Source organism: Macrotis lagotis, chromosome 6, assembly GCF_037893015.1.
Source record: "Macrotis lagotis isolate mMagLag1 chromosome 6, bilby.v1.9.chrom.fasta, whole genome shotgun sequence".
Lineage (NCBI taxonomy): Eukaryota > Metazoa > Chordata > Mammalia > Peramelemorphia > Peramelidae > Macrotis > Macrotis lagotis.
Window position 1 is genome coordinate 6837931 of NC_133663.1, and position 72089 is coordinate 6910019.

The 72089-nt window shown below is 41.0% G+C and overlaps 1 protein-coding gene and 1 long non-coding RNA gene across 2 annotated transcripts; one reads left to right on the forward strand and one right to left on the reverse strand.

Moving 5' to 3' along the window:
• Window positions 1-7993: 7993 nt before the first annotated feature.
• On the forward strand, window positions 7994-30782 carry CLDN1 (claudin 1). Its single transcript, XM_074190647.1, has 4 exons — window positions 7994-8216; window positions 20628-20792; window positions 23893-23977; window positions 26424-30782. The coding sequence occupies exons 1-4, from the start codon at window positions 7994-7996 to the stop codon at window positions 26584-26586; spliced, it is 636 nt and encodes a 211-aa protein (XP_074046748.1). The 3' UTR covers window positions 26587-30782.
• Window positions 30783-35744: 4962 nt separating this feature from the next.
• On the reverse strand, window positions 35745-51271 carry LOC141491563 (uncharacterized). Its single transcript, XR_012469644.1, has 3 exons — window positions 51131-51271; window positions 40660-40827; window positions 35745-38056 (listed from the first exon to the last, which is right to left on the reverse strand). It is a non-coding gene; the product is annotated as an uncharacterized LOC141491563 (long non-coding RNA).
• Window positions 51272-72089: the final 20818 nt, after the last annotated feature.

The window sequence follows — 72089 nt, forward strand, 5'->3', positions numbered from 1 at the left end:
AAATGAGTCTTCCTAACTTCAGTTCTGGCATCTGTGCACTATGGTACCACCTAGCTGCTTCATATATTTGGAGAGAGAGAGAGAGGAAGATAAGGATGGAGGAAGAAAGGCAAAGACGGAGGCAGAGGCAGAGACACAGTGAACACTGTTCTTGATATATTTACATATGTACAGATGTGTATGCATGCATATAAATATGGAGAGAGAGACAGAGAGAGAGAGAGAGAAAGGGAATCATGGAGTGTTCTCCATACTTTAGATCAAACATTTACTTTTAACCTATAATGCTGGAAACATTGTGCAATTACTGTGTCTAGGATTTGTTGATTTTCTTTTAAACTTTGATTTCTTTTCTTCTTGAGCAATACTGTACTTTGTTTCTAAATGAATCAATCTCTTAATTATTGAGTAGATCCTTGTTTTTTCTGACATTAGATGTGTTTGTGTGGGGGGGGGGGTTAGGTTTTTGCAAGGCAATGGGGTTAAGTGGCTTGCCCAAGGACATGCAGCTAGGTCATTATTAAATGTCTGAGGTTGAATTTGAACTCAGGGACTCCTGACTCCAGGGCCGGTGCTCTATTTACTGTGCCACCTAACTGCCCCCATGGATGTGTGTTTTTTAAAAGGCATGTATGTTCATATGTACTTTCTATAGCCTACTCAGCTTTAAATCCAGTTTTGTTTCTTTTTTAATCTCCTAAGAGTGTTTCTTCTGAAGCAAGCTGTCCTAGAGCAGCTTGGACATCTTTCTTCCCAGTCTTACCAAACAGAGCTTGTCTTCATTTAATAAAAGCATGATGTCTAAGCATAGAGACAGATTGAAGGAATCAGAAATCCATCCCGTCCATCAAATACATCCAAACCATCCAATCCAGTCCTCTCCCAGCTTTCCTAGGAACATTCTCAAAGCACAGATTAGACTTTGTAAATCCGTTGTTCTGTTAGTCGAACCTTATTACTACCAGGACAAAATACAAATTCCTTTGTTTGCATTTAAGGTCTTTCACAATACAGTGTCCTCCTACCCATTCAACCTTGCTAGTTTTCACACTCAAGTCCTTCCTGCCAAACTAGCTGTTTCCTTTATGCGGTGCTCACACCTAAAAGGTCTAACCCTCCTTCCTCTTCTTTTTCTCCTGAAATCCTGAGTTTCTTTTTTTATTTTTATTTTGGGGGGGATATGAATTTATTAAATACTTTTTAAAAGCTATACAGAGTGCATCTATAGTTTCATATAAAATCCTTCTTTTATATGGCAATATTTGTAAAGTTTGAATTAGTAAACTTTTTTAAAAAAGACTTATTTTGGCAGTTGTGCAGAGGAAAGACTGGAATGAAAAGAGACTTGGGATGGGCCAATTAAAGGGTGGTAGTAATGAGGCTCTGAACTATGGTGGTGGCTGTGTGAATAAAGAGAATGGGTTATATGCTGGGGGAAAAGAAATTACAAGATTTGAAGTAGTTGAATATGTAGGGTGAGTGAATATAAGGAGTCAGGGCTGACACTGAGATTACAAAACTGGATGCCTGGGAGGGAATAATGAAGTCTGAAAAGGGGGAAGGTTTTGGGAAAATGAGTTCTATTTTGAAGGTGGTATGTTTGAGATGTCTGGGATGCATCCAGTTTAAAATGTCCAGTAGTCAGTTGGTAATGCAGAAATGGAATAGAGGCTAAGGTTGGATACAGAGATTTGAGAATCATCTGCATAGATAAGTGAGTTCATGAGAGCTGGAAAGATCATTTAGAGATTACAAGGAAGAGAACAAATTTGGGGGGGAATCCATTAAAGAAAATTGAGGAGAGGTCAGACAACCAGGAGAAAGTAGAACCTCAAAAATTCAGAGAGTAAGAGTTTTCCAGAAGAAAAGGTAGTCAACTGTAATATGTTGCACAAGGATTGAGGCCTGAGAAAAGGCCATTAAATTTGGAACTTAAGAGCTCATTAGTTTTGGAGAACAATTTCAGCTTTAACATGAGGTATTAACTCAGATAGCAAACGGTTTAGAAATAGGGTGGGAGAGGAATGGAAACACTGAGCATAAGCCACTTTTTTCAAGAACTTTATCTGAGAAAGGGACACATATAGTTATAGTTGAATTTAGTGGTAGAATCTAGTGAATGTTTTTCAATGAGAGACAAAGGGGTAGTTAGGTGGCACAGTGGATAGAGCATCAGTCCTGGAATCAGGAGAAGTCGAGTTCAAATCCAGACTCAGAAGCTTACTTACCTGTGTGACCTTGGGCAAGTCACTTAACCCTACTGTCATGCAAAAGCCAAAAAAAAAATGAGGGAAATTTGGCCATATATACAAATGCCATCAGGAAAGGAAGCAGTAGAAAAGGAGAGGCTGAACATTAGAGACAATAAGTAAAAGAATTGAGATTTACAGTACACATAGAGGGGTCAAGCTTGACAAGATGGGACATCTTTTCCTTAGAGCCTGAAGTGAAGGAGGTAATGGGAAAATGAAGACAGATAAAGAAGGGAGATCTAAATTAGAAGGCAACTAAGCCAGGCTAAAACATAATTGGAAAACATCTAACAAATAAATAAAATAACAATATAACACATTGGCCACTGCTATTTTGAGAATGACTTTATTACTTTGGGTAAGTGGCTTCAATTTTTTCACTGATTGTGGGGTGGTGTAGTTCACTTGAAGAGATATACATAGACTCTTGCACCAAGAGAATCAGTCAGCTTTGTGGAGTATAGTCTTGGAGGCCAGCTCTCTGACATTGCGTTCCTAATGGGAGAATACTGAAGCTTGCCTTAAAAAGAACCAGGTCCACTAGATTTGTTCCAATCCTGAGTTTCTTAAAAAGTTCAATGTCCACATCTCCATTTCCTCCTCTAAGAGGCCCAGTGGTTTGGGTCCTCCCTTTATTGAAATCATTTGTATTCATTTGTCATTTGAGTATCAATGTGCATGTTGTTTCTCCCATTCCCTAGTAGATGTGGTTTGTAGACTCTAATTTCTTATTTGCTTATTGTGTAGTTGTGAGAAAGATTCTCTTAGTTTTTCTTCTCTCTTCATTTCTGCATCTATAACAGGCGATGCGGAAGCTAGGTGACTTAGTGGCTAGAGTGCTGGGCTTAAAAGCAGGAAAACTCGAATTCAAATCCTGTCTCAGATACTCGCCAGTTGTGTATGACTTTGGACAGTCATTGAACTTTGCTTCAGTTTCCTCAACTATAAAATGAGTCTGAAAAGGAACTCTTAAAACACTCCAAATATCTTTGCCAAGAGAACCCTGAAACGGGTCAAAGAGAATCAGATGTGACTGAAACACCAGGAGACTGTAGTAGACTTGTCATTTTCATCCAACTCTGACATTCCAATATTCTCTGATCTCAAAGGATTTTGCAGATTCAATATCACTCTAAGCTGTAACAGAAGCAATGATGCTGGAGACAAATTTCTTTAAACTCTAGGTTAGTGAGCAAGAATCTCATTTATGATAAAAATGTTAAATTATTTTTTATCATTCTTTTGGAAAAAAACCTTGGGTAGAAATAGAAGCAGTAATCCCAATGAATGAGCATAGCTTCAAGATGAACATTTCATCAATTTTTCATCCAGCAACCATTTATTATATTCCTATTATGTGCCCAATTATGAATGAAACTGAGGGTGCCAAGACAGAGAAAACACATTCCTTGCCTTCCTGGAATTAAATTTTCCTAGAGAACATACCGTGTATTGTATCCACAGAATAAATACAAGGTAATTTTTAGGGATGACAAATTGACTTCATTTCCTTCTGACCAAGGTTGCTAATCAGGAAGATGGAGGGAGGCAGAAGAGTCGTAGACATTTTCTGTACTTTGACTAGACAGGCTGGCTATATCTAGAACTTTCTCTGGGAACTTACAAAACTGAAGCAGACCTATTACTCACTGTGATCACAATTGATTTAGGACTTCCTTCTTAGGTATAATTGAGCAACTTTGGCTTGAGGATTATAGATGGTGGCTTTTCTGTTAAATCACTGGAAACACCTCTCCAATCCCACTTCCCAGAGAGAGAGAATGAGAGTTCAACTCTGATTATAATCTACCTTTTCTCATGTTCCCCAAATTCTTTGCATTATCAGTATTATCCATTTAACAATTTAAAAGTGAGACCACTATTCTCTTGGATGAGCCAGAAGCAGATTAATGACATTTTTTCATAAATGTAAACCAAAAAACTACCTTTCAAGAACTCAGGAATTGAAAACATCGCATCAATTTCCACAAATTCTCTTAATCTGTAAAGGTTTCTAGGGAATTAGATGACTGGTTGGATGGGTTGTGAAATATTCCCAATGGCTAATGAGACAAAAGCAAAACAAAACAACTGTGAGGTCTGACACAAGGCTGAGAAAATTGGTAAAATGATATAAATTGGAAATAAAATATTATGTCTTTTTCCCCGTGGACATTCGTTTTTTCCTTGCCCGTCTCTCCTCCTTTGTTGGCAATGGCTACGCAATTCTCCATGATGATCCTCATCATCTAGTTTCAGACCCTCTAAACATGTGAGAGCTTAGTGGCTGGGGAAGCTAAACTGAAGCAAATGCAGGTTAAAGTCAACATGAGCCACTTTGTATGGGTCACTGTACTAGTCCTAGATATCATGAAGGAAATAAGAAGATGGATCTATGATTCTGAAAAAGCATCAGAGTGATGAGCTTCCCAGCCCAGACACTGGGTCCTGATTCATAGATCAATAATTGTCTCCGTCAATAGAATGTAGGCTCTCTGAGGACTAGACTCAATTCATTTGGGGCTGAGGATTCCCCAGGATCTGAAATGTTTGGGTGATTAATCAATGCATGTTAATAAGTTGCCTGGTGGATGAACCTGCATTTTCTTCCCAACTGCTCTAGGATTCAGGAAATCTTTTACAAAGTAAGAAATTACAAAATGTCACACTTGACCATTGTAGCTTCGTCCCAAAATACCTCAATTATTTTTTTTGGGGGGGGGGGCTTCAGTTTTAATTTTTATTTGATTTGCAATATGGAGCTGCCTTTTCCTTGGAGGGAAGGAGGGAGAAAATTGATTTACCAAATCAGCATAGAACTTTATTCCACTAATATAAATCATTATTCTTCTGGAGCATCCTTTGGAATTTAGATACTGCCTCTACCTTTCTTCTGGTCCCCAGTAGGACTGCCTGTGAAAGAATGTGTTCCCTTTTCTGTCTGCCATGAAAGGGATATAAACTTTGATAAATCTGAAAGTCATTGTGCTTACTAACCTGAAGAAGAAAGGATATTGAGCTTCCTAATCCACCACTCCCTATTCCCTTTTGGGGTTTCTAATGAGGCTTCAGCCTCTTGCCCCTGATCCTAATACTGTTTGTCCTTCATTCCAGAAGAAGACCATGACATCAGGGAGGTGATGCCATGACAAGCAAATGATACTTTGAGGTATTCATCGTATCCAGACCTCTACTGTACATCATGGAATCAGGTGGGAGTTCAACAGAATGAAGTGAGGCAAAAAGACCTGTTGAAGAGTAAAAATGGGTCTCTGGGACCTTTGTTGTTGATCATTAAAAGTGGAACTTTCTCCTGGAACAAGAAAATATCATTTATGATAGCTACAACCAGCATTTGAAAGAGCTGTCATTGGTAATCCTCATACTTTTTCTGATATTTTTGCTAATCATTCCTGTTACTCTCATTTGATGAGGGTTTAAATCACTAGTTTTCAGAGCTGACATCTCCCCCATTAATTACCTTTACATAAAACTAAGCCATTTGCTCTTCCTTTGTGGCATTAAGAAAAATCTCTTTAAAACTTCAACTTTATTATAATTACTAAAGAATATACTCAAGGGGTTTCTGACAGAAATTAGATTTTAATTTAAAATGACAAATTTATTTCATAGAAGCCTTGAAGAGACTGCTTGGGGAAGATTCAAGGGAGGACACCGCCATGAGGCATGAAGGATGCAGGTATGGATTCTGAACTGCACCGCCATTGAGCTCGCATCTCCATTGACTTATTACAGTACTGAAGCCTCATGAGCTGGCTACTGTGTCAAAAGTTCGACCACTCACTATGTGAACCCTTTTCTGAATGGCCATCATTTCTCTCTCTGGTTTCCGAGATATTACTACAGACAATTCTCCTTGTCTCCCCTGTCTGTTTCCTCAAGTTTAAAATGGATGGATTGTCGCCAGCCAAGACCCAAGTTCCCTTCAGCTCTCTTACCCTTCTTCTGCCCTTGGGGACTATTGTCTTTTGATTGCTCCTATTGTCGGCCCCACCTAGTTCCACCTTCTGGCCAGCCCCTCCCTCAGGGTTGTTTCCTGGACCCTCGGGGATAAGGCCTTAGGAGGCTGATCTCTAAGCAGGAAGGGCCAGGGTAAGAGTAATCCGGACTCCTGAGGGAGTCACTTTAAAGTCTCTCCAAAGCCAGTTATTTTTATGCTTCTCGGCCTTCACTCTCTTGGTCAGGACGGTCTCTACTCCCTTGTGGTCTCCAGGCTGTGCCTCGGCTCCTGATGCACATCCTCCCCCACTCTAGAAAGTCCCTTTCGGCAGGTCCTGAAAGGGTGGGGGCATTGCCGGCTGCTTGCTGGAGGCAGGGGCTGTCTGGTACACAGTGGGCAGCTAATAAACCGATCTAGGGCGAGATTGGGAGGAAAGCTGGAGGGGCCGAGTCCTGGGCCCCGGCCCTCCAGACCTGTGCCAGGGCACAGCAGGCAAGTTCAACTGCTTCCTGGGAAATGAAAGCCGAAGGCGGGCTCAGCCACTGGAGTCCTGCCGCTCAGATCAGGCTCATTTGAGGGACCCTAAGAAGTGGAGTCATCAGGTCACAGTGCCCTCGGGAGCCAAGAAGGCCCATTTCCTCATTTCCCAAACGTGGAAACTGAGGTCCAGAGCATGGGAGGCCCTTACGCTAGAACAGAACAAGAAACCTGGAGCAAGGCAGCTAGGTGGCGCCGTGGGCCGGGAGTCTGGAGTTCAAATGCGACCTCAGTCACTTAATAATGACCTAGCTGGGTGACCTTGGCCAAGAGACTTAACCCCACTGCCTGGTAAAAAGATCCAAAAAACCTAAAGAGAGTCCCGGAACCAAAGCTAGGTCTCCCTCCTTGCCCCCCCCCCCCCACTGGCAAAGCAGAGTGCAGGGCCGGTTCTGGTTGGGCTCCGGAGACGGGTCCCTCTCCTTCGCCCACCTGGGCAGCCGGCCCCGGCCCGGGAGTCCTTGCGGTCGGGTGTCGGCCGTAGGCGGGACCTTGGACAGTGGACAGGGTGCTTCCCCAGACCTTGCCGCCAGGGCCATCCCCAGCCATCCCGAGCCCTACCCGGCCCCTGGACCCGCCGGCTCTGGGGCACACAGTGAGGCCCCCTCACTCCGGTCCAGTCCGAGGGTTTGCCCGGCAGCACTTTCCCTGGCGCCAAGGTCTTCTGGCGGAATGGGGGACAAACCTCCTCCTCCCCTCCTCCTCCTCCTCCTCCCCCTCCCCTCCCCCCCGGCCCTTGGCTTCTCAGGTGGGGGCGCCAGATGCCAGCCCCCCCTCCCGTGCCGGGGGTTCTCCCCACCCCAGGTTCCCTGAATAGCAGGGGGCGGGGGGGGCGGCTTCCAGCCCCAGCCCCGGGGCCTGGAGCAGCGCAAAGAGCGGGGCGTCGGGGGTCCCCGGGGGGGAGCCGAGCCCAGTGGCGGGGCCGGCCGGGAAGGCAGGCGGCCCTCGCCCCTCTCTCCCCGGGGAGAGGTCGGAGCTGGGCGTATCCCCGAAACCAGTGGGTGGGGAGGGGGCGGGCCGGGGCGGGCCCGATTTAAATGTCGGGGCGCGCTGGGAGGCGTCTCAGAGCAGGTGGCCCGGGCCGGGGTGCGAGCGGCGGCTGCAGGGGCAGCGGGGGCAGCGGCAGGGGCAGCGGGGGGCAGCGGCAGGGGCAGCGGGAGCAGCGGCTCGGCGCAGTCCCCCACCCCCGACGGCAGGAGGTCGCGCGGCCGGGGCGGCCCGGCCGGGGGGCGCGGGGGGCGGCATGGCCAACGCGGGGCTGCAGCTGCTGGGCTTCCTCCTGGCCGCCCTGGGCTGGCTCGGGAGCCTGGCCAGCACCGCCATGCCCAAGTGGAAGATCTCGTCCTACGCGGGGGACAACATCGTGACGGCGCAGGCCATCTACGAGGGGCTCTGGATGTCCTGCGTGTACCAGAGCACCGGCCAGATGCAGTGCAAGGCCTTCGACTCGCTGCTGGGCCTCAGCAGTAAGTGGGGGCCCCCCGGGGCCGGGGCTCCGTGACGGTGGCCAGGTCGCGCCTCAGTTTCCCCTCTGCAGGGCAGCGCCGTCCGGGGGCCCCGCGGCCTCTGCAGGGCTGGCGATGGGGGCCAGGGGCTCCCCCCAAGGGGCTCTGCAGCCGGTCGCCCCTCCTGGGGCCGCCCCGGGCGACGGGAGCGCCCCGGCCGCCCCCCCCTCCCCGGCAGGGCCAGGACCCGGGTCCTCGGTGGCAGAGCTGATGGAGGCTACCTTGGAGAGGGGCAGCAGGGGAGCGGGTGATGCGGAGGGAGCCCCCGGGCCGACAGGGTTTGCATTCTTTCCTAGAAACGAGAGGAGGGGATGGAGGGGGGGCCCTCCTGTCACCCCTGGGATCTCCACGGCCTTCGGGAGCTCTGAGTCACTGCTTGAGTGCGCCCACTGAGCCACCAGTCCCATTTTGTGGGAGCTGTGTGCCATGGCCTCTGTCCACACCTGAAGAAAGGTGCCCTAGATGCTGCGCTCCGCAGGCCGCGGTGGGGCTGGCCTGGCCACCCACTCTGGCCCGAGGGCTGCCTCCCGCAGGCTTCCGGAGCTGCCCGGGCTCCAACCTTCCCATCCATTGGGAGACTCCCCAGAGTGAAACCTCCCTCTTTTTAATAGGATCGACTAGGGCCCTGCCCTTTGCCTTAGACCAGGAATGAGTCCCATGGCTGTGCTGAGGCCGGAGGAGAGTTGGCATCCGCAAAGTCTGACTTCACCTGGTTCCTCAGTTGTTTGGCCGGGGGATCCTTGGGGAATGCCGTCATTTCACTGAGCTGCAGTTCTCTCCTTGCTAAAGGGGGCTAATCCGAGTGCAGTCCCCTGGGCGCCCTTGGGGCTGGCCCCTCCCCTCAGACTTAGCCGAAGGGAAAAGAGGCTGCAGGGCCCCCAGGGGCCCTTTACAAAAAGAGAAAAACAGAGCCAGGAAGGCTAAGGGACCCGACCAACCTGCTCCCATGGCTCATGTGAGGAGTGAGATTTGAATCAGTCAGCACCTTTTTCCAGCTTTAAATGGTGATATGGATGTCTATGAGTGTATAAATAGCTATAGACAGGGAGAGAGAGAGAGAGAGAGAGAGAGAGAGAGAGAGAGAGAGAGAGAGAGAGAGAGAGAGAGATTTTTTAGGTTTTTGCAAGGCAAATGGGGTTAAGTGGCTTGCCCAAGGCCACACAGCTAGGGAATTATGAAGTGTCTGAGACCGGATCTGAACCCAGGTCCTCCCGACTCCAGTGCCCGTGCTTTGTCCACTGTGCCACCTAGGCGCCCTAACTCACAAAAACAAGAGATTCACCTCCCAATGACATGAACCCTCTCATAGAACATAAACCAAACAACATAACAAACGATATGTATGTTTGTTGAAATGAATGGAAGTATGGAAGATATATGTGTGTAGATAGACAGCTAGATAGATAGATTCCTTTGCAAACCTTAACAAACATGTCACAGCCAACTATGCTAGCGCTTCTTAGAATAGACATACAGCCATTAAGGTGAGGAGCACATCTTCAGAAGTGCTGTGGGCATCCCTCCAATGGGGGCTTTTGTCCTTTTCTGGTTCCTCCTCCCGGCCTGTGTCTCCCACCTGTGGAGGCTGTTTGCTCTCCTTGGGTCTCTGCTTTGATTCTGCCAAGTGCTCGTCAGCAGTCTAGAGCTTCAGTAATTATACTCTGGCCCCCGCCTGCCAGTGCAGACCCTGATATTTAGATTCCCACAGATGGGTGAGAACTGGCTCTTTTGGTCTCTGACTCTAAAGAGCTGGGCCAACAGTGTCTGCCTTTTCAAACACCACCAGACAGGTGTGTGATTCATCCTAGCAGGTCCTTTTGGAGGCACCTGTTGCTGATTCTATTTAAAAAGTAAATTTTCATAAAGCACGGGTAATTAGGGTGTGTGTGTGTGTGGTGTGTGTGTGTGTGTGTGGTGTGTGTGTATGTGTTTGATCAATTCTCAGAATATCTTTAAATACATAAAATGCAAAGATTTAAAAGGAAATCCATTTTAGAAGAGCTCTCAACATCATTTTAAAAACAATTTCAGACTCTAGCCTAAGGATCCCTGATATAAAGTGGATTTCATTGAAGTTTGAAATGAACTGTGTTATAGTTGTTGGCTTCATCTCCTCAAATGAGGACACCCCAGGGCGTTTTAGGCAGCAGGGTACAGCTGTGGCAGCCTCAGGACCAGAACTGGGTGTGTTGGTGGGGTAGCCCTGCTTCTCTAAGTAACTTTGGCCCAATTCTCTCCCCAGTCCTACTTTTGCCATTTGTAGAATGTGAAATTTAGCTATTTTCTCTGGGGCTTCCTGACTACTGAATTTTGTAATAGGTTGTCTTTGTGAATTAACTTGAGTTTCTGGTTATACTTCTTAACAGATGTCATAAGAATGGGTGGAAAACTGTTGACTTCTACTTGGGTTCATCTTTTCCTCCCTTTTTAGTTATCTATTTTTTGGTTGACTATTTTCTTTATCCCTGGGATAAGATTTTGACGATTTGATATGGCACACAAGAGACTCTGCAAGTTAGAAATTATTTCTAAGGGAAGAGAGCCTCCTTTAACTCCCAAGGCCTTTGTCCCTTCTTCTCCATGAGATATCTGATATCATTACATAAAGACAGAATCTGTTTCTAAGTTCCTTTGCCTGGACATGGAACCATCACCTATTTGTCACAGATAAAACTGGACCTTGTTCATGATTCAATGGTGAATGTGGAGACAGATTCCTAAGATATAGGAAGGAAAAGGACCATCTCTCTGTGAATAATTGGCTAAGTTCCTGATGAAATGGGTCATTTCATGTGAGACCTCTAGGCTGTAATTCTAGAATTTCAGAAGAATCATTTCCCATCACCCAGGATGGAGGAAGTCCTCACTGATTACAAGGCTGGGAGTCAACCTAGAGAGGAGTATAGCTTGAATGCTCTCCACCAGCATTTCAAGCTGGTACATGACTGTCAATATTTCTTATTTTATCTTCACTTAGAGGAAGAAAGAAAATAAGTCAGGGGATAAAGTCATCAGTGTTAGTTTAGTAAACACTTGGAACTCATGATACTTTAAGCAGAAAATCTTTCTGGATGAACTGAGACTCCAACACTGCACTGGCCCTCCCAAAATGGACCAGAGTTACTGGAGCCTCTCTAAAGATAGCTTTGCCTTATTCTTTGCTCAGTGGTTTTCCACCTCTTATTCTTACTCACCTACCCTGCCTCACCATTTCTGCAGAATCTAGTCGTAGCAATCAAAGCCCAGATAAACTCTCCATTTCAGCACTCTGTCTGTTGATCAGTAGACACACACCCCCTTTAGAAAAGGCAACTCTATGGAGTAGGGGGAAAAGAATTTGACAGAGCTTGGCAAATAGTAGGCACTTAATGAATGGATTGATTCTTCTAAGCTATGGATCATCTTCACTCTTGGGGGAGAGTGAGCAGAGTTCTTTCCATGAGATCCATGTTCCCTTGATAGCAAAGATGCAAACCAATATTTCCCTGGTAAAGAAGGTCCATCCACTGTTCCTCATTTTCTTTTCTTCCTGTCTTGATGTGGGCAATGAGTCTCCAGCTTGGCCTATTTCATAGAAAGCTTCCTCTTGGGCTATAACTTGTTCCTTGTGAATGCACATGAGCAGGTGTGCTTAGAGCACATTGGTGTGGCTAGTTTGATTTCCCAGAAACACCATCTTAGCATGACATCAGACCCCAACCATGGTCTGACCAGTAGTTTTCCTACTTCATCTTTCAAAGCAGCTCTGTTAAGGGGGGAAAATTGCTTCTTGTCGACTATATTCTGAATTGTTTCTTGGAAGTCGAATGGAGGCTTCCTATCTAAATGCTAAGTTGACATAGGATCAAAGATTCAGATCTGAAAGGAATTCTAATTATTATCTAGATCCACACCCCAGTGAAGCTGAGACCCAGAGAATTTAAATTACCTGCACAAGATCATACAGGCAAGGAGATGGCAAGGACAGGATTAGAATGCTCCAAAGTGCCATACCGGTCTTCCAGTCTCTTCCAAGTTTTGGTTTCAGGTCAGAATCCGTCCTCTCTGGTTTCCCAAAGTTTGTTTGTGGAGCCTCTGAGGTGGAGGAAGAGTTGAAGGAGAAGCAGCAGATCTAATTGAGAAGCAACTGATTTATCTGTGCCTAGATGGGGGGGGGCGGAGAAAAAGGAAGAAGAGAGTGACATAGCAAAATGGATGGAGTTCTAACTTTGCTGACAGAAAGACTTAGATTGGAATTGAGCTCGTACAAAAGTCACTTAATCTCTGAGTGTCTCAAGCAAGACCCTAAAATTTATCTCATGAATCCTAGATCTCCCAAGTCCTATATAAATTTTCCCTTGTGTACAGGGGGAAGGATTTTCCACACCAGGAACTGATTCTATTGTGGGTCTTTTGAGGTGGTAGTAGACATGATTGTCTAATATGTAAAGGAAGTAATTTCATTAAGCTCTACCCCATTGAAGGAAGTAACCTGAATCAGTGAAATCATAACTCTTTTGGCAGATTGGTTTCTGAACTTCCTGGAAAATGGTTTGCCATCTCACTTCCTCCTTCCCCCATTTAAGACACCCTCTGTTTGGAAGAATTCCCCCCTCATTTAGATGTGGCCACTTCTGCCAGTGAGACCAAAATGTTCTTGACCATTCTTGAGTCTTTCCATGCATGGACTTCAGTAAAAGTAAATCTCAGGAAACCAGTATCACCCCATGCAAGGTTCTGAGGTGTATAAAATCCCATTAGTGCTGGGAGAATTGTACTATAAAAGAAGGAAGGACAGCCTCTAATTTTGCTTTGAATTTGGATATTGTACAAAATCTGGTGCAATTCCACTGAGTTTTCACATGCAACTCTTTCTTCTTAGGTCCTCAGAGTTAAAACTCCTGAACTTTGATCTCAGCCACCTCTTTGTTTATCTTTGGTACTTGGTTTATTTTTCTTCTATAGGAACACTTAACACTTGCCTACTTTTTTCTCCTTGTTCTTAGGTTTTTTTAAAGCTCTTTCCTTCTTTCTTTAAAACTAACCATGTGGGGGGTGGGGGGAGGTAAGCAAGAATAGGGGGAAGAATTGTAAAATTCAAAAATAAATAAAATCTTTCTTTAAAACTAACCATGACCACAACAAATCTGTTTTTTAGGTTAAGGGTTCAAAGAACAGATTCTGTTTGTCTTTAACCTTGAGGTCATTAGTCCAAATGCAGACCAGATCAATAGTGTTCTGGCACTGACTTCTCTCATATCTGCAGAGTGCCCTGTGAGAAACACAGCTTAGGTTGGGGAGATGCCAGTCAGCTTCTCTAGGACTGATATCCCCCAAAATTAGAAAGATTGAGTTTATTCCAAAAACTTTTATTAAGAAGCTATGAGCCCCCTTCTCATTTATAGTAAAACTGACCTTCAGTTAGGCTCTCAAAACATGAGGTCAAAAATAAGACAGCCTCTGCCCTTAAGGAGCATCTATTGAATAAATAGAGGATGATCAATAAATACAATACAATATAAAATATATTTCTTAAATTTAAGGGAAATAAATAGCCATGTGAGTTTACAGAGTCATAGGTCTCAATGGTGGATCTAAGCTCTTGTGTGAACTAAACCAAGACATTTAACTCCTGCCACTCAGTTTTTTAATCTGAAAAATGGTGACGGGGAGACTAGATACTCCAAGGTCTTTTCTGGTTCTAAACTCTATGATCTTGGGATCTCAAAATAGAAGGAGACTTTGATACCATCTTATTCAACCCAGACTGTAAAAGAATTAAATGATTTCCATGATGGAGAACTCACTTTCTTGCAAATGGGTCATTTTTGAAACTGTTTTAATTTTTGGAAAGGTCCTCCCCCCCAAAAAAAATCCCAACTTAATTTGCCTCTTTGAAACCAACCCCCAGCTCCCCATTGGAGGCCTTTAATTGCCTTTTCCTAAATAACTTTTCATAATAATGTTTGCCCTTCCTTCTCAAAGGAAAACATGACATCAGGGAGGTGATGTCATGACAAGTACATGAATTGCATTGAGTGAGGGGGAGGGGGGCTGTGCTCAGTCACCAGCCTTACTTTCTCCTCCAGTCATTTGGGTCCAGTGACCAGATAGAGATCAGTACTACTGGAGATGTCCCTGGATGGGAGACATCAGGGTTAAGTGACTTGCCCAAGGTCACATATGTGTTTGAGCACATTCGAACTCTGATCCTCCTGACTCCAAGAAATAACCTTTCCAAGTCTTTTCTCAATCTATCTCCCAATCCTTCCTCAACATTCCCTGTATCCAAACTAAACATTTCCAGTACCTCTATCCTATCTCTGTGGACTGACCTGAAGGCTCTTAGCAATTCCCTTTGTATTCTTTTGATGACGCTCTCTCTCTTATCCATGAAGTCTTGGAAACTGAGGCTCCTTACTAAATGGCTGATCCCACGGCAGACTCAAGAACACTGCCCTAGAATTAGGACAAAAAATAATGAATTCTATAGAAGGTTCATTTCTGCTGTTGCCCAGTCCCTACCTTCGGTTCTAAATATCTTTCTCTTGGGATGAATTCCATAGCAAGTATCCATCCAATTTCCCCACTGTCCATTCTTCATCTCTGGCATTCAATGTATAATTTAAGTCTGTCATGAAGGCAGGTCACAAAGCATTACATTTTCATATCTAGTATGAAATCCCAACTTAAAATTTCTGATGGAATTCTAAATCCCGGATCTACTGTTGTCTCTGTTTAAATCTTACCATTATGGTGCCTAAAAATAGGGTGGGTAGGGTATATTCTCTATTCAGGACACCGTATAGCTGGGGTCAAAGATATTATTTCTGAGCCATGAGTCTTGAACTTCAGATTTTAAAAGATTACAAGTTTGTTTCTTGTTTTCTTAAAGAAAAACAATATATAGACCCTGAAGCCATAGACATAAAATTCTAGGCAGGTGATGGAAGAATCCAAAAAAGTCCAGGTTTACAGAGAATTATGTAACTTTAGCCCCACCCCCAGCCCTTAACTTGTAGCCCAGGCCTTTATACTCACCTTTTCTTCAGCTTATGGTTTTATTCTTGAAGTTTTCTCTTCTGACAAAGGACAGAGCCTCTGAATTTAAAATTGTACCAGGTATTAGGCCTGAAGCCTACATTCTGGGTCTTTCTACCACTGGCAAATAGCCTTGAGAAGGGCTCACTCAGAGCAGGCAGACTATATATTATAGAGCAGGAGGACATTTCCCTGCTCAGAAAATGGGAGGTCATTTGTGAAAGTGTATTTCCTTTCAAAGCTCCACAAGCCGAGGACAGCCTGTGGTGGAAGGCTTTGCAAATTTTGTTTTCTCGTTCAGAAAACATTGAAAATCGCTGAGAGGCCTCTGCCCTCCAAAACGTCTTAGGAATCTGGGGACACCCACACCTTGCTAAGCATCTCGGAGTTGAAAGGGACTTCACCACGAATCCCCTCACCCACATTCCTGATGAGTGGTCATTGTCCAGCCTCTGCTCCCAACCTTGGTTGGGAAGTTTTATATTGAGCGCACATGAGTCTCTTTTTAGCTTCCACCCATCACTCCCAGCTCTGTCCTGTAGGGTTAACCAAACACAATTCTGTGTTGAGGCAGTTCTTCAAATATTTGACCCTCACTAGCATGTCATCCCCTTGCCTACCCTTCCTTTCCTTTCCTTTCTTTTCTTTTTTTTTTTTTAAGGTTTTTGCAAGGCAAATGGGGTCAAGTGGCTTGCCCAAGGCCACACAGCTTGGTAATTAAGTGTCTCAGGCTGCATTTGAACCCTGGTACTCCTGACTCCAGGGTGGGTGCTTTATCCACTGTGCCACCTAGCTGCCCCTTCCTTTCCCTTTCCAATACTTCGCTTACATATAACCAAGATGGTGGGGGCAGTTTGAACTAACTTAAATAAGTATACCTTGGAAACCAAAGGGCCTAGGATCAGAGTCTGGCCCTTGAAGAACTAATATATGCAATATGTTCTGCCCACCTTAGAGCGGAGTATAAATGTTGGGTTTTGTTATTGCCTACTCACTCTGTGACTGAGGCAAACATATCTTAACTTCTCCGGGCCTCAGTTTGGCCACTTTCTGATTAAATGAGAGGAGGATCTGTCTGGGTGCCTATCATCCCCTCCTCAAAGTTTCCAGGGCACTTGGCTTGGATTTCTCCCTTTCTCCCCTGACATTATATTTGTCAGTATACATGCCACTCTGCAACCGGGCTCTCATATAAATTCCCGAAAGTCAGGAATGTTTCAATTTTGTATTTGTTTCCCAAACAGGAATAGAATCCCCTGCATTTGGTTGATTCTTGTAAGTGTCAATTGAATTGCATTGGGCCTAATGCCTCAACTTTATTTCTAAAGATTATAAGAGACTGATGAGTGGGGAAAGGATTAAATCAAGTCAATAAATACTTAGTACTAAGCATTGGCCTTACAAAGAAAGGCCAAGACAAGCCCTGCCCTCAAGGTCTTCTACTCACTTCAATTTACATCTATAATTTTTTTTTAGATTTTTTTCAAGGCAATGGGGTTATAAGTGGCTTGCCCAAGGCCACACAGCTAGGTAATTATACATATATATAATTTATACTGCATTTATATAACCAATTTTATTTAATGGATGGGTATCAGCTAAAATTCATTGTCTTCATTTGTTTTCCAGTTAAGATCCACAGTAGGCCAACCATTATCTACACAACTCATGTGGGTTTGTTGACTATGCTTGTGTGGCCCTACCTCTAAGAGCCTGCCTCATGGGGTAGGAGCAGGGGGGATTCCAAGGACAGCTTTCAATGTTGAATGCCTTGGATAGGACTCTGAGTGCTCCAACCTGCTGTCTGACCAGTCTGACTGTTTCCCTTGGGGGATGATCAGGCTAGTGTTCCTTAATCAATGTGCTGTGTCCATTTCAAGGGTCTGCAGCTAGTCAGGGGTGGAAGACTTTAGAGCAGGAAAGGGCTGATAATAATAATTATTTTAATATTAATAGCTATTAATAATATTGATTATTAATATAATAATTAATAAAGAACTGATGTTACAAATATCTCCTTAATTATATCCTCACAATAATCCTGAAAGGAAGATGCTATTATTATCTCCATTTTACATAGGAGGAGACTGAGGCAAATACAGATGAACAAAATTAAAGAGAACAAAAAAAATTTTTTAATGTGAAAATTCAATTTTAGAGAAACAAGAAAAAAAAAATCTCAGGTCAAATCTGTTTCCATGATCAAATCAAGGAACCAAAAGGAGTCTTAACTTTAACAACATTAAGCAGATTTCTGGAGGGTCCTCAGGATCCACTGAAGTTTTCCATGTGGAGTTGCACTAATGGGGTAGACTGGAAAGCCATTTCCTGCAGAACAAAGTAGGAAAAAAAAGGAGAGTGGGGCATCATCCTGAGGAATACCAATTTTTCCCAAAGGGTCAACTTAAAAGATTTTTAAATTTCCAATAGAAAAAAAGCCTATAGTTTTCATTATAAATGAATTTTTAACCATCTCCTGTTTTCTTAAGTCCAAATTTTGCTTCCTCTGGTGGATTTTTAAAGAACTGTCTATGAACAAAGTTCTCACCCCTTTTTTCTTAATTCCCCGGCTCTAAAGATAATGTGAGGTCCCCGATGCCCCTTATTATCTGTGTTTTTCTTTATGCACTCTGACTTAAGTGGCAGTTTTCAGAAATGCCTCCTGTAGGTACTTTTCTGCCAGGCTAGTACTTTTGGAGTCTTATCTTCAGGGATTTGGAGAGAGCCGGGTATGGGTCATAACACCATGGGGAGGCAGGGAGGTGTGGCCCCATGAAAATTAGTAGGTCTTCCCTGACTCAAGTCTAGAATTATAGTCCTTGTCTGAAGGGATCACAACAGTGAGACAATCCTTTCAACTGCCTATTTTGTATCTTATCTTGATGTTGAATTGAAAAAATAAATCAGGATCCAATTATGGCCACCTGGGTCTGCAACTTGAAATTGGACTTTCCCTCAGTCCAGGATTTTCTTTTTTGCTTCAGTGTAAAAGTGACCCAGGCCAATGACCTTGGATTAAGAGACAGATCAGGTCATCTCTCCTTCCCTAAGGTGGCATTCCAGCCACATTGAGGGAAGGCTGCTGGTTTCCAAATGGACTTCCTGGTACTTCCCTGGCCTTGCCTCAGTCTGGAGGTGCTGCTATGGTTGGCACTCTCTGAAGATGAAAATGGGGATATCGACACCTGCCAAGCCCATGTTCCATGACCCTAGCTCATACCAAGAAAATGTGACAGGAACTTGTATGTGCAGTTTGTTATTGGGTCAACAGAGATACTGCGTTGGGTTGCAAAAGTATTTCACAAGGCTAGGTAGGAAAGCACCCTTGGCCTTGCGGAAAAGGAGTTACTGGTGCTGCAGAGAGCATGAACACAGCACCTGGCATAAATGCGGAAACAATAATGGAGTGTGAGACACATGCACGCACACAAAGACAGAGACGGAGAGAATTCATGAGTGGGTGGGTGTAGACATGTGGAAAATGAGAAGTTACATTACTTTTAAGATCTTTTTTACAGTAGAGAAGAGAATAGGGAAGATAAACTATATTCTTATTAATAAGGGGGAAAAGACTTTTTATTTTAAAGGAGAAAAATGTGAACCATTACCAAAGTTATGATGAGGAGTTCTTGGCTCAGCAGATTCAGTTGAGTTGGGTAGAGAGAGTGGTGAGGGAGGGAGGGAGGGAGGGAAGCAATATTGAATTTGGGATGGAGAGGACAGGCCAGTGTCAGAGGCGGCCATCCACGAGGGCAACACTTGTCCCGCGCACCAGAGGCCTGTGGAGGACCAGGAGTGGAGACTTGCAGATAGCGGCTGGCACAGGGGAAAAGCACCCTCCCTCCCTCAGGGTAGAAGCCTGGGTCAGTCTCAACTGCCCCATCCTAGTTCATCCTGTTCCTCCCAATCTGAATTAGAAATTCCCAAGGCAGGAGGAGGAGGAGGGAAAGGGGAGGAACAGGGAGGGGGAAATAGGAGGAGGGGGTGGGGGGCGGAGGAGCAGGGGCGAAGGCTGTTCCAAATACTCCAATGGTTTTGTGATCTCATCAATATGGGTCTCGGCCATCTCAATCACCAACAAAAGTAATTAGGACTTGGAGTTGCAAGGGGCCATGTGGGAATGTTTAGACCCTCCCTTCTGTTTCTAGCTAGGTGTGGTAATGATATAGATGAATAGATGAGGAAAGGACTGGAATTGTGTGTGGTTCAACTGAGTCCAACTCATTCTCCCTCTATACTTGCAGTTAAAGGAATAGCCTCGAACTTTTCCTGGTGGATGAGGGTTTTCAATAGTCACTTCTTTTAGGAAAGCTCCTTCTTGGACTTTGGGCAAGCCTGAAGTTGACATCTATTCTTCCAGCTGCAGGGACTTTTGCCAATAGGTGACTGAGCCCCTGGCCCAGCCTCCCTGACTGTGAGGTTACTTCAGCTCTAAATGATGAAAAGGAGCCAGGGCCTCCAAAAGGTTGGCATCTCTTGACATGCAAAATTGTATATAGTGCATGGTTGGTCCATGACTTCTCTTAAAATAATTTTTTTTAGGTTTTTTTTTTTTTTTTGCAAGGCAAATGGGGTTAAGTGGCTTGCCCAAGGCCACACAGCTAGGTAATTAAGTGTCTGAGACTGGATTTGAACCCAGGTACTCCTGATTCCAGGTTCGGTGCTTTATCCACTGCTCCACCTAGCCACCCCTACAATAACTTTTAAGGTGAAGGTTTCTACGCCTACATTTTAAAAATATACTCCATTTCAGAGTAAAAAATACCAAGAGGCTTTCTATATTATCTCATTAGGTCTTCACAACAACCTCTAAAGGTTGATGCCATTGTTACTCCCATCTTACCAATGAAGAAATGAAGGCTTGGGGATGCTGAGTGACTTGCCTAACACCACACAGCTGGTATCGGAGGCAGGGTTGGAATCTGAGTGTTTGCAGTTCCAAAGCTGGCCCTCCTACCACTCAACCATGCTGTACTAATCAAGCTCGGAGAGCTCACCTACACCCCCTCCTCCCCTAGGGAATAAATGTTCTTTCCTCTGAGTCTCAAGTCTTAAAGCAAATTTGGGACTATCATCTCTTCTTAGTCCTGTTCATCTGGGAGCTCTGGATTTCTCATGAGCCTCTTGCCAAGGATGATTAATGGGCATCAAACAGTTGCCCAATAGAAAGCTAAATTACATCTTCTAATGATGACAATGGTTTCTTGTTCATCCCAACATATCTTGTTCTAAAACCTGGGCTCTGAGGGTAGAGGTTTCACTCCATGGACACTGGTAGGCTTTTTTTTCTTTTTCAGTTGCTCCCCTTCTCCCTGGCCCTCAATGCTAAAGACTATGCCCTTCTCTTTTCAGGTACCCTTCAGGCTACCCGGGCCTTGATGGTCATTGGAATTGTCCTGGGTCTGATTGCCATCTTTGTGGCAACCATAGGTATGAAATGTATGAAGTGCATGGAAGATGACGAGGTGCAGAAGATGAGAATGGCCATCTTTGGGGGAGTCATCTTCCTTGTCTCAGGTAAGAAGGTCCCCTCAACAGCCGATCTTCAGCCTTCCTTTCTATGCTTCTATATATTCTTTCCCCTTTGTGTCTGCATATCAGGTAAGCTCTCCTGTTTGCAGATCCTTGTACTTCGCATTTCATCTCCCGCCTCCATGGCTTTGCCCAGACTATTTATCAAACCTTGAATACTTTCCCTCTTAAACTATACTTTTTTAAATCCCTGACTTTCTTCAAAGCTTTGTTAGTCTTTTAGATTCAGCTAAGTGTCAGAGTGGATGTAGTGATGGACTTGAATCAAGAAGACCTCCTTCCTTAGATATTTAATAACTAGTGACCTTCAGTTCACCTTCAGTTAACATTTCTGTGCCTCGTTTTCCTCATGTGTAAAATAGGGAGAGCTAGGTGGCAGAATAGACAGAGTGCTAGACCTGGAATCAGAAAAACTCATCTTCATGAATTGAAATCTGGATTCACATATTACTAGCTGCATGATGCTGGGTAAGTCACTTAACTGTTTGCCTCAGTTTCTTCATCTGTAAAATGAACTGGGGCAAGGAATGGCAAACCACTTCAGTTCTTTTCCAAGAAAATCCCCAATGGGTTCATAGAGAGTCAGAGATGACTGAAATGACTGAACACCAAAAAAAACTGGTACAATGATATACCTACTTTTCAGAGTTGTTCTGAGGATAAAATGATTTAATCTTTGTAAAGTAATTTGCAAACTCTAAAGCACTGAGGAAATGCTAATTATTATCTTCTTGGACACCTTCCAATGTATTCCCCTAGCCATCTCAGGTACACAGCAGGTGCCCCAAGTCATGTTGCATCTCATTAGAAAACTGACATTTACCCTTGCAGGATAATAGTAAATATTTTAAGGCTAAAATTTTGAGGGATAGAGTATAAACACTGGCTTTTACTGAGTGTTGAATCCATAATATCTCATTTGACCCTCAAAGCAACTCCATGAGAGAATTGCTGGGTCTTTTCACACATCAGGAAACTGAGAGTTTGAATGAGTGACTCATGGTCAAATGGCTAATGAAGGACAGTGATAGTCAGGTCAAGTGAAAGTGTTTTAAGGATGAGAGAGATGTGGGTATATTCATAGGCAGCATAGAAGGAATCCATAGTTAAGGGGAAATGGAAGGTTAGAGAAAGTGAGGTTTATAAAGGGGAAAATCTGTTAAAAAAAACAAAGATGGGATGGAATGGGATCACTTAGAGAAGGGTTTCTTGGGACAAGGAGAAAGGCCACCCAGTCATATAAAGCAGGGTAGAGGACAAGATCAGGGGGAACATCTGAGCTTTGGGAGACAATGAGGAGGGCAGGAAGGGAAAATCTCAAAGGTGACCTCTGATTCTCTTTCCATTTATAAGCTTTCCCTTACAGCCAAACTTACTGTCTACCATTTTGCTACTTCCCACTTTTTTTTTCCATATCTTTTCCTCCCATCTGGTTTCTACTTAACGGAAACTTTGCTCTTTCTTCCATGATCAACATTGGTATCTTCATCAAAGTCAGTGAGTGGTACCCTTCCCTCTTTTCCCTTGCTATTGTGAATAGCTGTTTCCTCTTTTAATCTCTGGGCTTCGGAATTCAACTCCCTAATGTCATGGTCTTCTTCAAGAATGAATGACAAGGGGGCAGCTAGGTGGTGAAGTGGATAAAGCACCGACCCTGGAGTCAGGAGTACCTGGGTTCAAATCCGGCCTCAGACACTTAATAATGACCTAGCTGTGTGGCCTTGGGCAAGCCACTTAACCCATTTGCCTTGCAAAAACTAAAAACAAAAAAAGAATGAATGACAAACCACTACAGTCTCCTCCTACTCCCATCCAATAAACTGGATTGTTTTCTATCCTCCACATTCACTCATACCTTTTATTGCCATGGCATCCATACCTAGGTTTGTACTGTTCCATGTGTTTGAAATGCCCTCATTGAATACCATCTCATCCTTTAAAGATTCCCAATCCTTCATGAAACTTTCCCTAATCCTCTTTATCTACCACCTGTAATGGCCTCACTTCTTCCTTAAATGTCTATAGACAAAGGAAGCATTTATTATGGGTGACCTATCTAAGGTGCTATATTGAGAATTAAAGATATAAATGTAATCAACAATGGAGTTCCTTTGTTAAAGGAACTTACCTTCTGATGGAGATAAGGGTCCCCGGGTCAGTGAAGCTAGTGGGTAGAAATCAGGTTAAGTCTAATTGTTATTGAGATAAGATAAACATTCCCCTTGTTTTTAGAATGTTCTAGAGGCAGAGTTTAGTTTTCAGGTGGCAATGAGATGGAGGTGATGGCAGGAGTGGAGACATTGTACTTTCAACCTGATGGTAGGAAATGAGATCAATGCTTGGTTCTAAGGGAGGTAAGGTAAAAATGAACCATCTGGAACTCAGAGCATTTCCAGGGGTAGAGCTTAACATTTGTACCTCACAAATATATTTGGCAGATTATAATGTTATAAAGATAGATATTTCTGCCTTTCCCCCATACTATAGAGTTAATATTATCCAATCAGGGCAATGTCCCATTTCTTCTAGAGGTTAGCAGCATATATGGCATGCAACTGGAATTAAATAAATGTGGATTTGTAAGAAAAATGTGTTCACTCTTTCAATGGAAACTAAAGAGAAAAAAATACTAATTTGCTTGAATTTTTAAAATGGGCAACAATGGCCAACTTAAATAAGGAATTAATTTTTTAAATCTAATTTGGCTTTATATGTTGGAATATATATATATATATATATAAATATAAATATATATATGTACATATATGTACATATATGTGTATATATATATATATATGCATACCTCGCTTTTCAATCTATCCCAGGTCATGAAGTCCCCCTGCAATGTCTTAGACAGCATCACTCATGTGAATTTGCAGCTAGGTGGAAAGGTTTGCTCTCTTCAGCTGATTTGATCCTGAACTCCTCAAGTGTCTTTGAACAAATAACCTCATCTCCATACCTCTGTTTCACTAGTGTCCAACTAAATGAAGGCTATGGCCCTTTGGGAAGTAGAGTGGGGCTTCTGTTTATCCTCAGAGTTCTGTCCTTCTTAACCATTTGTTTTCCTTGTGAATTCCCACAGGCCTGGCTGAACTGGTTGCCACAGCATGGTATGGAAATAAAATTGCTCGAGAGTTCTATGACCCCATGACCCCAGTCAATGCTAGGTAACGTCATCAATATTTTTTTCATGATTTTTCTGAGCTTCACCTTTTTATGCTCTGCGGACACCAACTAATGCTGAGCCTCCTCACATTTTCAACCAAGAGTCTGTAGGTGAATGCTTCAAGCTTGCTAGCTGACTCTTTGTAGTTTGACCTATGATTAAATGTTAAAAGGAACACAGGAAAAGCTTTCTTAAGGGAGAAAATAGGTTTTATAAAACTCAGTTGTATGGTTGTATAAATAAAAATGGTTGTATAAAACCATTCACCAGTCCAGGTTCCAAGGATGATGATTTCTGTTTGTCTTACTCTAGTGTTGGAGGTCATTAATAAAGACAGTCACAAAGCCATCCTGGCACCCCCAGCTTTGATGTGTATTGTTTGATGTGTTTTTACAACATCTTGCCTGTTAATTATTAGTAGCATGCCATGGGAGATAAACATGAAATAGTAATTATTTCTGAGGTCACTGAGAGAACTTTATTCACAGGCTGACAGTGAGAGGAAATGCTTAACTCCCAACAGTTCCACTTGAATCTAGACTGAGATAACCCAGGCCTAGACTGAGATAACTTGCATCTATATTGCAATAACTTGAGTCTAGACTGGATTTTATGGGGTCTAGAGGTCTAGACTGGAAAACTTGGATCTAGTTTGGAAAAACGAGTCTAGATGGCCAAAACCCCCTTGGGTCTAAACTGGAAAAACTTGGTTCTAGACTGAAATAACTTGGAGACTAGATTAACTTAGGTCCAGAATGGAGTGTGGGATAGAGGCAGAACTCAACACAAAATCAACAGGTCACAGCGTTGGACGGATTTCATCAAGATGAACTATTCTAGAGATTAATGTAAAGATTTTTGCTTGAGTTCAAAAAGTAAACTTCACATGAGAGAGATATGTTTAGTTAATAATTGGTCTGAAAATATAAAAGGATGGTGGTTTTAGAAGTTTGCAAACTCAGCGTGAGCTAATGATTTATATCACAGACTTAAAAGCTCCTGGGATTTGGGGCTTCTTTTGAGCAATACTTAGAGAATGAAAAAGTGATTATTCCCCACTGCATTCTACCCTCCTCCTACCTCAATCTCAGGGATGGTATTCATAAAGGATGCAAGTGAAGGAGGGATATGCCTGGTTCTACTTGTCTCAAGAGACCAGAACCATAAACCATGAAGAGAAGTTACCAAAAGACATACCTAGGCTTGGTGTCAGAACACATTTCCTATTAAGGCCTCCCTCGTTTGTTGGAGAGCTCCCAATAGGCTAGCCAACCATTTCTTGTAAGGCTGAGAGGTTGGGGTCTCTTTTTCAGGCATAGATGAGATTAGTTGAAGATACCCATCAACTTGGAATCCTGTGGTTCTGTTGATGAGTCTCTCAGCTGAGTGACTAATTTTAGATTCTTGAAATTTAAAATTTTGGCTTCAGTATATGTTTGACTCTTAAAGATTAAAATACCCAAGGAGACTGAATTATGAGAGACAAAAACTCACACAGGGCCCATAATCACCTTTGCTCTGACTCTTTGTCCAAAGGTTGGGATCACTCCTTCTAAGTTCTCACCTAAATAACAATTAACACTACAGAGAGCATGATGAACAACATGTTATGGTCTTAATATTTTTACATACTATGAGATGAGTGGATGAAATTTAGAAGATGATGTAAATCATGGAGAAAATTACATTCATATAATAGCTGATTACAAGGGATACTGACACATGCAATTATAGATGATCAGCTGGAAGGGACCAGAATGGTCACTAGTTTAAACTTCCCATTTTATAGATGAGCACACTAAGCTCTAGAAGGGGAAAAAGCCTGGTCCAATGTCCCAGAGGAAGCAAATGGCACACCTGGGATGCCAACCCAGGTCCTCTGACTTTAAAATACTATATTAACCTTTTAGAACATGCAGGGGCAGCAGCACCAAAAAAAGTATGTCTTGAAGTGTACAGGGCAGGAGTTGGCCTGGAGAGTCACTGAGGTCCCTTCTGAATCTGAGATTTTATTCTATTATGAATTTGAAATAGTTCACAGAATGCTCTTAAAAGCTCAACTTGACCGGGAATGACTTATCCACTTATCACTTGCCCGATCTCCCCCCACTTTGCCCTCCCCAAAAGCTTTGTCCTAGCCAGAAGAAAAGTTGCTTAGGAAGCATTTAAAACGTTGGGCTCCTGCCCTGGAAAGGTTTACTGGAATAAGTTACACTGCTGACTTCTTTAAACATGTTAGGTTTGCTGGCCCCCAGCAATAATTACTTCCCTCCCCTCCCCTCCACCTCAGGGATTGCTGAAAAGGGACGGGTTTAAGAATATAATTTAATTTAGGGGTCAGAAGGGCAGAAGATAGGAATATTTTATATGAACAGCTAGTTGCTATTGTCTCTCTGGCTAATGACTTGTTTTTCTTTTTCCTCTTCCACTCCACTGCTTCCTCTTAGGTATGAGTTTGGGCAGGCTCTCTTCATAGGCTGGGCTGGGGCTTCTCTGTGTCTGCTGGGAGGTGCCCTCCTTTGCTGCTCCTGTCCCAAGAAAACAACCTCTTACCCAACTCCTCGCCCATATCCGAAGACCGCACCCTCCAGTGGAAAGGACTATGTGTAACAGAAAGAGGACAAGATCTCTTGGGAAAAAGGAAAAAAAACCAACCCAAAAAGGACTTAGATATTGCTTTGTGTTGTTTTTTCATTTTTTTAAATCATGAGGTCAGACTTTCTGACTATGCTATTCTACATGTTTGTATTAAAAATGTGGTTTTTTTTGTAATTTCTATACCATCCTTCATATCGTACCCCTATTAAGAAATCTTGAATTCTAATCCTCTAATTCATGTAATCCTTGAGTTTTGGTGTTTCTCTATTGGCTACTCATCCAGGGAAGGCAAACTCAAAGGGAAAAATACTTTATTGTTAAAAAAAAACCAGTCCATTAAAAGTATAAAAACTAAAAACGTGTAGGTAACAGGCCCTAATATCATTCTCATGTTTCCTTTCTATACAAAATAGGAAGAGACTGCAGATTTACTTCGGAATTCAGCCTGCCTAAAGTGCCAAAGCTTTCCTAGACTCCAATCTAGGATTCAATTGCATTAAAGCACTCATTGAAGTGTTGATCATGGGCCCGTCCCCACCCTAGACTTCTGTGGGAGATACAAAACTGAAATAATCCCTGCCTTCATAGAACTTTCATTCTAATATGGACTTTTCCAGATGTTGCCAAGAACATTTTATTGACTTAATTCCGATGATCTCTTGCTCAGTCATAAATTCTGTCCTCCTCCTCCTCCTCCTCCTTCCCTTTCCCCACCCCATTTCTGGTTTCTTAACTGTTTACTTGGTCATTATCTTCTGGTCTGATTCTCCCAGAAAGGTGTGGTCTGTTTACCTGATTGAAGATTAGCTATTTGTAGAGATAATCTAATGTGGAATATCCCCCACCCTCCTCCTGAGCCTCTTGGCAGCCTCTCTACCTCTGATTTTCTGGTCTGTAAAACTAGGGATAATGATACTTCACCTACTGGTACAGGAGGTAAAAGAATTAAGGAGGTTCTATCTTTCTTCTTTGAACTTGAAAATTGCTAAGTAGAATGTCCTAATGCACTGAGAAAAGCCAGGAAGAAAAGCCACCCAGATCCTTCAACACCCCAGGTGTCACCTTTTGCCCATTTCCTTTCAGTTGTATCTAACATATTAGTGATCATGGTCCATTTTTCATCAGTTCATGCCTGCCTATATGTATATGTGATCCCATATGTATGTTTGTATGTATGTTTGCATGTGTGTCTGTGCCCTTTAATGTATATTCCATATATGTACCTGGTTTTCCAGGCAGGAGGAAGTCTTCTTCATGTAAACATCCCCTGATGGGAAATTGATGAAGTACACCTGGTCACTAGTGGAAACCTCTCATTTTTTAGATGAGCACACTGAGGTCCAGAAGGGGGAAAAGCCTTGTCCAATGTCCCAGAGGAAGCAAATGGAGCACCTGGGATGCCAACCCAGGTCCTCTGACTTTAAAATACTATATTAACCTTCTAGAACACACAGGGGCAGCAGCACCAAAACAAATATGTTCCCAAATACAGGGTAGGAGTTGGCCTGGGTGACCATTTCAGAGAATGGAAAATGGCATGGCACCAAGTTCACTTCAGAAGGTGAAAGCTCTTGGAAAGCCACAATTGCCTGGTTAATTCAGGTAGACCTGTCTTACTTTGCAGTGAGATTTTGCCTTCTGATGCAGGCTATACATCCTCTTAATTCCCAAGAAATATTTGGGAGTAGAACCAATGGTAACTTGGAGGATGGTTACCTAAAATAGAGCATTTTGGTTTTCATGAGTATGTGTAGCTCTGGGGAAACTGGCGCTCTTCCTAGAAAGCTGTTCCCTCCATGTTTTGTTCATTTGTTTTCTTTTTGTTAGTTTTCTTTTTTTTTACTGCAATAACACTTTTTCACGAATCATCTTCAGAGCTACTGTCAGTGTTGGTCTAGACCAGACCTGAAAGTCCCTACAGTTGCCATCCAAAGAACTTAATTTCCCAAAACCTTTTCCATGAATCCTACCCCCCACCCCCACTTCTGTCCTAGAGCCCAGTGATATGTATTAATGTACCATCAATGCTGGTACCCAATTGGAAAGGTCTCTGGTCAAAACAAACGCCAATGTGTCAATGCATAGTTTGTATTCTCTTCTGCAACTGATAAACATTGAATAGACATTTTTATAAAAAATGAAAACTTGTAAGAAAGGGTTTTTTTTCAATAAATATTTGGGGTTTGTTGTTTTTCTAAAGAGGAAAAGTTTCTTGATTTGGATCATCTGATGGTGTTCCAGCCCATGGTGACGCTGAAAAGTATTCTGGATCTGCAGTCATTGGATGTTTGGTTCAAACCCTCTCTCCACCATTTTTGCCTTCAACTTACTCTTCTGTGAAATGAGGATACTTGACTCCCTCAATGGTCTCTTCAAGTCCTTCCAGGTCAGAGGCATTCCCAAGAAGGGAACGTCAACATCCTTCATCTTAACTGAGTCAGTCAAAATTGGAGTAACTGGAGTGTGCTAATGTTGATCATTCAAACTCACCCCTGTTGCAGCAAGCAGTTAGTCAGCTAGGAGCTACTCACTAAGCTAAGAGCTGAGGCTGCAAAAGGAGACCGACCTCAGTCTCAATTTTGAAGGGACTCCTATTGCTGACAAAAAAAGAAAGGACTGGCTCTGTACAAAACAATGGAGAGGTTCAAGCTTAGAGCCTGGCCTATTTTTTGGACTTTTGCTCTTCCTTCCCATTTTCTTCTTCTCTCCGCTCAGTTCAAGGAAATGATCCCATATTTGTCTTTTAGAGAAATGAGTTGAAGGCATTATGTCTTACTTCTCAGATGCCCATTCCCATCAGAAACTAGGTTTAGTTTGTTTTCAGTCAAAACAATGAAGTTCTAAATAAAGTTCCCATTTTGTCTAGATGGGAAGGGGCAGTGGCTGATGCCAGATCTCCATCTGCCCTGGCCACCCCAAGCCCACTCAGGTAAGGTCATCCCGGAGGAGCAGGTCTGGGACTCCATCACACAGGACCTTGTGCACAAGATCTGTGGAGTCCATCCTTTCGCAAGAACCTGAGTGGGTGAAGTAGAACCAGTTATTCCTGCTTACTCTTGTGTCATCCTCCTCAAGAGGGATGAAAGAACCAGGTCTGAGCCAAGGTAAACTTTGGTTCTCTCTTTATCTTTTCGCAAACTCTTGGTTTCTGAATCTCAACAAGACTCAGGTTAATTTGGCAAACATTTTTCCAACTTGTTTCATCTCTGATTCACATAATCTCTATGACTCCTTCCTTTCTATGTCTTCATCTCTGTCATTATTCATACTTACTTTCTTTTTCTCCCCTTTTCTAATTCTCATTATTTATTGGTTTCTCTTTCCTTTCCTCTTTCTCTATCATTGGTTTTCTCTGGTTCTATCTTTTCCCAGTCCTCCTCCCTCTCTGTCTCTCTTCTCCTTCCACTTTTCTTTGTCTTTGTTCCATTTCCCAACTCCATAAGCAGGCAATCTCCTGATTACTATTCAGCCAATCCCAAGCCATGTTGAAGATTAGCATCTTCGTCCCTTAATTGAAGTCTCTTCAGTGGGACCACACGGATGCTTCTGCTGATGCAGAATGGCAATCTGTCTTTATTATTCTGTTGTCCAGTCATTGCTGAGATATCCAATTCTTTATGACCCCTTTTTGCCCCAAGCCCTTATCTGGTACCCCTGGAGGCTCTGAAGCAATTAGAGATGTCTGCAATGATCTCAGACAAGGAATGGAAAACTCCATGGGGTTGTATACATCTTGGAGCTCACCTGGGGTTTTCTCACCCTGCCTAGTCAAAGAAAACTCCCACCTAAAGCTGAGCCCCTGGGTCCCAACCCCCATAGACTTGTCTCAGGAGCTACACAGCTCTGGACTCCTTCCTCCCCTGATGTTTCTTTTTATCCCCCCCTTTACCTCAAGCTACCTTTCCCATCTTCCCCCTCCTGTTGGTTCTTTGCCAAGCCCTCTTTGTGAACCAATTTGGCCAAGGGACTAGAGTCATTCTTGGAGCAATCATCAGAAGACATGCAGCTACAGACTTTGATCTCTGAGTTCCCAATTCCAAGCAAGAGTCAAGAGCCAGAGGAATATTCTAAAGGCCTCCCCTGGCCTTTAGAGCTGGTTTCTCAGTAGCACTGCCTTGATCTGTAGCACAATGAAGCCCCCCTCCAATTAGAAGTGAAAGTCTGAAGTGGAAACCCAGGGTCTACTCAGGGAACTGGCTGAGACTACCCAGGGAATAGAATATTTCATTCCTCTGAAAAACAGAGGCAGCTGCCCCCCCCCCCCCCCCACCCCGTGTTCATGCCGCTTGGCTCCTCGGGGCCCAGTTGAGGTTCTCACCTGAGGTTTTCCAACAGGAAACTCAAGCTGGACAAGTTGGCTCTTGCGTGAAGGGGCAGCCGTGCCTGCAGGCTGAGTTACTAGACTAGGGAATAGGTATATCTCAGGTACAATCTATGTGGAGATTTTCTTCTGTCAAGCTCAGGAACAGAGATTTGGAGCTAGAAGGAGCTTTAGAAAAGAGGGAAGAAACTGAGGCTCAGATACTAAGTGACGGCTTGGATTTGAATTCAGTCCTCTACTGGCATAGGAGACAAATTCATACTTTCTGCCAGATTATGTTAATACAGATTTCCTTAATATAGCATAGGGAGGTGGCTCTGTAGATAATCTGGCACTTGGAGTCAGGGAGTCTCCTCTTGCAGAGCTCAAATCCAGCCTCAAACACTTGTTAATTAGGTGATCCTGGTCAAATCACTTAACCCTATTTGTTTCAGATATCCCATCTATGAAATGAACTGGGGAAGGAAATGGGTAACCATTCTAGTATCTCTGCCATGAAAGCTCCTAAGGGTTCCAGTAGATATACGAAGAAATTGAAGCTATGTAGAGGCATGGGAAAATGCTCTAAATCCCTAGTGAGTAGAGAAATGCAAATTAAGACAACTCTGAGGTATCATTTCATACTTATCAGATTGGCTAATATGACAGAAAAGGAAAATGCTAAATGTTAGAAAAGATGTGGAAAAATTGGAACACTAATGCACTATTGGCGAAGTTGTGAACTGATCCAACCATTTTGGAGTGTAATTTGGAACTATGCCCAAAAGGCTTTAAAATTGTGAATACCCTTTGATCCAGCCATGCAACTAGGTCTTTATTCCAAAGAAAGCACAGAAAATGAAAAGAGACCCCATATACAAAAATGGTTTTAGCAACTTTTTGTGGTGGCAAAGAATTGGGAATTGTAGGAATGTCCATCAGTTGAGGAATGACTGAACAAATTGTAGTATGTGAATGTAATGGCATATTATTGTTCTATAAGAAATAATGAGTAGATGGATTTCAAAAAACTGGGAAATACTTCATGAATTGATGCTGAGTGAAGTGAGCAGAACCAGGAGAACATTGTACACAGTGATTGTTCGGTGGACAGTTATGACCGACTTAACTCTTCTCAGCAATGCAAAGATCCAAAACAGTTTCAGAAGTCTCATGAAGGAAAATGCTATCCACATCCAGAGAAAGAATTATGGAACCACAATGTAGATAACATATTATTTTCACTTTTTAAAATTTATTTATTGTGATTTTTCCCTTCTGTTTTCTTCTCTTTTCACATCATGACTAATGTGGAAATATGTTTAACATGATTGTTTATGTATAACCTATCAGATTGCTTGCGGTCTTGGAGTGAGGAAGGAACGGAGGTGGAAAAAATTTTAACTCAAAATATTTTTAAATCTTAGTATTTTTTTATTTCCAATTGAATATCAAGATAATTTTCTACATTCATTTTTGGAGGATATTGAGTTGATCTAGTGTTGCTGTTATTGGGTACTATGTTCCCCTGGTTTTTCTCTTTTCCCTCAGTGTCAGTTCATGTAAATCTTTCTAGGTTTTTCTGAAATCTGCATGCTCATCATCTCTTATAACACAACAGTATTCCATTGCATTCATATACCACAGTTGGTTGAACTAAAAATCTTTCAAAAATAAATGTTGAAGGGGCGGTTAGGTGGCACAGTGGATAAAGCACTGGCCCTGACGTCAGGAGTACCTGGGTTCAAATCGGTCTCAGACACTTAATAATTACCTAGCTGTGTGGCCTTGGGCAAGCCACTTAACCCCATTGCCTTGCAAAAAACCTAAAAAGTAAATAAATAAATGTTGAAAAATATCTTTACATGTAATTGGGAAAAAAACTATTAAGTCCAAAAAACAAACAAAAAAAGGCAAACCCCATAGTTTTCATGGACATGACTGAAAAACAGCTAACATAATAATCTGGAATTCTGGAATTGTTCTGAAACAAAGCTAAACATTGTCAAATTTGACTTGGGGAAGGAGATGGGACTTTAAAGATAAGTCATATATTTTAAATAAATGATCTATTCTTTTTCCTTTCTGACTTTTGAGACCTGTTACTCTAGTTTTGCCTATCCAGCATCTTTGCCTCTAAAAGATCATGGGAGGAAGGGTGTTGAGAGGGACCCATTAAAGAACTGAGCTTGTTTGTCCTGAAGTGGAAAATTCACTGTGGGAAGGGAGGAGGATTAGGAGAGGAAATGACATCTAGCTTCAACAATGCCGTATTAGAAAGGGGTTCAACCTGTTCTGTGTAACCTCTGAAGGAAGAACTAGCAGTCAGCTCTAGGACTAATGAAGAAGGTAAAATGATGCAAATGTGGAACTGATGGCAAGGACCAAAAACTACAATGATTTCCTAACAAAGAAAGTTACCTCAAGTGCAGTGGGCTAGCTAGAGAGAGAGAGGTCACTCTATTTTTCCTCAGTGGGTATCTTCAAGTCAATATTTCTATACTATAGAGTTGATCTTGTTCATAACTAGTTGGATTCTTTATGAAGTCAGGTGTCCCTTCCAACTGAGTCAGTGGGTCTGTGATCTGTTATAATCAGAATGAATGAGGTTCTAGCTACCATCAATCATGGGATGTGCTATGTCAGCGCTGTGGGGGACCTAGTCAGAGAATGCCTCATTCATATCCTTCAATGATATAGAAAAAAGGTGAAATCTGCCAAGCTTTCATGGGATTTTTGGACTGGGAGAGATCTTAGAATTCACAAACCCCCTGAGTTTGCAAAAGTACAAAAAGCTCTAAAGCGGGAATGTTACTTGGCTAACACACCCCATCTTATTACTATCAGAACGAAATGTCCACAAAAATAATTTTGAAACGCTGATTTGCAGTTACTGTGCTAAGCACTGGGGAGGCAACAAGAGGAAAAGACAGTTCCGGCATTCAAGCAACTCAGAATCTAACCAAGGAGATAGCTTGTAGATAGCTGTATTCAACCAAGACATTCTCTATTTCTCTTGTGTATGAATATAGATTTAGAAATATATACACATAAATATATATTTATATATATAAATAATACACATAGACATTAATCTTGTATATCAAATCTATTTATCTTCTCTCTATATATATATACAGATATATAAATAAACACATAAATATATATATACATAGAGAAATACATACACATAATATATATATATACATTAATAATACGCATAGACATTTATCTCATATTGTATTTGGGGTCTATTTATCTTCTTTATGTATACAGATATATAAATACATAGACATAAATATATATACAAATACATAGAAATAAATATATATATATAAATAATTCACACCTAGACATATACATATGTGCATATGTATTTATTCACACCAAATATACACATACCTATTCTTTCTGATGTTAGAGATAATCTTAAAGGGAAGGCATCAACTCTAAGGAAGAGTAGAAAAAAACCAGGGATCATAAAATACATTTTTGTTTATTAGGTGATATTTTAATTGTGTTTGGGTGTTAGAAATGTTAGCTTCAGCAACAGGAATAGAAAAAGAAATGGAAGGAATTAGAATTGGGAAGGAAGAAACAAACCTCTCACTCTTTGCAGATGACATGATGGTATACCTAGAGAATCCTAAAATGTCATATAAAAAACTACTAGAAATAATTAACAACTTCAGCAAAGTCAAAGGATATAAAATAAACCCTCATAAATCCTCAACATTTTTGTATGTGACTAGCAAGATACAGTAGAAAGAGCTAGAAAGAGAAATCCCACTCAAAGTAACCTCAGACAAAATAAAATATAAAGTACTTGGGAGTTTACCTCCCAAGGCAGACTCTGAAACTCTATGAAAACAACTATAAAACACTTCTCACACAAATAAAATCAGCTTTAAATAACTGGGCAAATATCAGCTGCTCATGGATAGGACAAGCTAATATAATAAAAATGACAATTCTACCTAAATTAAACTACTTATTTAGTGGCTTACCAAGCGAACTTCCAAAAAATTATTTTAATGAGTTAGAAAAAATTGTAAGTAAATTCATATGAGAAACAAAAAAGTCAAGAATAGGATTTTAATTTTAAAAAAGTGCAAAAGCAGGTGCATCAGTCATCAAAACTGTCTGGTATTGGCTAAGGAATAAAGTAGTGGATCAGCGGAATAGACTAGGTGCAAAAGAGATATCAGGAAATGATTATAGTAATCTGCTGTTTGATAAACCCAAAGAGTTCAGTTTCTGAAAAACTCTCTCTTTGATAAAACTGTTGGGAAAATTGGAAGTTAGTTTGGAAGAAACTTGGATTAGACCAACATCTCACACCCTATACCAAAATAAGATCAAAATGGGTACAGGATTTAGATATAAAAGACAATATTATAAGCAGACTAGGAGATCAATGAATAGTTTACCTGCCAGATCTAAGGAAAGGGAAGCAGTTTATGACCAAGGAAGAGATGGAGAACATCACTAAAAATAAGCTAGATGACTTTGATTACACTTAATTAAAAAGTTTTTACACAAACAAAACCACTGTAACCAAGATCAAAAGAAATGTAGTAAATTGGGAAACAATTTTTACTAGTATTTCTGACAAAGGATCCATTTCTAAAATATATAGAGAACTGAAAAACCAAAGCCATTCCCTAATTGGCAAATGTTCAAAGGATATGCAGAGGCCATTTACAGATGAGGAAATCAAAGTGATCCATGGTCATATGAGGAATTACTCTAAATCATTACTTATTAGAGAAATGTAGATTAAAGCATCTCTGAGGTACCACTCATACCTCTCAGACTGGCCAATATGACCAGAAAGGACAATGACCAAAGTTGTAAGGGATGTGGGAAATCTGAGACACTAATACATTGTTGGTGGAGCCATGAACTCATCCAACTTTTCTTTAGAGCAATTTGAAATTATGCCTAAAGGACAATAAACATGTGCATACCCTCTGATCCAGCAATACCACTACTGGGTCTATACTCTGAAGAGATATGAAAAAGGGTAAAAAATATCACTTGTACAAAAATAGTCATAGCAGCTCTGTTCATGGTGGCAAAGAATTGGAAATTGAGTGAATGTCCATCAGTTGGGGAATGGCTGAACAAACTGTGGTATAGGTACCTTATAGAACATTATTATTCCATTAGAAGCCAAGAGGGATGGGAATTCAGAGAAGCCTGGAAGGATTTGCATGAGCTGATGATGAGCAAGATGAGCAGAATCAGAAGAATATTGTACACCAGTACCAACAACATGGGGGCGATGTTCAACCTTGATGGACTTGCTCATTTCATCAGTGCAATAATCAAGGACTATTTTAGGGTATCTGTGATGGAGAATACCATCTGTATCCAAAGAAAGAATTGTGGAGTTTAAACAAAGACCAAAGACTATCAATCATCTTTAATTTAAAAAAAAAACTTATCATAGTATTGTGTAAGTCTGTTATCTCTTATATTTTATTTTTTACCTTAAGGATATGATTTCTCTCTCAACACATTCAATTTTGATCAACATATAACATGGAAACAATGTAAAGACTACCAGACTGCCTTGTGTGGGTTGGGGAGAGGGAAGTGAGATTGAGGAAAAATTGTAAAATTCAAAAATAAAATAAAATAAAGTAATTGTGATTGGAAGGCTTTGCCTCACATATGTAAGGATCATATAGATTACCTAGCCAGTTGGAAAAGATATCCCTTATGGTAGAAGTCCTTAAAAATCCCTCTTCTCTGGTGCTTACCATTCTTTATATAAAGTCATTTGGAAGAATCTCTCCTATCCAAAGTCTGACATCCATAATGATTATCCCCAGGACTCTCTGCATCTGCATTTACTGAAAGATATGGTTAAAAAACCTGAACTAATATGTTTACATCTGCATTAGTTAGCCAGTAGACATATTTTTCCCCTTCAAAGAAAAATACTAAATGAAATAACAAGAAGAAAAAATACAATAGAACATTTCCTTTTAGACAGTGGATTATATGGTCTGACAAATATGCACAGTATTATTGAAGAAAATGGGCATGCTTAGGGATCATATATGAATAGTGCACTCGTATTGAACATTTGTGATCACTATACCATTCCTGTTGTTTTGATTGCTACAAACAAGTTCACTTGCCTTGGCAGTGTCCCTTCCAGGGAGGTACATATTGACAAGGAGGTTGATCCACACACTGTAAGAGCTAGTTCAATATTTGGGAGGTCCCAAAAGAAAGTATGGGAGAGAAGAGGTCATTACCGAACTGTGAAGGGCTTCAGAGCCATTGTGTTGACTTCCTTGCTATATGGCTGTGGAATCTGGACCGTCTACCAGTGCCATGTCAGGAAACTGAGTGGCTTCCATTTAAATTGTCTTAGGAAGATTCTCAAGATCACCTGGTGGGAGAAGATAGCAAATACGGAGGTCCTTTCTCGAGACAAACTGTCGACCATTCTAACATTATGGCAGAGAGTGAAACTGCAGGGGACTTGGAAACATTGTTAGAATGCCAGACATACACTAGCCAAAAAGATCACAGGACAAGTATGCACAAGAGGGTCAGAAGAAGTGAATGTCTCACTAAGAAACTTTGGGTTAGTTTAATGGTATGGGAGACACTGGCACAGGACCACCCAATATGGTGTTCTCCTATCAGAGAGGATGCTGCATTCTATTAGTAAGGCAAAATGAAAGCAGCTCAAAGGAAATGTAAGATACATAGGTTGAGAATAAGTACTTCAGGTGTTCCCAGACTACTTGTGCCCAACCTGGAGCAAAGTATTCTGAGCTCATTTTGATCTGATCAACTGCTGCAGACACACTGCAGTATGGCCCAGCCACAGGGACATGATTTTGGTCTTCTTCAATAACAAAGGACAGGAATCAACCATGTGATCATATGGAAAGAAAACTGAGGATGCCACTGGTTCAGCACTGGTGGTATCTTCTGGTGACGCCACCACTCTGAGTTCTCTGCTCTTCTGGTGATTGGATCTCTCAGATATTCTCCTAGTCTCAGAGGGCTTGTGAGAAACCACTGAGGATGTCACCTTTGCAGGGTCTTGATTCTTCCGCGTGCATCTTTTCAGGGTCACCTCTAGACCATATGGAGATAGAATCTCTCCATCATGATGATCATTTGTCAGTTCTTTGTTCAAAAACACCACACCTAGTTCACAAAAGCCAAATAGAAGAGTCCTAAGGCTAAAATTGTTTTTTCTTTTGCGCATCTTGACTTAGTAGTGGTCCTAGTCCTCTGTCCCAGATAATTGTTTCACTGATAATTTGAGATTTCTGATATCAAAGACTGAGTTAGTCAAATGAAAATATATATATATATATATATATATATATATATATATATATATATGTATATATGATAAAAGGAAAGCAGGTAAGCAGGTAGCTAGGTGGTCCAGTAGATAGAGCACTGGCCTTGGAGTCAGGAGGACCTGAGTTCAAATCCTATGTCAGACACTTAATAATTACCTAGCTGTGTGCCCTTGGGCAAGCCACTTAACCCCATTGCCTTGCCAAAAAACCTTAAAAAAAAAAAAGAAAGCTAAGGAGGTAAGTCCACCTTCCTCTATCCAAACAGATGGTATTTCCACCTGAATTCTATTCTTGTTCAGCAAGACTCATTTGCGTTGGTGCTATAGTTTGCTAGGTGAAAAACTTCATTGTATTTGTATATTGATTTACCAGAAGCAGGAATCAGTTATCATAGAACTGACCAAGGTTCCAGGGACATATTAGAGCTTTGGAGCTAGAAAGGGACTTTGAAGCCACTTTCTTTTTTTTTTTCTTTTTTCTTTTTAGGGTTTTTTGAAAGGCAATGGGGTTAAGTGACTTGCCCAAGGTCACACAGCTAGGTAATTGTTAAGTGTCTGAGGCCAGATTTGTACTCAGGTATTCCTGACTCCGGGGCCAGTGCTCGATCCACTGTACCACCTAGCCACCCCTTGAAGCCACTTTCTTACAGGTGAAAAAACTTCAACCAGAAATGTTGACTGCCTTGCCCAAGTGCAGAGTTTTGAATCCAGGTCCTCTGAATCCATAATCAGAAAGAATGCTTTCTCTTGTTTTACATGCTGCTTCCTCCCCTCATCTAAATGTCATAAAATTCACACACCATCTCACATTACATTTTCAGATCACAATGTGAAGTCAGCATACATTTCAGAAGAGTAAGTAATAGGAAGGAAAAGGAAATCAAAGGTAACAAGTTCAGGACAATGATTGTCTACAGGCAGAGACAATGGTTTTTGGGTGAATGCTAAAAAAAACACAATTTGCCTAAATATCATGTTATTGGATTTTCCAATTGTTCAAGTCTGTCAAAATTTTTTTTTTGCATTTCAATTCATTTCCAAATGTAGTATGTGTTTCATCTAGCTGCATCTTATCTGTAAATTTGTTGAATATTCTATTTATTCTCGCACCCATACCACTGATGAAACTGCTAAACAGCAAAGGGCCAAGGACAAGGGCTTTTTACTAGATATGTCTCTTAAGGTAAATATTAATTCCTTAGCAAATACACTTTCCATCTGAATAGCTAGCTCCCAATTGACTAACCCTCCTATCATCTAACCCACTGCTTCTCATTTTATCTGTGCTGCTAAGCTTAATAGCTGTCACACAGCACCTTAAAGTTGGCAAAGCACAATATTTGTGTAAAGTCATCTGATCCTTATATATTATTTGCTATTATTATCATCCTCATTTTGCAACTGAGATAACTGAGACTGAGAGGGGGAAGTGATTTGCTTTATGTTACATAGCTTGTAGGTGTCTGAGACAAGATTTGAACTCAGGTCTTCCCGACTCTCAGCTTGCTATTTAGACCCAAATATCTTACTTCATATTTTGAGATTCAAGAATAACATTGAGGTTACAAAACAAGGTGATGGGGAGTTCATTCCTGAAGAGCAAATGAAAAGACACCTTTGTCTATGTTACAAAGAAGATGGTTATATTAGAAAAATAAGTAATTAAACAAACAAATGATAAATGAATAAATAAATAAATGAAAGGCAATTAACCTGATCAACTTTCTCTGAACCTAATAAACTGACAGGAACCTATTTAGAAAGGCCAAGTAAATGCTGGACTGGGACAAAGTTCATGTCTGACTAGCCCCACAAAATGTCTATACAAAAGTCCCTGAGTTCTGGTAAGAACCAATTATGTTATTTCCAATGTCTTTCCAAGTATCCACATTCACCTTGAATTGTGTATTTACTTCCTGAGCTTCAAAGTCTTTTTACATTTTTTTTTTTTTACTATTACTGGCTATTGAGAATTATTTTTTCCTGTGTGGTCAGGGAGGCTTTCCAACTGCTTCCAATGACTCCAGTTGGGATTAGTAGACTGATCAACTCAGGCCGAACCCTGGGGCTTTCATTCACTCATCACATTATGATGAAACAGTTTGCAAGTTAACTGGGAAAGTAATAAATCATTAAATCCATTGACATGAAAGTAAATCCAACAAATTTTTTAGTATCTTAAAAAAAGCTTCGATATCAAACATTTCTGGGTTCTTCTTGCTACCCTCACACATTTGTCATGATTTAGTATTGAGCTCAGAGGCCTAAGTCTTTTATTCTTTAATTATTAATCATGAAATCACACTTTTATCATATTGACTATGAAGCATAACTTGGATGAATAGTTAGTCGATTTCTCCAAATTTAGCCTAATTTTAGATGAAGATTTGTAATGAAATTATAAATCATATGAGTTTTCAGGCTACTGAAGCGGGCTTACTTCACTTTCTTGGAAACACATCCTAGGGTCAGACTGGGCAAAATTGTGGTTTCCTATATTTCATCTTCATTTAGATTTTTGTGCAATTCCAGGATAATTCTTCTCAGGACAACAACATTTTCATCCACTCTCATGATTCCCTCAGTGAAGACAAGACCTCCAAGATTCCTAGAAATAAAACAACAAAAAAAGGTGTTCTAGCATAGTGTTTATGTGTTTATGTCAGTGAGTCAGTGTGTGTGTGTGTGTGTGTGTGTGTGTGTGTGTGATGTTTTAGAGTCTGATGAACAGTTACAACAAAGTGAAGTGTTAATTTATGATAAGACATTAGTCATTTTTGGTCAATCTTTCCCTTGGTAAATCTGCTTTTTTTCACAGCTGCTTGCTGTTGTATTTCCATTATCAACAAATTCTCTCAGCATTGCTGCTATGATCTCTTCTTATCACTTGCACAGGAGCCCACATATTTGGACTGCAATAGTCCAGGACATATTGTACTGCATGAGCAGGGAGAATTACCTATCAGAGATAAAGATGAGCAAACCAGATGTCCCCTGGGCAGCTACACATGGAAGAAATCTACAGGAGAAGAAATAGGGTTGGCAAAGTGCTCTTGGATTGATCCTCAGGACCCCTCAAAGAGGATATATATATTTCCAGAATGGTGGGAATGAGCCTAGATGATTCCCTCCTCCTTCATAAAGGGTGACTAAGAAGGGGCTGGCAACCACCTAAACATACAGCAACTTTATTCTCTTAACAGTCACTCCCACTAGAATATAACCTCCTTGAGGGTAGAGATTGTCTTTCCTTTACATTTACATCTTCAGAAATTTCAATAGTCCTGGACACTTAATAAGCATTCCATAAACATTTCCCATTCTTTCAATAAAATGTATATATACATATCTCTAGCTCAGGGAATCTGTTATACCTTTTAATGTTGTGAGCCCCTTGGTCTAAGGAAGCCTCTGAGTCCCTTCTCAGATCATGTTTCTAAATGGACTAAAAATTCCTTAGAGATTGAATGTATGGCAAAATATTAAAAATTTCAGAAAGTAAGGTTTAGAAGTTTTGGATTTTCAAGGAAGCTTGATTAGGCCGTGACCACAGAACAGGCGGCTCTGCAGTTGTTTTGCTGGACGGGAAGCCACATCTGAGGCCCAGCGTGAAGAAAGCATCCACCCTATTTGCCATTTCAAACTTGCTTTTTGCATAGCAGTAATCAATTTAGGGAGAAGCATCATGACACAATGATCAGAAGGTAGGAGTTGCTTATAACTAGACCTCAGTTTGACACACGGTGACCATGCCAGCCTAGGGAGGACACTGCAGTAGCCCCATCCTGCTCAAGGAACCAACGCAGATGAGTTGTCCAGCTACATCAGGGGAAATAATATCTATAGGACAACTCCCACTCCCCATTAACTAAATAGAATAAAAATGGACCAAAGCTGTCAAGGCATCTTCATTGGATAAGATGATCAAAGATTCTTTCCACAAATAGTGACATACCATAGGGTGCCAGATTTCACATAGGTCAGCCTCCTTATTTTTCTGAAGAGGAAACTGAGGTCTTGAGGTTAAGTGGCTCGACTCAAGTTACACAGATGGTAAGTATTGGGCTCGAATTTGAAGCCAGATGTTTTGACTCTAAGTTCATATTCTTTCCATCAGATCATTCTTCACTTTAATTGAAGCAAAATGATCAATTATTTTTCTCTTTATAAAATCCCATAATTGTGACTATTAGTGAACAAAATCTAAGAGTAAGATTGGTTTTGCCCACTCTCTTGGCAATGGCATAAACAATGGAAAGTGGAGAGATGTGGAGGACAATGAATTATTCATTCACTCCGTGTTGAGCAGCCAGTCAAGGTTTATTAGATGCCTCCTATGTGTAAGCATTGTCTCTGAATACAACCAAGGTAAAGGACAGTCCCTTGCTCTCAAGAGGATAAAAGTCCAAGTGGGATAAGAACATGCAAACAATTCTGTGCTAACAAGATGTGGTCAGGAAAATAGTCAAGATGATTAGCAGAGGGAGGGCCCTGACTTTAAATGAGATCAGGAAAATCCTCTCAAAAGATGGAGACTTAGGCTAGGACGAGAAGGTCACCATGGAAGACAGGAGGCACAGCATCCTGGGCTTGTGGGATAACCAGTGAAAGGTTCAGAATTAGGAGACTGAGTGGGAAGCATCTATGATATACATAGCATCTAGTTGTGGGCATAGATGAAGAAGAGACCAAAATAGACTGAGGAATGTAGGTCGGACTGATTGGCAGGTATAGGAGGCTAATTAAAAATGTCTTCATCACCAAGCATTATTAACCAATTATTAAGGATCTGACACTGTGCTAGGTGGTACAAATCTAAAAACAGACAAACAGATGGGGTCTGCCCTCAAAGAGTTCACATTCTAATTGGGAAGATACCAGGTAAACAAATGGATTCTTTTTTTTAAGGCTTTTGCAAAACAAATGGGGTTAAGTGGCTTGCCCAAGGCCACACAGCTAGGTCATTATTAAGTGTCTGAGACCGGATTTGAACCCAGGTCCTCCTGACTCCAGGGGCGGTGCTTTATCCACTGCGCCACCTAGCTGCCCCAAGGTAAACAAATGGACACATGCAATCTAGACAGGGTGAATGCAAAAGGAATCTCAGTGGAAAGGCCTCATTGAGGGAAGGGGGTGACTGAAGAGCTTCCTACAGAGGGGAGGGGATGAAGGGAGTTTTGAAAGAAGTCAAGAAATCTATTTGAAGAAGGGAAGGAGTAGGGGTTTCTAGATGGGGTGGGGTGGGGAGGACAGGCAGAAACAGAGATCCAGAGTCTCCAGGTGGAATGGCCAAGGCTAGCAGCTGCAACCAACGCCATTAATCATAGACTCTACAGAGAGGAATAAAGTATAAAGAAAATAGGAAAGTGAGGAATGGATGAGGTTGTGAAGGGCTTTAAAAGTCAAACAGAGAATTTTATACTGGATCCTGGACATAATAGGGAGCCCCTAGAACTTACTGAATAGGGGACAGATCTGTGCTTTCTGCAAACAAGAAAGTGAAGGACATACTTCAGTGTGGAAACACTTGAGGCAAGGAGAACAATCAGAAGACCATGTTGTTATTCTAGGCAGGAGTCTCTGAAGGTCTGTAGAGGTGGCAGTGTCAGAGGAGATCAGAGAGCATAGATGAGCCATGCCTGGTAGGTAGAAACAACACATCATGGCAACAGATTGGGTATGTGGAATGAGTGGATGCAAGTAAGGAGTCAAGGATGACACCAGGTTGGGAGACTGGATTACAGGGAAGATAGAAGTTCCTTCAACATACAAGGCTGTTTAGAGGAAGGGAAGGCTGGAGAGAAAATTTGTGAGTTCAGCTGAGGACATGATGAGTTTGAGATACTTATGGAACATACAATTGAAGACATTCAGATGGCAGTAATATGAATGGAATTCAGGAGAGAGGTTAGAGTTGAATAAATAGATCTAAGATTATTTTGCAAAGATATAATAATTGAAACCATGTGAGATGATATAATCACTACTGAGAAGAAGAAAAGAAAGTCACATATCCATATGGGGATGACTTATAAGACAGGTGAAACATAGAGGAAGAGAATCAGAAAACCTGGTGAGAAACAGGTATTTGGAGAGAATGATTGACAGGGTGAGAGGCTGCAGAGGGGTCAAGCATGATTGAGATCAAGGAAAAACCATTGGATTTGGCAATTCAGGAAGGATTGGTAACTTTGGAAAGAATGATTCCATTTGAATAAGGAGATTATAAACCAAATTACCTAAGGCTAAGAAGCATGGGTAACCAGAGGAAAAGGAGGCAACACATGCAGATGACTTTCTCAAGGAGAAAAAGAAGAATTAAAGGAAGATGGGTTCAATCATGGTAGGACTGAATGAGGCTTTTTTGGACATCACAGATAATGATAGATATAAGTGTGTTTGTACATAGAAGGAAAGTAGATACAGAAAAATGATGATAATGAGAGAAGACAATTCCCTCAGAAATGTCCCTGGAATGACATCACTTTTGCATGAAGAAGGGTTTACCTTGGCAAGGAGAGAAATCACCTCTACATGTGAAACAGGTGGAAAATGAAATTGATGATTAAATCATCTGTGGTGTGAGATGAGGAGCAGAAGAGGAGGAGAAAATGGGTTTTTTTTTAAATTTGAGAAATATGAAGAGTTTTTTTGGAGGGAGGAAAAACTCTTTGATGCAATAGCAGCGTGATGTAAGACAAAAATGGAACCCAAACCCCAATTCCTCAATTGAATGCGCACAAGTTCAAAGCAGAATGGGCTGTCCCAAGAACTAGTGAGATCTTACTGAAGCTTCTTAAGAAAAGCCTGGGGGGTGGGGGCAGCTAGGTGCCTAGGTGGTGTAGTGGATAAAGCACTGGCCCTGGAGTCAGGAGTACCTGGGTTCAAATCTGGTCTCAGACACTTAATAATGACCTGGCTGTGTGGCCTTGGGCAAGCCACTTAACCCCATTTGCCTTGCAAAAACCTAAAAAAAAAAAAAAAAGACTGGGGGAAAATATTTGGGTGGCTTGTGGAAGTGATTCATGTTTAAGAACAATGGGGACTACGGGAGATTGCCCTGAGGTCCTTTCTCGTTCACAGAATGGATAGTTCTGTTTGAGTCTCCTTCTCATCCAACATAATACTGGGCAATGGATGCCGAACGAGCCCCAACTGGATTTGACCAAGAAGGAATTCTTGATCATTTTCCAGTTGTATACTTCAAGATGTGGTTGGGTTAGAATAGTGTGGGGTGAGAGACATCACACAGAATTCTATCACATTCCTAACATAAATGTACTCACTCTTACCAATCATTTATAATAAGCAAAACATCAAATAAAAACCCTCTAGTCTACAACAGTCCAAATTTGAACATCCAACTGTAGCTCCAAGTCAGTAGAGAAATTAAGTCCTCTGGACACTCCATCTGACAAATGTCTCCCTGTCTGGATGCAATGGTTAGTGGTTAGCACCTTCAGAAACAAAAAGCCAGGGACTTGGTTCAGGTTTTTCCCCTACCAGGGGAAACCCCAAAAGGAAGTTCTTCTGTGCTAGTGTGTTTGTTATTTATCTTGTGGCATTCCTCCTTCCTGATTCTGTCCTGAATTATACTCTCCTGGTCCTTTCTTCCTGATTGTCAATTGCTTTCTTTGGCATTAACTTTTTGAGTTTGTGTTTTGAGCCTAAAATCAAGGTTCTATTTCCACTTTCAGTCTTTCTGGGCGATGTAAACCCCTTTCCAGTTTCATTTTCAGAAGGAAAGGGAATAAGAAATATTGGGGGGGGGGATGAAGAGTGAAGGCATTCTAAGGGAGGCAGTGGCCAAAACAACAACAATCAAAATAACTGAGAGAAATATAAATAGAGGAAAGTGGGACAAAATGAATGAAAGAATAGATTGGAAACCAGAATTGAGCAATAGATCATTTACATGAGACAGACTCAGGACAGAAAGAAACACACAGTATCGAAATGAAAGGTTGGAGCAGACTTTACAGTACGGCAGCTTAAGACAACAGGGATGGCAATCATGATCTCACACAAGAGAAAAGCAGAAAGAAAAACAGTTGAAAGAGATAATCAGAAAAACTGCATTTTTCTAAAAAGTTTTCTAGACATAAAATAATATAAAAAACAAACCAGCAAATTTCACTGATCATGGCCTCATTTCTCAAGTATATTGGAAACTGGTTCAAATTTATAAAAATAAAAGTCATTGACCAATTGAAAAATGGTCAAAGGATATGGACAGGTAGTTTGAAAAAGCTATCTGTAGAAGTATCCATATCCATATCTATATATCTATATATCTATATATCTATATATCTATATATCTATATATCTATATATCTATATATCTATATATCTATATATCTATATATCTATATATCTATATATCTATATATATACATATAAAAAGGTTCTAAATCATTATTGATTAGAGCAAGAAAAAATAACTCTGAGATGCTACCTCCTATCTATCAAAAATGATAAAACCTGGAGGGGATGAGGGAAAATACTTACATGGAATGCTGGTGGGAAAATGGTCCAATCATTCTGGAGAGCAATCTGGAACTACATACTCAAAAAGCTATAAAGCTTTGTGTATCCTTTGACCTAGAAATATTACTATTAGAATGTACAAAAGCATTTCTAGCACATCTTTTTATAATGGCAAAAAAACTGAGAAGCAAGTGAAAAGTTGAGCAATGGCTGATCATGTTGTTTGTGTGATTTTGATGGAGCCTTATTGAACTATAAGAAAGTATAGGGAGGGTAGTTTCAAAAAACAAACAAACAAACCTATATAAACTGAAATAAAATGCAATGAGAAGAACCAGGAGATCATTGTCCACAATTCCAACAATGTTAGAATGATGATCAGTTTTGAAAGACTCGAGTACTTTGATTAGTACAATGACCCATGGCCAGCCCAAACTAGCCACGATGACAAAATGCTGTCTACCTCCAGAGAGCAAACTGATGAACTCAGTGCAGATTGAAGTATACTTTTCTTGCCATTTTCTTTTCCCCTCCTTTTCTGTGATGTGGCAAATATGGAAATATGTTTTATATGCTTTTAAATGTATATTTGATATATTGTTTCCCTTCTCAGTGACTGAGTGAGGGGCAGGAGGGAAGGAGAGAATGAAGAGCTCAAAATTTAAATTAAAAGGGTGTTTAAAATAAATAATTATAAAAAGATATAATATTTGGCATCTGGATAGGAGAGTGAGTGAATAAGTAAGCATTATTAAACACTTTCTGAATGCCAAGTCACCAAAGTCCTTTCCATTTCCAAAATTCTGTGATTTTCTACCTGGACTGGAGGTAGTGCTGAATGATGCAGGTGTCTCTTAGAGAGCCTCTCTGTCCTCTCCTTCTTCAAGATAATTCAGGATCATCTCTGATTGAACATGCTCAAGACAGCATTGGTGATCTAGTAAAGATTAGACTAGATAGACTTGGAGATCTTGTCTAACAATGAGATGTGATTATTTTGCAATGCTCTGAAATGTTAGAATTGGGTTTTCAAATGTTGTTCTAAAGAAAACTATCAGTCAGACTTCAGGACCCCTTCCCTCATGTCTCAGACCTCAGTTATTTGTTGAAGTGACTCAGGGTATGTGATCCCCAGTCCCTGTCACACAGGTCAGAGAATGGAACCTTGAAGAGATGTCTGGATCATCTACATGGGGGCAGGACATATTTTGATAGCCAGGGAGATATGCCCTACTATCCTGGACCATTTGTGACTTTTCTTACAATTTCTAGAAATAAAAACTATCCCCCTGATTTGGACTCGCATGACCTTTGTATCCTTGATCACTTTTAGAAGGCATTGTCATCACTTTGAGACTCAGCTCAGATGTCAGCTCCCCTTGAATGTGCTTTCTGAACTCCCCAGTTATGAGAGCGCTCATCTATTTTAGATTATGTGTTATTCAGGGGCAGTTAGGTGGTGCAGTGGATAGAGCACTGGTTTGAAGTCAGGAGGTTGGGAGTTAGAATCTGGACTCCAAAACTTGACACTTATTTGCTGTGTTACCTTGGACAAGTCACTTATCCCTGATTGCTTTACATCCAGGACCATCTCCAGTCATCCACTGGACCAAGACAACTCTGGAGGAGAAAGTGAGACTGGTGACTTAACACAGCACACTTTCCCTCAAATCCAATTCATGTGCTTGTCATGGCACCACCTCCCCTGATGTCATGGTCTTCTTCAAGAATGAAGGACAACATCATCACATACTATTTATGTATCTAGTATATGTTGTTTCAGTAAATGTACACAGGGAACCCAAGCTTTTTGAAGCAGGTTGATTAAACCTTTGCCTTTCTCTGCCCCATGTCTAACTCAATGCCTTAGAGTTAAACCCATCAGGGACCTGAATAGCAATCTCACCCAATCTGATCCTTTTATAGAAGAAAATGGAAGCCAGCAAAATTATGGCAATTTCCCAGGGACCCCCACATACCAAGGATTAGGAGCAGAATTCATAAAACCCTTAAATCCATATAGATACAGGGTCCCTTTGTCAAGACCACGCTGACACAGACCAAGTATCCTGGGGTTGGGGTTAATGTGATGACCTTGTTGAGTTCTTCCAGACAGAATTCCCATGATGCCAAGAATGTGGATAGGTTCTAAGCCTTCTGAAGGCAAGGAATATTTGAGTCCCAACTCTAATCTTTCCTTTCTACTCTTGGAGTCTCATTTAATTTATCTGTAAACCAACTGCTATAAAGAATCCACTGACACAGGATTGCTATTGAGGGGAACAGTACTTAATAAACTTTAAAGACTGTAGAAATGGGACCTAGTATTATTATTCACTTTCAAACTAGGAAGTTGTCTTTCTCTGGCGTAATAATAACTCAGGTTTATACAGTGCTCTAAACTGTGCTACAGATACGCAAAAAACCTAGGAGGGGTGACCAGTATATTACATGGTATTGGATGAGAGCCTCAGCATCCAAGAATGTGTTAGGTTAGAAGAGGTGGCTAAGGTGTGAAGAAGAAATGGGCTAAAAAGAAAACCAACTTTGCAAGCACAGGAGAGTAGAATTATGATTATTTTGTAGGCCCTGTGAAAAAGGTTGGGGGGGGTCTCATCTGCTAGAGTAGGGAAAATGCCATCCCCTCCCCCCAAAAAAGAAAAGTTCAACGAATCTTAAGCTGGAGCAATGAGCCATAAGCCCGAATTTAAGCATCATAAGAACCTGTGCTTCCAACATCCCTGGAAATATCACATTTATACTAGGTTGCAAGTGTTGGGGTGGAGGGGGGAAGGGAGTAAAGAGTAAGGAAGCATAATGATTCCCTCTCTTTCTAAGTCATCTCTAGCCAGAGCAATACTTCATGTGACTGAACTGAGGGGGTGACTTTCTGTTGTATGTAGGGCAGGACTACCTGGTGGTCAAAATGGCCTTGACTTTCAGAAAATGGGAAAAGCACTAATTTTCGCCCAGGTAGAAAAAAAAGTTTAGCATGTAGAAGGTCTAGTGTTGCCTTCAATCATCAAAATAATCAGGAATCCAGAATAGATTTAACAGAAAGGGATTCACCTAGATGGAACTTCTTACTTGATGGAGAGTTGATGGGAGAAAGGCCGTAACTAAAATATGCTCGTTTTTCATGAATGTATTCTGTGTAAAAGAAAAAGGTTAAATAAAAGGGAAAAGGGTAGGAGAAAGAGTATTATGCTATATAGTTAAGAAGAAAGGAATTCATGGGAAGATTAAATGAGAATCAAAGGGAGGGGAAATTTGGAGTTGGGCATTTGGGTCAGTAGAGAAAGAAAAAAAAAAGATTTTTGTTCTTAGATTATATTATAGGCCACCTGGACAAGAAGAGAAATTATATGGTCAATTCAGGAAACAAATTATGAGCCTATCATAGAGAGATATAATAGGGATACTGCAATTGTGTAGAAATTATCACAATTTACTTTTTCTTCAAAGTTAAGTAACAAATGATTTCTTTTTATTTGTTTATATATTTTTTGGAATTAGGATTTTTATTTTTTTATTTTTAGCATATTGTAGTCTACTTAGTCTATTTATTTTTCCCCAGATGTTTGTAAAAACAATTTTTAACACTTGATTTTAAAACATCAAGTCCCACATTTTCTTCCTTCCCTCTTCCCATTCCCTACCCCCTCATGGAGAAGGTGAACAATTTGATATCGTTTATAACTGAGTAGTCAAGCAAGAGATTTCCCTAATAGTCATCTTGTAAAAGAAAATTTAGATTTAAAAAAATCTTAAAAAAAATAAAGTAAGACGACATCGGTTCTTTTTTCTGGGGTTATGCTTTTTTTTTCAGACTAAGTTCTGAGTTGTCTTCGATAACTGGATAATGACTAAGTCATTCACAACTGATCATCTTACTATATTGATGTTACTTTGGACACAGTGATTTTCTTTTGCAAAAACTCATGTAAATGTTTCCAGGTTTTCTTGAGAGCATACTTCTAATCATCTCCCTCAGTAGAATAGTATTCCATCACAATCCAGATGACCATTTATTTAGACATTCCCCAGTTGATGGACATCCCCTTAATTTCCAACTCATTGCTACCAGACAAGAACTGCTATAAATATTTTTGCACTTATAGAGCCTTTTATTTTAACAAATGATTTCTTGACTTACTTTAATGATAATTTTATCCATTAAAAGCTAGAGGAAACAATAAGAGGTTGTTAGATGTGAATATCATTAACAGAGAGGATCTAGTAGTCATTGAGTCAGAAAGGGAAAAAAAATCTTAGGGTAAAGGAAGACATATCTATTGATAGTGATCTCCTCAATTAAATCAGAATTTTAAAAATCAAATACAAATAATGAAAGCAAGGTCAGGTACCAGGGGATAAATAGAAAAGAGAAAGTCTCTCAAATTCCAATGATTCTGTAATCTCACCAAATTTTAAGATCCTTCTATGGATGGAAATGACAACCTATCCATGTCTGCCCATCCTGTATGACTCTAATGCATCTTCCATCAGCTTCACTCACCCACTTCACATACTGGAAGTTTTCTTTGCTTGATAACACAAGGATATCACAAGTGAAACCTAGCTATTCACCTACTATTCAGCTAATCACCCTCACTATAGGAGCAGCCCACATTCTCTTCCTGTCACATGTCTCTTTATCTTCTTCAAAATCCTCGCTGGTTATATGTTGCAATCTGTCCATAACCACCTTTGCCCTTTCCCTTGCCCTCTCTCTGTGAGTATCACACAATCCTGGAAGAATACCAACTGGACTGGAAAGGCTTAGAATGGATGATGCTGGCCAAGAACAACACAAAAGGTTAGTTGTTTTGTTAGTTATACTGAGGTAAAATGCAGGAAGAAATTAGGGGCATAATCATTGCATGGGGTGGATGAGGTGGTGAGAAGGGACAACAGAGTCAAGGCCAGGATATTTTATTTGGTTCTCATTTTCTATATCAAATTGAATGACCATAGGAGTGGAGATGACTGAACAAAATGGCTGATTGGGAGATGATTCCCAAGATGACCAAGATAAAAGCTTCCCCTAGCTTAAATGAATTACATCCATGGGTATTAATGACTTGCAGATAGAATATCAGAACCATTCATTGTCAATGATAAGTGAAAGAATGTAGAAAATGGAACATCTACCATGAAAGTGGATTGGGGCAATTATTGAACATGAAGGATCAGAATTGAAGATGCTTCTCCAAGTGCAAAATGAGTCTTTCTGCTCATTCTGAAAGAGCACAAAAGAAACACAGTTGAAGATTATAGCTGATTTATGAGGAAGAGACAGTGAAGACTTAACTGCCCAGTGAAGACCAAGCCTAGAGTCCAAGAGTGACTCATGGACCTGTGAGGAGAAAGCCTAGCCAAGCAGTGGAGTAACTTGTCTGTTGCCCATAGCCACACCCAATGGCGAATCCTGGGAGGACATCATGAAAGGACAAAGAACTCAGAACCCTTGGGAGGGTTACCTTGGTCACATAGCTTTTAAATATATGCCTTCCTTTTAGTGTATGCTAAAAATGTACCTCTCTTTCCACTGAGGCTGTGTGTATTTGTGAGAAGGTGAACTCTGGGCTTATGAGAGGGCAGCCAAGCCACTAATTGATGGAGTCAGGATCCAACAGGTCCAAAAAGGTTATGTTTGACATTAGGGCAAATTTTAAAAATTCATACAATTCATTTAGAAGCATTTTAAAGCCTCACATTTAGGTTCAGGAAAATCAGCTTCACAAATACAAGACAGGAGAGTCATGGTTGAACAATAGTTTATCTGAAAAAAGATCTGGGGGTGCTAGTGTACTCCAAGATTCATAGAGTTAGTGTGATTGGGCAGACAAAGAAGCTAATGTCCTATTGGACTACTTTAAGAGGGGCACAGGAACATATTATTTGACTACATTCTGCCTTAATCATCAGATGTAACACAACTCTTGGGAGCAGTTGTGGGCAATGGGATATAGGAAGACTATTGATGAGCTGGGGAATAACCAGAGGATGGCAACTGAGTGGAGCCCATCATATGGGATTGATGGGGATGCTATACCTGTTGAAGGCTCAGTGGTGCTATGCTAGCTGTCTTAAATTGTTTCAAGAGCTTCATTATGGAAAAGGAGTTAGATTTATTCTATTTCCCCCCCAAAGGAAAGAATAAGAAACAATGGACAGAAGTCTGCAAGAGTCAAAGTCAACTACATGTCAAGAAACTCACTTCCTAATAATAAAAAACTATCCTATAATTTAATTAGCTGCTTCAAGAAATGAACGATGCCCCTCTGAGGTATTCTTCAAATGAAGACTGAATGGTCTCTTGTCTTAAGATGTTATAGCTGGAATTCTTTGGGGGGTGATTTGGTCTAGGAGATGATTGGGGTTCTTTTCATCTCTAAAATTCTGTGATTATGTATTTAAACAGTGAGTCCTGGGCTTACTTACATAGAGGTCTTATGAAGCAGCTCTCCTTTTATTATTTTTTAAAGATTAATTTTTTTTTATGTAAGGCAATGCTGTAAAGTAACTTATTCAAGGTCACACTAATTATTAAGTATCTGAAGTTGGATTTGAAATCAGGTCCTCCTGACTCCAGGGCCAGTGCTCTATCTACTGCACCACATAGCTGCTCCATTTCCTTTTCTTTTCTACTAGAAAACAGAGCAAGAGGGCAAAAGGATAGATCATTATTTACACTACAGGAAGCCTTCCATGCCAACTCTGAGCTACTTAGAAGCGCCCCTCTTGACCCTCAATCACTTAGAGAGCTTTCTGACTGGCAAAGGAGTAAGCCACCATCTCTGCTCTGTGATTCTTGCCTGTCTATTTACATTTCTGTGTCTCTCTCTTCAAGAAGACAAAAAGGCCATATCAACTCATCAATAGGAAAGGCTCTATCATTCTTATGATTTTTGTAAAGAATTATATCCATTATTTTAGTAGTTTTGAGAAAGCCATGATTTATACTAAACTAGGAATTCTGGGAAAAAGTCTTGGGCATTGTCGAAAGTCTTTATTGAACCTTTGTCTCACTTTCTCTAGAGTAAAATTGTTGGTTTATTTAGTTGGGCTCAGGCCATTAAACATTCCATATTCTCCTGGAGAAAAGTTTCCGAGGTCAAGAGAATTTGCCTTGAGGAAGTTGTATGTGCTTCAGGGTTGGCAGCAACCCTGATGAAAAACCAATCATGAGCTGCTTATTTTATTCTGGCAAAATGTGAACTCCTTGAGGTCAGAGACTGTTTGAACTATGCCTTTGGAGCTTTGGCATTAGCAGACTTCCTTGATTTTTTTTAATGAATTATATAATGGATGGATGAGTAGATAGGTGGGTAGATGATTGAAAGAGAAACCTAGGAGGTATTTACCTTTTTATAGTTTCAAATTCATTCCATATGAACATCAATTGAAAGAATTGGGGAAAAGAAGAGATAGGATTGAAATTTTCACCTTTTTTTTTTCAGTTTGTTCTCAAACTGCTCACAGAAAAATATTTAGGATTAAAGAAGAGATCTTCCTACCATTTAGAGCTGACCCAAGGTCTCTCTGACTTTTACTCAGAATTTGTGGGTCTTGAAAGTGAGCCCTGGAATGACTTGTCTAAGTATCCGGACTTCTAACTTGGAGATTCTTGGATTCTATTTATGAATTCCGAGAACTCAGTAATTCACTTGTTTTTAAATGCCACTGTAGAAATGTGGAAAATGAGATATAATGAAATGAGATGTCTCTTTCTATTTAATCAGCTAATAATATACCAGGGCCAGAGATCCAAGTTTTATGTCCTTTCCACCTTCCTCCTTTATCTTGCATCTCAGATATGATGATTGCCAGCATATGGAGCTAGAGACTGTTGGTCTTTCATTACACACTTCATTGAAGAGAGCAAATAAACACATCCTGGTAGGAAACATGATGTGATTAGAGCAGCCGAGCTCTGGACAGTGTCTCATCAATTGTTTAAATCCCAAACAGTAACTTTGCCCTCAAATTCTTGACCTCTAGGGTGGGTCTAGGGAGGGAGGGTCACACCAGTGTTTTGAAAGCTAATACAGAATGTTATTAAAAAGAATGATAAACAGTATTGCTGGACCTGTAGTATATGCCGCATCAGCTTGAAGGGTCATGGAGATTCTGTTCTGATCATTAATCAAAGTGATATGGGCCAATTAGAAGAGGACAGGGCTGGAAGTCACACGATCTGTATTGGAATTCTACTTCCTCAACTGAAGGCCTGAGTCACTTTGAACAAGTCACTTAACTCTCATGAATCTAACCTTCCCATCTCTAAAATGGAGAAGTTGGCCTCAATGATGAATGAGGACCCTTTCACAGACCACTGGTTTTTTTCTCTGAGTATCAGGAGCAGCTTTTTTAATGATCTTCTTGGTTTCATGGGGTACCTCAAGAGTCCAGTTTGCTAGTGCCAGGCTTCTCTGCCCTAGACTGGACTGGACTTCAGAAAGCAGTCTCGGCTTATAACCAGGATCTGCATTTTGTGGCGGCAAAATATTTGCTCTTCTGACATTGTTTTCCAATGAACCATTGAAACCAGACAGTTTGAGGGTTACTAGCTCCATTTTACAAATAGTCACTCCAGTGACTTGCTCATAGTCACAAAGCCTTGTAAGATTCTGATGGAAATTTAGACCCATCTCACCTTACTCACAGCCTCTCTGCATTGCTGATCTAATTCCCAGGATGAAGATTGACGCCAATGCAACAAACCAACAAATGAAACTCTTACCTCTAGATTAGTCAGGAAAGGCAGGATGGGACCAGCTGGTGGATCATCTTGCCTACCCACAAATCCAGGATGAGTTTATTAGGCAAGGCAATACTAAGTCTGGCTACATGTCATTTGTGACCTTCAGTTATACCTAATGACTATTTATTGACTTAATGGGCTCACTCAGATCTCTCCTCCAAAGAAGACTGAATACCAAAAGGAGCCGAACTAAGCCTGGGAGACTGAGCCCCAGGAGTAAATAAGGTTCATGCCCAGACTACCATGATTGAAGCCTGCATTGCAATTTTTCTTTTTTGAGTATTTTGAGTGTGATTTGTTTTTCCTGCTTCTTCTTTGCACAGCTCCCCATGTGAAAGAATCAGGATGCCTCATTGTTAATTGGCATGTTTCTCAGCTCCCCCAGTCTGGGGTGCCCACAAAGTGACCTCTCCAGCCTTGGCAGATTCTCATCTTGGTTGGTGGCCAGAAAGCTTGCTCAGGGAAAATGTGTTGAGGAATTATTGTTGGTACATGGGCTTGTTTGGAGTTGACTTCTTAGGAAATTCATGCTCCAAGTTTGTCTGCTTGTTCTCTCATCAAAAAACAAAAGCAAAACAAATAAAAGACCCTCAAGGTGTTGCAAGAGAGAAAAAAATGGGTGTCCCCAAAATTTGAATAGGGAAATCATGACCCCTTCCCAAGATGGCCCTAGGTACTAGAACAGAAGGCTGCCACTGAGCACTGAGGAAAACAGAAAGTTTAAAGGGACTTTATGGAACTTAGAATGGAATTAGGGAAAGAAATTCCTCTGTGCAATGTTATCTTTGTGTACTGGGGCGTTGATACAATTCGAAATAGTATGATAAAACCCCTGTGGTATGTAGGGAGAAGATACAAAATTTGAATGCACAAGATCCCTGCTCTGATGGAGCTTACGGGCAACTTGTGGGAAAGCACAACCAGATAAGACCATTACACAATAACACATAATTATATATTGTCCAGTTCAAAAAAAAAAGAATGATGTAAATTATGAAAAGCCAAGTGGCTCCTCACTAGGACACTCAAGGAAGGCATCTTGAAGCAGGTGACATGTGACCTGGACTCTAAAGAGCAAAGAGGAATTCTCCATGTGGGGGAGGGGGGTTGGCACTTCATCCCCTAAGAACAATGAGAACAAGACTACAAAGGCTGGAGAGTTCGACTATCTTCATGGCTCATTGATATGAGAGAATATAATAGGGCACTAATGCTAACTAGAGTTTGAAGGGAAAGGTAGGGTGGAGATATATGGAGCAAAACTACTTCTGCAAGGCTGAGAAGTTTCTACTGGCCTTGTTTATCCCTAGGGAATCACTGAATGGTTTTGAGCAGAACAACAGGATTCAATACACTTCTGAGTATGTCTAGGGACAGTAATAGAACATACAGAGTTAAAAGATATTGTCAAGGGAGAAGGTATGGGAGACAAGGACTTGAAGACACTGAAGGAATGGGACCAAGACATAAGTAGAAGGATGGACTCGAGTGGGCAAAGCACTGCCCCTTCTGTAGCCAAAGACCAGAGGAAAAGGTTCGTAAGGGTGTAAGAATTATTTTGGATTGAGGAGGAATGAGGAAACTTCCATCAGGTGGCTTCCACCTTGAACATGGCTCTGAACACTAAGCACCTACTAGAAATGTGGGAGGCCATCTGTGCTTTGTTATGAGAGGATGAAAGAAAAAGTTTGAAACAGTTCGATGGTCATGAGATAAGAAGGAAGTTGGCAGAGAAGAGATGTTGAGCAACCAAAGCACAATCAAACTTGTGTGTCATGAAATTCTAGTGTATAAAAATCCACTGTGTGTGTGTGTGTGTGTGTGTGTGTGTGTGTGCACGCATGCATATGTGCATTATAACCAATGATGTTCAGAAATCTTGGAGCAAAAGGAGATCAATTGGATAGCATATGTTTTGCATGGATAAAAATTCAGGGATTAGACATAGAAGGAGGCAAGGGGATAAGGGAGAATTCTAACAAAAAACTTGAGTTACCTTAAATTGCTCTATCATGGGATTAAAAACCTAGTATAGTGCTACATGGCCTATTGGCCTTAGAATCCACAAAAGATGAGATTGAAATTCGAATTTGATACATAGTAGTTTTGTGACTAAAGGTTACCTTTATCTTCTTTTTTTGGTTTTTTTTTTTTTTTTTTTGCAAGGCAAACAGGGTTAAGTGGCTTGCCCAAGGCCACACAGCTAGGTAATTATTAAGTGTCTGAGACTGGATTTGAACCCAGGTACTCCTGACTCCAGGGCCAGTGCTTTATCCACTACACCACCTAGCCGCCCCTTACCTTTATCTCCTAATCCTCTAGGTGCACCCCCCCAAAATTAAGCCTGTAAGTTTGTAAGTGCTTTCCCATCTGTAGCAGTGGAAGGTTGAATTACATACAAGAAGACTCCTCCAATGATGGGAGTTGAACACAGCACACACACTCACACACATACACACATACATGCAGACATAAAACCTACATGAAGTCAAGGCTGGAGAAGGAAGACAACACTGTTTTCCAAACAAAGAGACTATTTATTAGCTGTTTTTTGCCCTTAATGTTCCCCCTCCCACCTCTGTTCATTTGCAGATCTTGTCCCCTGAGCCTGAAATGTCTTCCTTTCTTTTCTGTGTCTTATACTTTCATTTTTCTTCAGCTCAGAAGTTAAATTCTCCAGTTAAATTGTCTTCATTGGTCACCTAAGTGTTCATATGTTCCCTCTTTGGACTTCCCTGGTCTTTTACTTCTTTGTATATGAGCTAAATATCTCTGATGTTTTTGTTTTTGTCATTGCATCTTTAGAATTCAGCTTGATTGGAATATACTAGAATGTTAATAACTATTTATGTAACTGAATTTAATGGAGAAAAGAATAAAATTTTGTGAGACAAACCTAAAGAAAGATCAAGCTGTGTGATTGAAGAGCAATACAAGGGCATTGGGTAGAAATTGTGCCTTTGAGTTAAGTAATTCTATATTTAGGTCATTAGAAGACACACTTTTTTTTTATGAAAGCACCAAAAATTATGGAAGGGGAAGGATTGGGGAAAGGGATAGAAATGAGCCGTGTCCTCAAGTCTTTGAAAACTTTGGGGGATCAGTAAATAACAGCAAGAAAGATGGGGAGAAGGTAATAGTTTAGATTGCACAGACTTCCTAAAATGAAAGTTCACTGAGGTATGGAAATATCAAAAGGTTTTTCAAGTGGCAGTAGGAAGAAAGAAGCTTGTTTGCCTCCTCTTGATGGTTGGGGAGAATTGGAAAAGGTCTGGCATCCAATGTGGATGGTTAAGAGACATATAATATGTTCTGAGGAGGACTAAGTTTTTGTTTAATTATGAAAAGCTGAAGATTTGGGAAAAGGTAATATGAGTGTGCCATTTTTAATGAACCTGAGGATCTTGGGTCTTTGCTCCTGGGGAGCAAAGTATAAGAGTATAAGAGGAGATAGATTTCTGTGTACTTACTAAAAGTCTGGTTTTCCCTATTTCTATGTCCTCTTCCAGGCTTTTGGCAAACACCTTCTCCTGAGATGACTTATTGGACTTAAAATGTACTAAGAAAAAAGCCCTACCTACTAGTCAATTGGATTCCTCCTTCAGATAATGAAATGACTCTTGGCAGGCAAGGAAAGCACAAATCCTCCCATCCTTTTAAAGAAAAAGGTTTTCTTGATTTAATATGTGAAACTTTGAAGTAAATAAGTCTTCCAAGTTTTTGATTCATCTTCCAATTTTTTTCTTGAGTTCCAATTTCATTCTTTATCTCTTGCTTCTCTCTCTCTCTCTCTCTCTCTCTCTCTCTCTCTGATTAAACTCATCTCTTACATTTTATGTGACTCATAGGCCCTTTTCCTCAATAATTCAACATATAATTATAGTGGAATTGGGTTCTCTTGGAATATCTTATCTAGGAATTTTCATACCTTCTAAGATGTCTCCATTTATTAGGAGCTGAGTTGTGTTTGCTTATAAGTCTAGCTTCACCAATAGGGGTGTTGAAGAGGACCATCTCCAGTTTCTTCTGGATTAGCACAATAAGTAATAATCCCATTTCTGAGCAGAAGAATCAAACAGGCAACCACCTAGGAGTCTTCAGACTTGCCAGGTTTAACTGATGAGAACTTCTAGATTTTGTCCAAATTGTCTGAGGTTTGAGCCTGGAAGGGGCTCAGTATCCTTGTTTCTGTTCTCTGTCTTCTTCTTCTTTAGGCTAGATGAGTTGGAGGAACTGGGATTTGAGGTCTTCTGGCTAAGGGATTGTGAGGTGGAGTTTCTCCTACTCAGAAATTCTTAGGAAGTGGGAGAAGCAACTAAGTTGAGTTACTTCACAATGTCTCTGCACTTGGTTTAAAAAGTAGCCTCAACCATGAGGCTAAACCAAAGTCAGTTCCTGCCTTCAAAATTTTCAGCTGGAACTGGGGGGCATCAAAGTCTCTTCATTCTTTCTCTTTCAGTAGGTTTCTGCATTCCATGAGGCATGGAGTTATCCACTGGTCAAGTTACCCATCCAGAAGGGGGAGTGGCAAGGTGGTCTAAGACGGCGAACAATGAATGGATTTTGTAAAAAATGTAAAATAAAATTTAGGCTTGATTTCAAAGGTAAAAATTCTCCTAACCATTAGGGCAAGCCATAATTAGAGAGGGATACTCAACTTCCTGAAGGCCTTCAAGAGAAAGATGGATGTTCCTTTATTAGTCTACTTGCCATGAAAGGAACTCCTTTGTGGATATGGGTTGACCTGTATAATCCCAGAGGCCCTTTGGAAATCTGAGATACTGAGATTTCTTGATTCTGACTCCCACAGAATGAAGGTCCATAAAAGCTTGACATTGGACCAGAAATTGACTCTGGAACATTCTCTTCTATGCAATACAAAAATCTGGGGCGTTACCTGGTCTGTTGTAAAGTGGGACAAGCAGTTTCCAGAGTCAATCCTTTCTTCCATAATGGAGCCCAAGGTTCCCAGGCCTCATACCAGACTCTCCGTATGTCGGGGAGGGGAGTTCTGCATCACCTTTTTTTTTTTTTTTTTGGCATGGCAGCCAGGAAGGATTTCCACTGCTCTGGGAGAGCTTCTGGGAGGGCAGCTTTGTGTTTATATGTCATTAGATGATAATAATAATAATAATAATTTCAGTTGTGAGGCTAGCATTAGATGTGAGTAATGGACCCAGAGAAGGAGCTCATTGCTAGGTAGGGGACTTGGACAAAGAGTGCTGTCCAATGCTGAGGACCCAGGACACTGGGAGAGAGCCAATAGCAATAGATACAGAACTAGAAAGCAAGGTAGTACTGAAAAACTGGGGACTGGAGCAGTAATTTGGAAGCACGCTAGTTTGGAGAAGGTTTCACCATACTAGGGAGGATACCCCAGGGCAGGACACTTTGCCTCCTACAAAGATTCTGGTGAAGTCATGCTTGATCTGGTGGACAATTTAGGCCTTGCTTCTCCAGGGGATTATTACCCAGCAGGCCTGGCCCTAATAGAATCGCCTTTACTAGCCACATGTCCCAGAGCTACTGCCATAAGTCCTCCCTAAAGCTCATATTGACTTATAAAACTCAGACTCCAAAACAAAGTAGAAGTGCTGAGGACAGACATTGACATGGTGCATCCTGGTTTGCCAAGACTTTACATTTCTTCTCTCATATAAGGTTTAAAATAATTCTGAAAAGTAGAGATGGCCAATAATATTGACCTGAGACTTCACATTTTTTCCTTAAGTAGAGAAACTAAGCATCAAAGAAGTGAAATAATTTTCAACCTATCAGTTCAAAAGTGTCAGAGGTGGCACTTGAACACAGCTCCTAATGATTCCAGATCTAATCCTTTTCTCACTACTTTTGGAATGTCACAGCAGCCATTCCTTTTGGGTATGGTTTGGACTGAATGACTATTAAGACCCTTCTAACTGAAACATTCTGAGAATATTTTTCCTAGCTATGATTCCCAAAATAGACTAGAAAGAGAGTGATAAAACACCAGATCTGAAGTCACAAAGAGTTCAGTCCAAGACTTAATTAAACACCAGAAGTTTTAGTGATAGGAGCTCAAGACAACAACAAACAGCAACAATAATACACACATGCTACATTCAGGACTGGATAAGGAAGTCACACTATTTTCCAAACAAAAAAATTATTTTTGATCATTCAAGAATGACCTAGCAATGTGACCACAAATCGGGTAAAAGTTCTCAATTCTACCAAGCAACATTTGGATTTACAGTTAGGTGGAGGGATTTTTCTATACCTAGAATTTCTTAGAAAGATCAACTCATGGGTTAACACACACACACACACACACACACACACACACACATACACACACAAATACACATACAAACACACATACAAACACACACGACAGCAGAAACTTCTCTCTTTTCCAGGTTAGAGATAATGTCAAATATACTCATAACTAACCTTTAGATTTTAGGCAAGTTTCTTGCCCTCTTCGAGCCACAAGTTTGTTCATCAGGATAATGAAAGTTTGGTATAGTTGACCTCCAAGATCTTTTACAGTTTTGAGTCTATAAAATCCAGTCAAAGGAAAACAAACAATTTTACCAGCAGAGCTGACTGCCAGGGGTTGCATAGTCTATCAATTTATTTTAATTGTTGGGTGTGCCAAGTGTCTGGTGCTACTAGACTTTTATTTTTATTTATTTTATTCTTTTAAATTTATTTTTTTATTCTCATTTTGTACAAATGTTTTCTTTACATTAATAAAATATTTTTGTTTACAAGTAAACAAAATACCCCTCCTCCTCCCCCATGAATATAGATAGACATGCTTGGGCAAAAAAAGTAAAGGGGAGAGGAAAAAAATTAAAATAAAAAAACAATAATAGTAATAATTGTAGGTATGGCCAGGTGGCACAATGGACGAAGCACCAGCCCTGGAGCCACGAGCACCCGAGTCCACATCCAGCCTCGTAAACCCAACAATCACCCAGCCATGTGACATGTAAGCCACCCGATCCCCACTGCCCTGCAAAAACCAAAACAAGAAAGAAAGAAAAAAAAGACCCCAAATAAAATAAAATAGTAATAATAGTAGGGGTGGCTGGGTGGCAGACCGAGCATTGGCCCTTGAGGCAGGAGCACCTGGGTCCAAATCGGGCCCCAGACACCCAAAGATCACCCCACTATGTGGCCCCAGGCAGGCCATCCAGCCCCACTTGCCCTGCACCCTCCCCCCAAATAATCATAACAAAAAATGTACTTGAGTCTTTGTTCCAACACCAACAACTCTGTCATGGGTGGATCTCATTCTTTATGATAAGTCCATCATAAAATTATTTCCATATTTTTCCACCTTTGCCATTGCTGATCGCAACTCCCTCCTTTCTTATTTCTCCACTACCATGTACTCTATTTTCTCTCTCCTTTCACTCTGGCTCTGCTGTAGGGTCGCTGAGTGGTGCAGCAGACAGATCCCTGGTCCCGGGGCCAAGAAGCCCTGAGCCCCCATACCACCCCTTAGGCCCAGAATCCACCTGGCCCTGTGGTCCTGGACAGGCCTTCCATTCCCAGCCCCTTGCAAGAAGTAAGAAAGAAAATGTGTGACATCTGGCCACTCTCCCCCTATGGTCCATCCTCTCCTCCTTTATTCACATCCCCACCCCTTTCCCCTGCTCCCCCCTCCTTCTTACTCTGGATGTCTATACCCCATTGAATATATATGCTGTTTCCTCTCCTAGCCATCTCTGATGAGAGCAAAGTTTCCCTCATTCCCCCTCACCTCCCCCCTTCCATATCATTGCAATAGCTCATTGTAATAAAAAAAAATCTTATGTGAAATATCTTGGACTATTCCCCCTCTCCTTTTTCTTTCTCCCATTCCATTTCCCTTTTTTTTCCTATTGACTCCATTTTTACACCATATTTTATCTTCGAATTCAGCTTTCTCCTGTACTATAAAAGCTCCCTCTACCTGCTCTATTAACTGAGAAGGTTCATATGAGCATTATCAGTGTCATTTTTCTATGCAGGAATACATGCAGTTCATCCTCATTAAGTCCCTCATATTTCCCCCCTCTCCTCCAATCTCCATGCTTCACCTGAGTCCTGTATCTGAAGAACAAACCTTCTGTTCAGCTCTGGCCATTCCAAAAGGAACCTTTGAAATTCCCCTGGTTCATTGAAAGTCCATCTTTTTCCCTGGAAGAGGACATTCAGCCTTGCTGGGTAGTTTATTCTTGGCTGCATTCTAAGCTCTCTTGCCTTCTGGTATATTGTATTCCAAGCCCTATGAGCTTCCAATGTAGCTGCTGCTAAGTCTTGTGTGATCCTGACTGCAGCTCCACGATATTTGAATTGTGTCCTTCTGGCTGCTTGTAATATTTTCTCTTTGACTTGGGAGTTCTGGAACTTGGCTATAATGTTCCTAGGGGTTGGTTTTTTTGGATCTCTTTCTCGGGGGGATCAGTGGATTCTCTCCATTTCTATTTTGCCCTCTGCTTCTAGAACATCAGGGCAATTTTCCTGTAGTAATTCTCTGAAAATGATGTCAAGGCTCTTTTCCTGATCATGACTTTCAGGTATTCCAATAATTTTTAAATTATCTTTCCTAAGTCTGTTTTCCATATCAGTTGTTTTTTCAATGAGATATTTCACATTTTCTTCTAATTTTTCATTTTTTTTTTTTTTTGGTTTTTGAAGTATTGATTCCTGATTTCTGGTAAATTCATCAATCTCCCTGAATTCTATTCTTTGTCTGAAGGATTTGTTCTCCTCAGAGAGTTTTCTATCTCTTTTTCCATCTGGCCAATTTTGCTTTTTAAAGCATTCTTCTCCTCAATAACTTTTTGAACTGTTCTATCCATTTGACCTAAGCTGGTTTTTAGCATGATATTTTCTTCAGCATTTTTTTGGATTTCCTTGACTAAGCTGCTGACTTCATTTTCATGTTTTTCCTGCATCTCTCTCCTTTCTTTTCCCAGTTTTTCTTCCAACTCCCTCATTTGATTTTCAAAGTCTTTTTTGAGCTCTATCATAGCCTGAGCCCAATTTCTGTTTTTCTTGGAGTCTTTAGATGCAGGAGCTTGTGCTTCCTCATCTTCAGACTGAGTATTTTGGTCCTTCTTGGTCTCATTTGCAAAATATTTCTCAATAGTCTTCTTTTTGTTTCTCTGCTTGCTCATTTTCCCAGCCTGGGCCTGGTTTGGGGTGTTTCTTGAGCTTTTGGGACACTCCCACAAGGGTTTCAGTGTGTGAGGTTCTGTCCTCCCACCTGGTCTGTGGATGACCATAAGCGCCCCCCTCTGCCAAGGTGCTGATGTGGGGGGGCTGCTGTTCTATGGGGGGGCCTAGACTGTGGTCAGGATCTGAATGTGGTCAGAGCCCCAGAATCCTGTTTCAGGGGCAGAGGACAGAGCTAGGCAGTCTCTCTTCACTCTCCTCCCTCAGCTCAATGGGCTCATGCCCTGGGGGCTCCTGCTTACTGGCTTCACCTGCTTCTGTTTCCTAGATCAGGGCTGGGGAAAGACGATGCTGCTTGCTGTGTGCCCTGAGGGCTAGGCTCCACGTGCTCACTCTGGCAGAGGTCCCCCGCTGTTCCCCCACTTTGTGCCCGGTGCTCCTCGAGGTGCAGCTCAGGAGACTACCCCGCTACTGTGAGCTGAGACTCCCAGCTCCCTGGGGCTGCCTCCATGAGGCTGAGGTCCTTTGGCTCTGGTGGGCCACCCCTCTGGCAGGCCGCCTCTCCGACCCCCAGGGAGCAGAGCCTTTCTGCTCTTTTCCAGGTTACCTTGAGTAGGAGAACTGCCTCACTGGGTCCCTTTGTGGGTTCTGTCTCTCGAAAGTTTAGTTAGTCCTTAGCTGATGAATTTTATCAGAGAGCTCATAAGACTCAATCCCTTCTTGTCGCCATCTTGGCTCCGCCGCTACTAGACTTTTAAAGCAAGGCCCAAACATCTGTGGTTCTCTTCCAGTTTCTAAGATTCTATGTTACTGTGTTATTGGTGGTATTCACTGTGTCTCTTTTGTAGACCTCTTGCCTACTGGTGGGGCTTGGGGGGAATTAAACTGGGAATTTTCATCAGTAGTTTTCTTGATATGATGGATGTATGGTTTGGTGGGAGCAATGGAATGAAGAGACGTGGAGTAAGGAGTGATGCTTTTGGGGAAGGTAAAAATAATTGAGGAGGAGGAGGAGGAGGAGGTGAAAGAAAGAAGGGAAAAGGTAACAGTGAAAGGGGAGGTTTATTAAACTAGCAGATTTGACAACTGCCATCTTTCGTGTCCACTGTAGGATAACAGTCTCTCTCGTAGTGCAGACACCTAATCAATGTTATTGATTGGCTGTCTATGGGATCTATTTGAACCTTGGAAATAATAAAATCTGTCTATTTCATAGCAAAAATAGCACCCCCTAAGTCAGTCAAGCCTAGTAGACCCCAGTGGGCAGAATTCCTTGAGATTGGGAGGACAAGTCTCTGAGTATTGCTTGAGGAATCTTGGGAGGTTGGTGGTCAGCTCAGACTCTAGTGTGGGATGAGTGAATAAGGTAGAGGGGTCAGAAGTAGCCTGAGTCTAGGATACCAAGAAGAGGGAGCTTCTGGGGAAAGAGAAAGCAGGCTCAGGATTATTGAAGCCACAGGCACATGGCTAACCAGATAAAGATCAAAAATGGAAAGAACAGTTTAGGCTAGCCGGGGACTAGCTTTTGGAAGCACAAAGAGAGACATATCTAGGAGAAGGTGACAAGGATGGGGACTGGAATGGATCATATGCCACATCAGTTTGGGCTTAAAAAAGGAGGATGCTTAGTCTAGGAAACTGAAGCCTTGGATAGGAAAGAAGGGCATGGAAAATGGCTTTAAATCTTTGAAGGACCATGACATGGGGAGGGGGGAGGGATTAACATTGTTCAGTTTTATACCTGAGAACAGAATCTCTAGTCACGTCCAGATGAATAAGGAAGGTCGATTTCAGCTTCTTCATCATTAGGGCCATGGGGGGGTGGGGTGAGTCTTTTTGAATGGGATAGACTTCCCCCTCAATAGAGGTCTTCAAACAAAGCTTGCATGAGCTCTTGGGGAGCATGGGGAGGAGAAGCTTCTTCTTCTTTTGCTTTTTTTGATTTTTGCAAGGCAATGGGGTTAAGTGACTTGCCCAAGGTCACACAGCTAGGTCCTTATTAAGTATCTGAGGCCGGATTTGTACTCAGGTACTCCTGACTCCAGGGCCTATGCTGTATTCACTGTGCCACTTAGCTGCCCTGAGGAGAAGTTTCTTATGCAAGATTAGGTTTCTGTGAGTCCCTCTTAAAGGTGACTGCATAGGGTCCCAATAGCATCCATGAGTCTAATGATCCTGGGGCTTCCCAGTCAGTCTCTGATTCTGTTGTAACAACTTTACTGTTTCTTGTTCAAGACAAAGAGCAGTAGCTGTGTTCATATGAAAGAGCCAGAGTCAATGGACAGTGCTTGGTATTGGAAGGGCAGATCCTCCAAAGACAAGACAACAAGGGTTCCAATATGACCATTATCAACTGTAGACCCTGACCCCAAACTTTCAGGACAACTGAGGTGGCGATTCAGACTTCAATCAGAACAATTAACTTTGCCACCAAGGGTTTTTCTTTTCCCCTCCCCCATCCTTTAAGTCCCTATCCAAACCCCTTCCAAGCATTCAAGTGTGCACATCCTTGAAAGCCTCGGGTCAGACTTGGCGGGGCCAAGAATTCAAGCTGTCTGCCTCACAACCTTGGCTTAATGAGAACAATTCTGAGCCAGACTCATCAGGAGTCTGTATAAAATATGGCTTCTCTTTGTGCATCTGGGAATTTGGGCACTCTTGGGAGGTGAGTGCGTGGGCGCTTTGCAGAGAGATTTTTCCATTTTCTCTTTTGAGTCTCAGATTTATGGGAGGCATGAATAAAAACCAGCTGTGAGAGAGGTTCCTTTTTTGTTGTTAATGTCTCTATTAATGCAGGGACAAGTATCAACCATTGCAAAAATGCTACTTTGCCCCTGCCCCATATAAATCTCAGTTCGCTTCTCCAGAGGGTAACTGTCATTACTCCTGTCATTTGTCTCATTAGTATGAGCAGTTCCTCTACTTCAGTCACTGGTTGAGTTTTCTGATGATCACACAGAGAATTCTTTCAGGTCTGTCAAATTAACCTCCCCCCCAACATAAAAGAATTGTTCAGGAGAGTGAGTGAAAAAGACAAACCTAGGTCCAATTGACAGAGCAATAGGAATTGAAGGGAAGAATAGTATTGAGTCATAAATGATACAGGAAATTAATCTTAAATTTGGCAATCATGAGGCCTTTAGAAGCAGCAAAGAGAAATGGAAAGAACAAAGGACTGGAGAGTCAAGAGAATCTCAACCCAAAGCAGAACTGAGGACAATGGGTGAAGTTGGTTTGGGGTCAAGAAAGGGTTCCCAAAATCATAGCTGTCCAAAAGTGAAATGGATGATTTGTAAGATAATAAACCTCCCTTTGATGGAGGGATTCAAGAATAGACTGAATGATCCCTGACAGCAGGGGTGGGGAACCTTTTTTCTGCCAAGGGTCATTTGGATATTTATAACATCATCTGAGGACTATATTTGGCCAAATGTTTAATTAATTCACCCCTAAAAACTATTAGATTTATTGAATTTTGAGTCCCACTTTCAGTTGCCTTGGCATCACCAGATCCATAAAGGCCTTGGATCAGAGGTTCCCCCACTCCTAGCTTATGGGGAGAATGGTAATAGGAATTCTTTGGTAGCTATGGCCATCTCAAGTCTCAGATTTGTTCCTGTTCCGGAGATTCTCTGATTTTGCTTGTTCTGAAGCAATGAGGACAAATTACTTAACAGCTTTGAACTTCAGTACCTTTATATGTTAAATTGAGAGTCTGCATGTCATTATCTCTGGGATTCTTTTCCATTCCAACACCTATGAATTGGTGACTTGAGACAGATAAGGCAAGTGTAGGGAAGAGGTATATTCAGAGACAATGAGGTCTAGGACAGAAAGAGAAGAAGAAGGAGGAGGAGGAAAAGAAGAAGAAGAAGAAGGAAAAGAAGAAGAAAAAGGAAGAAAATAAGAAGAAAGAAGAAGAAGGAGAAGATGATGATGATAATTGATGATGATGATGACGATGATAAAAAGGAGAAGGAGGAGGAAGAATCGTTTCCCTCTGTGGATTCTGAAACCTCCCGTAACTGAACTGCTATCCAAGCTGGAAGAAGGGATCAGGTAAGAAGAGATTGAACTAGCTGTCCACTGAGGATCCTTTCAGGTCTAAGTTAGTGATCCTATCAAAACCTCCCCAGTCAAGGGAAAGAGCAATGGCACCTGTCTGACTGTAAACTATCTATGATTCTGCAGAACTCAAAAGGTCTTCCTGGAGGTGTCCTACATGTCTGAAGGTAGGCATTGTCATTGAAACACAAAGTGTGTCTGGTCCCTTCCATCCCAACTCTATTAAAATAATTTGAGATATTTTATCAAATGTTGTGGTAAGTACAATATATCTAGGAGGTTCTTCTGATCCATCAGTTTAGTATAAAAGGAAATACATTTTAATTTTACATAACCTTATCTTAGTGACATTAATAAAGGAGACTGAGAGAGAGGAACCACACTGAGAGAAATAAAACTAAGAAAGATGTTCTCCATAGTATAAAAAGAGAAAGTGTTTAGAAAGAATTAGTGACCAATGTCATTAGTGGTACAAAGGATTCAGGTAGAATGAGACTTGAGCAGCCAGAATCATGTGATGTTTCAGTAAAAGAGATCCTTGGTATGGAACCAAAGTTCATCTTTTGGTGAATGGCCAAACAAATGGTGATATATGAATAGAATAGAATCTGACTGTGCTGTAAGAAATGACAAATGTGATGGATATAGAGAGGTCAGGAAAGCCTTGCAAAGAAAGTAGTGCATGGATTGATGGATATTCAAGTCAGCAGAGCCAAAGGAGCAATATCCACAATGATAACAACAGTGTAAGTGGCAAGAACAGCCACCACAAAATAATTGAAAGTGAACATCATAGAATTGCAACAACCCCAAAGAAGAGATATGAAAATATACCTCCTACCCATTTCTTCACAGAGATGGAAAGTCTTTGGGTGTGGAACACTAGGTATGTTTTCAGAATCTTTTGATATATTGATCAATTTTGTTGATTTTTTCCTCCCCCCCATCTCTCTCTCTCTCTCTCTCTCTCTCTCTCTCTCTCTCTCTCTCTCTATATATATATATATATATATATGTAATAGACACACATGTTCATATATATTATATGGGGATGGATCTCTGGGAAAGAGAGAGATACTAGGAGAAATTTGGGTGGTAGAAAAACATAAGGTTTGAACTTTATTATTAAGTTTCATTTTAATTCTTAGAATAAATAAGCATTTCCATAATATCATACAATAAAAAAGATGATTATACATTAAACTACAATTCTACTAGGTCCAACTTGCTCTTCCTCTCAAATTTGCAGCAAAGTCATCATCTAAATTTCCATTTTTTCTCTCCTCCCCCTACCCTAAAGATAATTATAAATGGGCATTAATAACTATTACATATATGTATATTCATCATAAATATGTACATGTAATATATAGGGGAAAATTCCTTACATACTTTGATGTATCAATTGAATATTGTATTAAAAACATCATTGGTAACCTTAGTAGTTTGAGTAGAATGTTGGGTCAAAATTCCAATTAAAAAAGTAATAAAAAGGAAATGAGAGGAAGTGAATAAATATGGTTGGTTTTTTTCCCCCTAGGACTTTCCCTGTATAAGGGAAAAGAGATATAGTTTAATTCTTCGAGAAGTTGAGAAGACCGCAGTATGGTGTTGTTTTATTTGTTTGTTTGTTTCAACAGAGACCTGGAAGAAATGGAAAGTCAATAAGTTACCGAGAAAGTTATTTCAGAATTCAAGAGCATCGGATCACCTAATTAGTTTTGAGTTTGTAGGTGGAATCCTGCCAATGGGTGACTATGAGGAGGAGTGAAATTGTAGATCATGAGAAGTGAGTAGGTTGGTGACCTGGAAGACTCGAGTATTTTAGGTGACTTTAAATTGTATGTTGTAATCCTTAAGTGGGATGACAGGGTTGGGAGTTGAGAGGAAGATTGCTTTTTTTCAACTCCTTGAGAAAGAAGGGAGAATAATCTGGATATCAGGGATTCTCATCAGAGACCTGGATAGGGTGACATGCAATCAGTCTCAAAGAGGAGAATTTTCTCCATGACAACAGAAGAGGGGATAAAGATGTCAGTGGGACAGCAAAGAATATATCTCACATCTACTTTTGGCCTAGTATGTCAGAGTAAAGAGAAGAGAAGCAGTTAACATGGGAAAGAGCGGCCTACTTATTAAAGAGAAGGAGTTTTTTGCCCATCTTTTTATACCTAATACTTAACACAGTGTCTCACTTAAAAATGCTTATTGCCCCAAACTGAATTGCCCTCTAATGGTGTCATTCTAATGAAGCCAGAGGTCCATGAATGAAAAAAGATCAAAGCTGGGAGATGAACAAGTGTAGAAGGAAGGGAAGTCTGTTAAAACCAGAAGAGCTGTTCTATGGAGCGACATCATCATCATCATCCTCAAAGCTATTATTTGCTTAGAGTTTTGAAGATATCCAGGGGACACAGAACTCTTGTTCCTCACAACAGTCCTAGGAGATAGATGGTATTATTTTATCGATTTACTGATAAGGAAACAAACATTGAGGGGTTAATAACTTGTTCAGGATCACAAACATGGCTAGTGTTTGACTGGGATTGAAACTCAAGTCTTTTTTCTTTATGCTTTTGCAAGGCAATGGGGTTAAGTAGCTTGCCCAAGGCCACACAACTAGGGAATTATTAAGTGTCTGAGGCAGGATTTGAACTCAGGTCCTCCTGACTCTAGGGCCTGTGCTGTAGCCACTGCATCACCTAGCCACACCCCAAACTCAAGTCTGTCTAATGCCAACTGCATCTAATGCCTACTCTATCTATTATGCCATTCAGTAGAAATGGAGGAACAGAGTAGGGCAGGAGATCAGGATGGGGTAGAGCTCAGATGGATGAATATGAGAGAGAGTAGAGAATGGTCCCAAGGAAATCATGTTGGGGAATGAATGCTTAGAGGAAGAGAAGATGGGTTTAACCTAAAGATACAAAGGTGTTGAAGTTCCAAAGAAGAAAATTTGGGCTTGAGATATGGAAATATCAATAATTAGTGTTTTCTAACCAAAAATGGAATCAACTGCCCACCTACCATATTATGGGTAAACTTTAAGGGACAGATGACCACCTCTCTGCCAAGTTATAGACAATATTTTCTCAATTTTTAGGTTGAACTAAAAAGTCACCAACTTCCCTTCCAATTCAGACATTCTATGATTGAAATTCTAGGGCAGTAACAGTTGAGTGGGTATCCTCTAAGGCCTGTATTAAACTGTTTCCCTCAAATGCTAGGAAAGAAGTGAGCAAAGAAAGCAAGAAGAGTGGGTCCAGTAAATACTTGATGAATGATTCCCAGGGACCTTAGGGGACTTGCTCTGAATGTTATTTTTTTTTTGCATCATTCCAAAAAAAGTAGAGAATGGCTCCCAGGAAATGTTCTAGCCCTGCTTTCTTCAACCC

What these genes read in the sequence shown, in the direction of transcription:
- CLDN1 (XM_074190647.1), top strand. Translation starts at nt 7,994, where the DNA reads ATGGCCAACGCGGGGCTGCAGCTGCTGGGCTTCCTCCTGGCCGCCCTG. An exon ending in AGTCATCTTCCTTGTCTCAG is followed by an intron (nt 20,793 to 23,892) that starts GTAAGAAGGTCC and finishes GAATTCCCACAG; the next exon opens with GCCTGGCTGAACTGGTTGCC. An exon ending in ATGACCCCAGTCAATGCTAG is followed by an intron (nt 23,978 to 26,423) that starts GTAACGTCATCA and finishes GCTTCCTCTTAG; the next exon opens with GTATGAGTTTGGGCAGGCTC.